We start from the raw sequence: 60,948 nt of genomic DNA, 5'->3' as shown, positions 1-60,948 counted from the left end.
AACTGATATCACGACAATTTTTTTTTCATTTTAAAGCAATAAGTCACCTTATACCAATTTAGCATATGATCGATATTGATGATCATTTATTATCCTTATGGATTATATATGGATATTAGTAATGCATGAAGGATATTAATGATATCCCAAAGACCTGCCATAAATAGCAATTTTTACAGCATGCGCACGTTAGGTTGTGTCTGCTGAAACGAACGCACCTTGTAATCTCCCATAATGCAATTATTAGTTTACCACGGAGTCAATATGGCGGATGCGGAGCTGTCATCCCCTCCGATAGTAGCGTATCATCGTCGAATCGACAGAACACCGGAGAAAACAGATGATAACACGTGTGAAACAACTAAAATTATGAAAAGTGAATTACGTCGGGCGCTGGAAACTGTCCACACAAAAATCACTCGACTACAAGACGATGTTGATGACAGGTACACGAAGATTTGTACGCCCAGCATCGATATCCGTGACATGTCCGAATATGTCCAATTCCCATTGCTTTCGCATCTCAAAACACCCTTTTTGAAATGAGTCGAAGTATTTCAGAATAACTTTGTATGATAAAGCATATAATATATCTTTTACCCACGCGAATTTACATCAACTGATAGCGATACATTGTTCTTTAATCGTATTTAATTTGCGTTGTCCACTTTGTTTACAATTAGTAATCCGTCACACAATGTAGATGTAGAAGGATAAACTTTTAGTCATATATTGTAAATTGTTTTGTCTTCCTAATTGTTCGTTCGTATTTATTAGTTTCCGTTTATACTAAATGTCGTCTTAGAGTATAGTTTCAGTAGTAGATTAAAAGAAATCAAATATGATTTATCCTCCTGATTGTGTAGATCTACTTTCTGTAACAAGTGTTTGACCAAAGGTTTTCAAAAGTCTGTTTTACAAAAATGTTCCACCAGGTTATTCAAGGCTGATCACATGTGCAGGTATTTAATTTTTTGTTGGGTCCTATTTTTAATCACATAGTGCCATCAAGAGCTCAGTTCTCTATCAATAAGTGATTCAGCCACCTGCGAAGTTTCAAACTTTTTAATGATGTGGATTATCAATAAGAGATTCAGCCACCTCTGAAGTTTCAAACATTTAAAGAGCCAGACCCACTCCTTTATAGATATTTTTTTTCATATTTTATTGACAGGAAATGTGGTTGTATACTGATAGATAATATATAATTAAAGACTTGTGTAAAGTTTCAAACTTGAAATTGAAAGGTACCGGAGATATCCGTGCCCGAATTAGTCTCATTAATCAACACCAGGATATGAATATTGATGAGGAAAAGTCGCGTGATATGTTCAGACGCGGTCAGAACCAAAACAAAAATGGAGGATTATCAGGTAAGTGATACGTCCATGTGACATCGCATTGTAAAGAGATTTTACCGATAAATGCAATCAATATATATATCCTGTATGGAAATCAATATATAAATATGTATTGATCAAATCTTTCAATGCTTAGATATGTCACAAAAACGTGCAGATTACGAGAAAAAACACCATGATTAATTGCGAAGAGGCCCTCATATGGGGGCTACCAAAACAAAAATGGAAAGAACATATAGAACATCGTGAAATGGATTTTACCGATAAATAAATATTTGATGATTGTTTATGAATATGATTTTAGAGTAATACTACACAAGAGAGCCAAACAGAGAGCGATGCAGAGTATGAACCAGCCGCCATCTTCCTTCTTTTTGCCTCAGAGTCCTTCAAAACATGTTTTCTTCCCCGCTTCCCTCGCACTCTTTCTGCCATATTGGAAGACGACCGATTTATTTATAGTTCTTTGCTCATGCGTCAGAGGGCAGGACTTCCCAAATAATTATGAATTAGCACCGAGTCGTTTCAAATTCTTTTTTAAAACTATTCATTACGTAAAATTGGTAGCGATTTACTTTAAAATTGCGATATTACAGGGTTAGTCAGAACTTTTGCTGCCTGAGAAAATTAGAAAATCATGAATTTTTATTTAATATAAAATAATATTGGACGAGGAGTAGGTCTGGCTCTTTAAACAATGTGGATTGTTTCATTAGATTCTAAGAAATATCTGATTGAAGCCTGTCTTGTCAGAGTTTTTTAAACAATAAACACAAGAGGCCCTGTTAAGTCACTTTTATCTGGGTTTGATATTCTGTAACGCCATTTTAGATACATCAATTGGTATGTTTCATTGTTATGAATATAAATATGAAATGAATATACCTTTTAATTATAGACACACACTTTCAGATATATGTCTGACTATAAATCCATATGAAGTAATATACTCTCCCATACAGGGTCAAGATGGTGATCAAGAAGGAAAAAGCAGTCAGATATATCTTGTGAAATTTAGAAAAAAAATTGAAATAGGTCAGAAAAATGATGTCAATAACCCCAATGTGACATAGGCCTAGAAAATGAGGCTAATTAACGAATGTGACATAAGCCTGGAAATTAAGCATTTTACCCGAATGTGACATAAGCCTAGAAAATGAGGCTAATTACCCCAATGTGACATAAGCCTAGAAAATGAGGCTAATTACCCCAATGTGACATAGGCCTGGAAAATGAAGCATTTTACCGAAACGTGACATAAGCCTGGAAAATGAAGCATTTTACCCGAATGTGACATAGGCCTAGAAAATGAGGCTAATTACCCCAATGTGACATAGGCCTAGAAAATGAGGCTAATTACCCCAATGTGACATAGGCCTAGAAAATGAGGCTTATTACCCCAATGTGACATAGGCCTAGAAAATGAGGCTTATTACCCCAATGTGACATAGGCCTAGAAAATGAGGCTAATTACCCTAAGGTGACATAGGCCTAGAAAATGAGGCTTATTACCCCAATGTGACATAGGCCTAGAAAATGAGGCTAATTACCCCAATGTGACATAGGCCTAGAAAATGAGGCTTATTACCCTAAGGTGACATAGCCTAGAAAATGAGATTGAAAGTTCCATGTGTGACACCTTGTGGCAAAACCAGTTTGATACTTTGATGTACATCAAACGAATCTCAAGGTCGCAAAACAGTACATTGTATTTGCTTTAAAGTTGGGTTTCACTTCTTTGTAATCTGAAAATGGTGCATATAAGCCTGTGATTGGTCATTGTTTTTTTCTCCTGGAACCAAACAAATGACTTCAATTTTGCCATGACATGTTCCAGAGGTGTAGAGAGCGAAAGTGTTTGTAACCCTTGGAGTATCGTGGATGTAGCATACACTGGAGCTGACTGTTGTGTATTGTTGTATAGTGACTGTATACCATATGATACCACAGGATTCAAAACATCAATCTACCGTCTATAAAGTCAGCTCTGCTGCACATAATAATCCTGCTTATAGAAGGACAGGTCAAACTGAAACATATTTCTTTAAAAGTTTAAAAAAAAGAAAAAAAAAAATGAAAATACCAACATGTTAACAGAATAATGATAAGGGCATAGTATGCTCCTGAAAAAGTACAAGGAGAATTGGACCAGGTGTTCGGGAAGGTTAAGTGTCTTCTGCTAAATTATTAACATTATCTTTGACATTGATGGAGTTAAGCCTTTAACCACACAGTATGGTAAGATCAACATCTACACCCAATTGGTTTTTGTTTCTTTTATTAGATCAGGGATATGTATTATCTTTAATAAGAGCGTTTACTGACTTTTTTAGTTTCTGAAAATTTTCATGAATTTATATTAATTTTTTTAGGGAAAAAGAAATTGTTGAGGAGAGGAAGCGACGAGAAGCAGCAGAGGAAAGACTTCATGCCTATCTAGTGGATATGTATGATGAAGACGGGGAGGTAGCAAATGAGCTCCGTCATCGACTGCCAAGGGCAAATAAAACAGACCCTCTCAAGGTAGAGCCTGAAGAAAAAATTGAAGGAGTTGTGGAGGAGCGATTAGAGGCTGAGGTGACTGATGGTGTACAAGCATCCTCTGGTGACAATATGTCGGCTTCAAGGTAAATACATTAATCTTTGTTGGTATATAGAAAAAGTATACAGATAAATTTGTATAGATTATTTATAATTTTGGGGTGATTGATAGGACAGTATTGTGCAGAAGCTTTATCATTTAGGGAGGACAGATAACGTTGTGTAAAATATTTATCATTGTGGGGTGACAGATGATATTGTACAGAAGCTTTATCAATTTGGAAGGACAGATAACGTTGTGTAAAATATTTATCATTGTGGGGTGACAGATGATATTGTACAGAAGCTTTATCATTTAGGGAGGACAGATAACGTTGTGCAAAATATTTATCCTTGTGGGGTGACAGCTAATGTTGTACTGAATATTTATCATTTTTTAGGTGACAGATGATATTGTACAGAAGCTTTATCATTTTGGGAGGACAGATAACGTTGTGCAAAATATTTATCCTTGTGGGGTGACAGCTGATATTGTACAGAAGCTTTATCATTTTGGGAGGACAGATAACGTTGTGCAAAATATTTATCATTGTGGAGTGACAGATGATATTGTACAGAAGCTTTATCATTTTGGGAGGACAGATAACGTTGTGCAAAATATTTATCATTGTGGGGTGACAGATGATATTGTACAGAAGCTTTATCATTTTGGGAGGACAGATAACGTTGTGCAAAATATTTATCATTGTGGAGTGACAGATGATATTGTACAGAAGCTTTATCATTTTGGGAGGACAGATAACGTTGTGTAAAATATTTATCATTGTGGAGTGACAGATGATATTGTACAGAAGCTTTATCATTTTGGGAGGACAGATAACGTTGTGTAAAATATTTATCATTGTGGGGTGACAGATGATATTGTACAGAAGCTTTATCATTTTGGGAGGACAGATAACGTTGTGCAAAATATTTATCATTGTGGAGTGACAGATGATATTGTACAGAAGCTTTATCATTTTGGGAGGACAGATAACGTTGTGTAAAATATTTATCATTGTGGGGTGACAGATGATATTGTACAGAAGCTTTATCATTTTGGGAGGACAGATAACGTTGTGTAAAATATTTATCATTGTGGAGTGACAGATGATATTGTACAGAAGCTTTATCATTTTGGGAGGACAGATAACGTTGTGCAAAATATTTATCATTGTGGAGTGACAGATGATATTGTACAGAAGTTTTATCATTTTGGGAGGACAGATAACGTTGTGCAAAATATTTATCATTGTGGGGTGACAGATGATATTGTACAGAATCTTTATCATTGTTGGGTGACAGATAATATATACAAAATCTTAATCATTGTTGGGTGACAGATAATATCAGATAGAATTGACATCATTGTGATATTATTTTATTAACAGCAAAAGTGGACATTTATGTGATTGCAGGAGACATGCTCTGATATTTTGGTTAGTGAAATATGGATGCTGTTGAGTGCAGATAAGCTTCAGCTCTGTTTTTGCATTTGTGTTGTTTTTGAAGTTTTTTGTTTGCAAATTAAAACAAACAAGCAGTATTGACAGCAGTCTAAACATGTCCTTGCTTTGTTGTGCTCATTTTTGTTTGATTGTTGTGATTGCTGTAAAATTATAACGGTGAATCAAAATTATTTTGGTTTGAGACACATCACTAGGACTAAAGCTGGTATGTATTTTGAGGGAAAAATTTTAAGGTTACATAAATCTTGTATGTCAATACCTATAGAAAGCATTTTTCATCTGTCATCAGGCGCTGCCTGCCATTTGTAAACATTTTATATTTTAAACTTCTCAAGTTTCACTAGTGCCATTGAGTTGAAAATCTGTGGGAGAATTAAGGAAGAAAAGCTGAAAAAGTGTTGCTGTTTTTTCGCTTTGTCAAAAATTCATTATGGCAGCATTGGTGGCCAGTTGTGCAATCATAGTTTCTATGTACAGCATTTTTTTTTAAACTTCTCAATTTCCACCTGTGGGATTGAGATAAAACTTGCCAGAAATGAACCTTGAGATATTCCTGACAAAGTGTTGCTATTTTTGGGGTCAATCCAAAATCCAATATGACCACCATCTTGAAAAATACATTTTAAACTTCTTCTCAAGTTCTAATGATGCTATTGAGTTGGAAATTGATGTTCAATATTGTTATTTTTCAGTTGTTTTGAAAGTTTAGTATGGTTTTAGCCATTGCAGATATTTTGTAAGTTGGTTGTGCAATCATGATTTCCCTGAACAGCATCTGCTGTAAATATCTTCTGAAGTTCCACTTGTGAGATTAAGCTAAAATTTGAAGTGATCCTGGGATGGTCTGACAGAGTGATGTTATTTCAATCCAAAATCAAAAAGTCATGGCTGCCATATTGAAAAAAAAAACACATTACAACTTCATCTCCAGTTTCACTGATGAAGTTGGACTGAAATTAATGAGTTTGTTGAGAAACTGAAAAGATGAGCACTGGTGTTATTTTCCCTTACTGCTAAGAGTTTACTCATAAGGTAATTGTTACCAGCGTATCTAATATATTGGTCTTTATAGTCAGATGACCTTTAACAACTATGGGCCTCTTGTTCATAAAAATAGTAGCTTATATACTTCTTCAAGGAATTTTGTTTACCTTCTCTTGTTGAACCTCTGTACCAACAGATTTACTGATATCAACAGAGAAATGGAATTTGTTTTACCATCAGAAAATAGATATAAGTGCTGATGTGTACACTTCTACAATATAGAGCTGATACAATATAAAATACAAAAAAAAAATATAGCATTAAACGAATTATCATTTTGATTTCAATAAACAAAACAAGTAGACTTTCACTTGTTTTTTTAAAATTGCAAATCAAAAGCTGATAAGTTTATTATAAAGTCAATCATTTGTAAGAGTTAGTTCCCTTGGACCATTTTTTATTTGTCTGTAATAAAATTCTTTGTTATTCCATTGTAAAGACTTTGTCACCAAGTTCAGTGATCAAAACTTTGTCATACCCTAGTTAGGACTTATTCACTCCTTGGATAACTTTATCACAGCTGAGACAAGACTTTGTCACATCCTAGCCAAGACTTTGTCACGTCCTAGCCAAGACTTCATCACATCCTAGACAAGAATTTTTCACATCCTAGACAAGACTTCGTCATTCCCCGGTTGAATTTGTCACACCCTAGACAAGAATTGCTGACATCCTAGCAAAGACTTTGTCACACGCTAGACGAGACTTCTTCACACACTAGACAAGACTTAATAAATTGTCACATCCTTAAACTAGGCAAGTTTGTCAAGCCACTGTATAATAAAACCAGATATATTTACTTAGATTTGAACTCTCAAGATTCTGACTATTGTACATTGTGAGAAGTAATTCATAAAAGCCTTTGAAAGTGTTGATTGTCTGTCCAAGTACAATGAAATGTATTATGGATTTTATAATGAAAAAATCAGATGGTTAAATTTTAGATGTTACGTCTTCAAAGTACCAGGCACTAACAGCCATACAACGACTGTTAAGCAATACCTGCCAATAAAGACTTGCTGTTGGTTGAATATTAATATATTGAATCCTATTACAGTCTCATGTTTGTTATTTCATCATATTAAGATACGTGATCAATTGTCAATGAAGATATTTCGAAGGTGTGTTACGATCCTCCCCTTTTTAATAAAATGATAATAAAAATTAAAACCTTTCGTCCGCCGATGTGCGTTCGTTGTATGAAGTCTTTGAGTTGCTGATATTGACAGAATATAATTAGATTGTGTAAAACAACCTGACACCGTCCTGTGATTACCACATTTATATAATGTTGGAATTGTTTGGGTCAATGACACTAATACTGCAAAATTTTCTTCATATTAATGTTCCTGTATTCACTGATCATGACTTTGTCCAGAATGATCTTCTGTGTCTGTTTCCATTTAAAGTGGAAGGTTGTTAATATGATGAAAAATTCCTTTTTCTTTTTTTTTTTTTTTTAACCAAGGAAAGTGAGTGTTTGCGATGTCTAAGTCAGAATACTGGATTCTTAAAATTATATAAAAATTGAAAGAACTTTGTTAAAATCTCACATTAGTTGTTCTTAAATAGAAAAGAATGGTAAGAAATGAACTTTATCTGATTTATAATGAAATTTTGACATTCTTCGTATTTAAACCAAAGTCAGTTTTAGTATAACTAGGATCCAAATTGTTTGTGTTGACCAAATAAGGAAAATACAGAACTCATAACTTACTATACCTTGTCTTTTCCTTATTTGATAAATTCAGTGAAATATTCAGAAAATAAAATTGCTTCAATTTGTTGCTACTTTTGGAATTACTTATTTTCCAAGATATCAGCCATACGTTCATTGGCTGAGACATTTTTAGCTTCTCAAAAATCAGACAGGAGGATGTTGTCTGATTGAGTCAGGTCTATAACGTCCTTTCACAACCTGAAACATTTCTCAGAATTACTGATTAACAATCAGAAATGTTATTTCCTGTACCATGTGTTACTACATTGTGAATGATTGAAATCGGTAAAAAGTCTTGAGATGGCCCTGATAATCTCACGTTATCGGAAGCATTTCAGCCCTGTATCTACTGTTCAGAAACAGATAACAAATACAGACCCTGTTAGCCTCTTTGTATCAATCTGTTAAAATGTCATATCTATCTGATTGTACTGATACTGCAGTGTGACATCATCATTTTGTGTATATATGTGTGTTTTTTTGTGATGTCATCATTTGTTGATGTTTGCCTCTATAACCATTTTTGATGATGTCATAAGCATTGGTCCCACCTGAAGAGCTTAAGAAGATCATGCAAATGCTTAATGATTATTTTGCTCAAACTTTATTTATTTTTATTTTATAAACAACTTCAGCGTATTTGAAACCTTTTTTCTTGGAATGAACCTCGAAAGGAGATGTTGGTTGTCCAGTGTCGGCCAATCTAACAGATGGCAGGCAGTAGGCTTTCCACCCAGAGTAGATTTTAATTAAAATGAATTTATGGGAAACAAACACTTTGAGGGTGAGCTAATGTTGCTTACACTGGCAGTAGAGCTGTATAATTCTGTTCTGTAATCCAGCCTTGCACGATAGCAGGCTGATTGGAAAGTAAAATCCTGCGGTGAATGGATTTCTGTTGTATATGTATTGACAGAAGGGCAATCAAGCCGAAGCACTTAGATAAGGATACCATGGTTACATATTCAGTGCTCCTACATATTGCACTTCCATCTCCTAAATTGTACTAGGTGGTTTTAGTAATGTTATGTTGTAATTCTACTTTTTACCAAAGCTGTGTAATAAACTGAGGATTTTACATGGGTTTCTCTTCATGTAAGATTTCTGACACAAGCCTTACAAGTTATCAATATTATACCAAATCTCTGATCTCATAAATTTCACATGAAAGAGAATCAAGTATGAGATTCTGTTGATCACCTGACTATCTAAAATATGGCACATTGCAAGTAATGGCTTCAAAACAGCATTTAATTTTGACTGATGATAAACATAAATTTCAGCATTATTGCTACAAATATATCTTTCCTTGGTGACATCATAATTTACATGTGATGCCATCAAGTTATATAAAGTAAAAAATAGAAACAAATTTAAAATCTTCCATCAAACAGAGCTCCACGAGTATTAGGTGATAACTTTGTTGTTGTAACAAAATTGACGTAATTTTTGTTCACTTATATGTGATTAAAAATAAAATTTGAACTGTATAACTTTCTTGTATATATATTTCCTTCTTCACTGCTGAGTTTTGTTCCCATCATTTAGATTTTGTTCTGTTCATATAATTTTTCTTATTTAAGCCAATAAACTAATTTTAGTATGGCAGGATTTCATCATAAACTTAATTCCAGCCCCACAGACCTGTGTAAGCATTGTACAAAAAACATGTTTGTAAACAGCACTTTTCAATAAAGATTTACAGTTAGATACAGTGTAATATATCTGTATATAGATATATAGATACAGTGTTGTCACATATTGAATTAAACTGCTTCATACAAGCTTTTTCATCCTTCTAGATCTCTTTAGTGATGCTGACTTAATGTCCACAGAAAACCAAAATTGTTTAACATTTGTATAAAACCAGTTGTCCCTTTTTAAACTTCAATAAATATTAGTATTAAATAATTTCAAAAGAATGTCAAGCACATGTGTATATTCTAAACTGTGGCACTATTCATATTATTTTGAAATGAGGCATGTAGGTTATGACAAACCTTGGGAACTGAAAGTCCACCAGCAGAGTCTACCATTTGCAATCACAAAACTGAATTGTGTGATATCCAATTCTGTTGTTGATATCCTCTTTTTGACTTAGGATTGTCAAATCTAACCAATGGGATTGTCAAATTTAACCAATGGGATTGTCAAATTTAACCAACAGGATTGTCAAATTTAACCAACAGGATTGTCAAATTTAACCAACAGGATTGTCAAATTTAACCAATAGGATTGTCAAATTTAACCAATGGGATTGTCAAATTTAACCAATGGGATTGTTAAATTTAACCAATGGGATTGTCAAATTTAACCAATAGGATTGTCAAATTTAACCAACAGGATTGTCAAATTTAACCAATAGGATTGTCAAATTTAACCAATGGGATTGTCAAATTTAACCAATGGGATTGTTAAATTTAACCAATGGGATAAAAGAATTAAGCACAAATTATGAAGCCTTCTACTCTTAATATTACAGAAATATTTGCTTGAATATTAGAAGAAGTGTGTTCTCACATTAAAATCTACATTTAAGGCAGACAGAGTTAACATTCATTCTAGAGAGAACAGCATTGATATCTGAGTAATAATATTTAACTTTCTATCACTACTTATGTTATAAATTGGAGGGATGGAGATTCATTCGACAAGACATGGCTTCCTTGTATTTCATGTGTGAGACACACCCCTTTATTTTCTGTACCAGTTAAATCACCACAGGAAAATGAATTATGAATATTCCTCTATCTGGTTATTGACCCTTTCAAAGAGAACTGGTATGTTGCTGTTATTTTCGTGTTTTGTTTTTGTTTTTTTTTTGCAAATTTGCCTAAAGCTTGAAGCATTTGAAAGGATATCATTTTATTAGAAAATGATTAAACAGACAGCAGTTTCCTCTATAAATTTGATTTCCAGTGTAAAGCATTTTATTCTGTTGTTGGAAATGGCAAAATTAAAAACCTGAAAAACTAGAACCCTAAAAACTAATGACCTTTACATTAGCAATGATTGACCCCAAGAGTAAATTTTGATGGAGGTTTAAGTCTAATTCTTCATGCCTTTCCTGCCAAACGTCTGTTACAAAATGAACAGTGTAAAAACAGTATCAAGATAACAAATAAAAACCCTGCAATCTTTTACAGTTAATTTGGGGAATTTCTGATCAATACAGCAACATCAAGAGCTATGTTGACAAATTATTATTACTATCAACTTGTAGAATGTGAAACATTTCTCAGGGTGTTCAGTATTTGTTTAACTTGTCAATAAATTCTGAAGTAGTCAGCAAATGATGTACATATATCTGACATTTCGCCAATTATAAATTTGATTGGGTGAATATCATAAAGTTTAGGGGAAAAAAAATGTGCTATTTGTTCATTTCAAATGTTTTCTGCTAAGGCAAAACAGTTTTCATTGAATGTCAAGAATTATTTGAAGAAGACTGAATGAGGTATCTATTTTAATTTATCAAACTGTTGATGGGACTGGAAAGAGTTGAACATGAGAATTAAGACCTACAAGCCTTCTTAATAGCTTAGTTAAAAATCCTGGAGATATGGTCAAGTGATTTATCAATTGGACTGGTGCAAAAAGAAAAACTGGTATCAAAAAGATAGGTTTTTTTATGTTTCTTTGAAACAAGGAAGTAAAATGTACACTGTTAAGCAATAATTGGAAATCATTTCTTCTTGAAAACGTGAAGATGTCATCGTTAACACTGAGACAGAAAATTTTATGATGAAGATTGTGTAGATGTCTTTGTCAACACTGAATCAGAAAATTTTATGATGAAGATTGTGTAGATGTCTTTGTCAACACTGAAACAGAACATTTTATGATGAAGATTGTGTAGATGTCAGAACATTTTATGATGAAGATTGTGTAGATGTCTTTGTCAACACTGAAACAGAAAATTTCACAATGAAGATTGTGTAGATGTCTTTGTCAACACTGAAACAGAACATTTTATGATGAAGATTGTGTAGATGTCTTTTTCAACACTGAAACAGAAAATTTCACAATGAAGATTGTGTAGATGTCTTTGTCAACACTGAAACAGAACATTTTATGATGAAGATTGTGTAGATGTCTTTGTCAACACTGAAACAGAAAATTTCATGATGAAGATTGTGTAGATGTTGACGCTGAAACAGAAAATTTTATGATGAAGATTGTGTAGATGCCTTTGTCAACACTGAAACAGAACATTTTATGATGAAGTTTGTGTAGATGTCTTTGTCAACACTGAAACAGAAAATTTTATGATGAAGATTGTGTAGATGTCTTTGTCAACACTGAAACAGAACATTTTATGATGAAGTTTGTGTAGATGTCTTTGTCAACACTGAATCAGAAAATTTTATGAAGAAGTTTGTGTAGATGTCTTTGTCGACACTGAAACAGAAAATTTTATGATGAAGATTGTGTAGATGTCTTTGTCAACACTGAAACAGAAAATTTCACAATGAAGATTGTGTAGATGTCTTTGTCAACACTGAAACAGAACATTTTATGATGAAGATTGTGTAGATGTTTTTGTCAACACTGAAACAGAAAATTTCACAATGAAGATTGTGTAGATGTCTTTGTCAACTCTGAAACAGAAAATTTTATGATGAAGTTTGTGTAGATGTCTTTGTCAACACTGAAACAGAAAATTTTATGATGAAGTTTGTGTAGATGTCTTTGTCAACACTGAAACAGAAAATTTTATGATGAAGATTGTGTAGATGTCTTTTTCAATACTGAAACAGAACATTTTATGATGAAGTTTGTGTAGATGTCTTTGTCAACACTAAAACAGAAAATTTCACAATGAAGATTGTGTAGATGTCTTTGTCAACACTGAAACAGAAAATTTTATGATGAAGATTGTGTAGATGTCTTTGTCAACACTGAAACAGAAAATTTTATGATGAAGTTTGTGTAGATGTCTTTGTCAACACTAAAACAGAAAATTTCATGATGAACTTTGTGTAGATGTCTTTGTCAACACTGAAACAGAACATTTTATGAAGAAGTTTGTGTAGATGTCTTTGTCAACACTGAAACAGAACATTTTATGATGAAGATTGTGTAGATGTCTTTGTCAACACTGAAACAGAAAATTTCACAATGAAGATTGTGTAGATGTCTTTGTCAACTCTGAAACAGAAAATTTTATGATGAAGTTTGTGTAGATGTCTTTGTCAACACTGAAACAGAAAATTTTATGATGAAGATTGTGTAGATGTCTTTTTCAATACTGAAACAGAAAATTTTATGATGAAGTTTGTGTAGATGTCTTTGTCAACACTAAAACAGAAAATTTCACAATGAAGATTGTGTAGATGTCTTTGTCAACACTGAAACAGAAAATTTTATGATGAAGATTGTGTAGATGTCTTTGTCAACACTGAAACAGAAAATTTTATGATGAAGTTTGTGTAGATGTCTTTGTCAACACTAAAACAGAAAATTTCATGATGAACTTTGTGTAGATGTCTTTGTCAACACTGAAACAGAACATTTTATGAAGAAGTTTGTGTAAATGTCTTTGTCAACACTGAAACAGAACATTTTATGATGAAGTTTGTGTAGATGTCTTTGTCAACACTGAAACAGAAAATTTCACAATGAAGATTGTGTAGATGTCTTTGTCAACACTGAAACAGAAAATTTCACAATGAAGATTGTGTAGATGTCTTTGTCAACTCTGAAACAGAAAATTTTATGATGAAGTTTGTGTAGATGTCTTTGTCAACACTGAAACAGAAAATTTTATAATGAAGATTGTGTAGATGTCTTTTTCAATACTGAAACAGAACATTTTATGATGAAGTTTGTGTAGATGTCTTTGTCAACACTGAAACAGAAAATTTTATGATGAACTTTGTGTAGATGTCTTTGTCAACACTGAAACAGAACATTTTATGATGAAGATTGTGTAGATGTCTTTGTCGACACTAAAACAGAAAATTTCATGATGAAGATTGTGTAGATGTCTTTGTCAACACTAAAACAGAAAATTTCATTATGAACTTTGTGTAGATGTCTTTGTCAACACTGAAACAGAAAATTTTATGATGAAGATTGTGTAGATGTCTTCAATAGTGAAATAGAAAAAAATTGTCATAAAGCTTAACATAATGATAACACATAAATGGAAACCATTTCTGAATTATTGACAAGTAAAATGATAATGTGAGATAATGAATCCATATTCACTTTTATTTCAAATGCATCGTTATAATGAAAATTATAAATTAATAAAACAGAAAAAACATATTTTATAATAAATGTTCAAAAAATGAAAATGTGACTTTTTTTTCAAGAATGTCAAAACTCAGGGTTGTTTTCATACTTAATGATCATTATATTTATAACCCATAGTTTTAATTCAAGTTTGAATAAACAGTAATTTTTAGTTTAATTAATTAAGATGTGGTAGCGTAAATGTCAACATCTACATCTGTTCTGAAGCCGTAGAATGATTTCATCATGGACGTCAATTCTTCAATGTGTCTTTTTGCTAAAGTATATGTTTTCCAATTAATCTCGCCTAACAGGAATTATTTCTGAAATAATCATGTGGTTTAATGTTGAAGTTGCACACACACTTGGCCTGGAGAGCTAGGCGTGATGAATTTCACCAATCATTTTGTCATATTTCACGGCTCTTACTGATGAGAAGCTGGTCGTCAGTAATTAACTGGCTGATTCTACATCAGACTTGAACAGCGCCCTCTTTTTGGCGCGAACTTAACGACTCCAATAGCATCATGCATTAACGACAATATCATTTCTTGGTTGTGTTTTGAATGTGAAATCTGTCTAACATAGTAATATTTATTGATTGTTTAGAACGGACAGAGCTATGAAAGCCTTCTGAATATGATTCAGATATTGCGATGTACAAATGCATGAAAAAAAGTGTTTTTTAAGGCTTTATCACTGAGCTGGGTTGTTTGGTACAATGGGACTAAAGAGTGGAGAATTAATGATGGTGATTTTTTTAATTCATTGTTGTATCTTTCAGTGCACCAGAATGGATTGTGTTTACATTTCGCCTTTATTGTCATTCCTACCGTTAACTTGAATGGGATTCTGCTCCTGTTTCCTTGTTTGGCGGCATGCCTTGATTTGTAAGGCCCATTGTCATTGGCTGTAATAACCTTTTATAGGAAAAAAACATGATATTTTTCTATGAGCTATAGTACAGAACTACAGCCCTAACAGTAAACCCACCTTCGGGATTGTGGTCTTTGTTTTTACCTCATGTGGAAAAAACAATAAATATTTTTCACTAACTGAGGATATCTGGCTGGATTGGAGCACTTGAGTTGGTGTAAATGAGATTTATATTGTAGAGGTAGAAGGTGCATGATTGGATTGCTAGTCTTGTATTCCCCACAGGTTGAGCCTTGCCCCATGTCTGTCAAACCTTGGACAAACGATCTGGGCAAGACTGTTTGAACTGTCAGAAGCGTCTCGCAGAGCAAACATCAACTTATTCAATTATGTTTGATGAAATTTGTGCAATTTTTCCTCTGTCAATACACAGTAATTCAGTGTTGTTTGTAGAGGTAAATTTGGACCCATACCATAATTAACCTCCCTGGATAGAGAGTTCCACACTAAGTCTTTCCATCAGGTTGAAATAGGGTCAAAGAGGGTCACCGTTATTTGCATGTTTCTCTTATCAAGCTGGCTTTAAGTGGTAATGAATCTGAGAATATTAGGTGTCCAATCAACACTGGTAATCTGTGATGGATGATCTGTTTGCTTGGGCCAAAATGATGAATTCAGGTCCTGATTAGGAGACAAACCTTGGTCAACAATTTTATCACAACAAAACCTTCACTCACCTCATATAGTCCATTTCCAGCCCTTGTTGTTAATTCTGTCTCTATATTTTAATGATAAATTTACTGTCAGCTGTAATGAAACATGTTTACAATAGTGAATGTGACAATACTGCAAAGTATATATTTTACAAGTGACTGTGACATTACTATATATTTACAAGTGACTGTGACAATACTATATTTTACATGTGACTGTGACAATATCCTATATATTTACATGTGCCTGTGACAATACTATATATTTATATGTGGTTTTGACAATACTCTATATTTACATGTGGTTGTGACAATACTATATATTTACATGTGGTTGTGACAATACTCTATATTTACATGTGGTTGTGACAATACTATATATTTACATGTGACTGTGACAATACTATATATTTACATGTGGTTGTGACAATAATCTATATTTACTTGTGGTTGTGACAATACTCTATATTTACATGTGGTTGTGACAATACTCTATATTTACATGTGGTTGTGACAATACTATATATTTACATGTGAATGTGACATTACTGCATATTTACATGTGGTTGTGACAATACTCTATATTTACATGTGGTTGTGACAATACTATATATTTACATGTGACTGTGACAATACTATATATTTACATGTGGTTTTGACAATACTCTATATTTACATGTGGTTGTGACAATACTATATATTTACATGTGGTTGTGACAATACTCTATATTTACATGTGGTTGTGACAATACTATATATTTACATGTGACTGTGACAATACTATATATTTACATGTGGTTGTGACATTACTGCATATTTACATGTGACTGTGACAATACTCTATATTTACATGTGGTTGTGACAATACTCTATATTTACAAGTGACTGTGACATTACTATATTTTAAAAGTGACTGTGACAATACTATATATTTACATGTGGTTGTGACAATAATATTTATATTTACTTGTGACAATACTCTATATTTACATGTGGTTGTGACAATACTCTATATTTACATGTGGTTGTGACAATACTATATATTTACATGTGAATGTGACATTACTGCATATTTACATGTGACTGTGACAATACTCTATATTTACAAGTGACTGTGACATTACTATATTTTAAAAGTGACTGTGACAATACTATATATTTACAAGTGACTGTGACAATACTCTATATTTAAAAGTGACTGTGACATTACTATATTTTACAAGTAACTGTGACAATACTATATATTTACAAGTGACTGTGACAATACTATATATTTACATCTGACTGTGACAATACTATATATTTACATGTGACTGTGACAATACTATATATTTACATGTGACTGTGACAATACTATATTTACATGTGACTGTGACAATACTACATTTTACAAGTGACTGTGACAATACTCTATATTTACATGTGACTGTGACAATACGATATATTTACAAGTAACTGTGACAATACTATATATTTACAAGTGACTGTGACAATACTATATATTTACATCTGACTGTGACAATACTATATTTATATGTGACTGTGACAATACTACATTTTACAAGTGACTGTGACAATACTCTATATTTACATGTGACTGTGACAATACTATATATTTACATGTGACTGTGTCAGTACTCTATATTTACATGTGACTGTGACAATACTATATATTTACAAGTGACTGTGACATTACTATATTTTTTACAAGTAACTGTGACAATACTCTATATTTACATGTGACTGTGACAATACTATATATTTACATGTGACTGTGACAATACTCTATATTTACATGTGACTGTGACAATACTATATATTTATAAGTGACTGTGACAATACTATATATTTACATGTGACTGTGACAATACTATATATTTACATGTGACGGTGAAGATATTACCTATTAATTCAACATTAAATTTGACATTACTAAATGTATGGTAGTTATGGTTGGCTAGTATCATACCTGGATAAGTCCATAGTCGCTATTCCAAGTCCTACTGTGGCCACCTAAATACAGACTAATGTTATGACTGATCAGTAGAGCAATGTTTTGACGGGAGTTTTGTTTATATAGATACAATGTAGCAAATATTCCTCATCATATTTATCTCAGAAAACAAATTTGTAAAACTCCAGTTTAAATAGGCTGTTTATCTAGAATACACAATGGAGTTGACAGCTACTGTATCGGCTGGCTGATGGCCCACACACACACCTCTGCCCTATGTTCTTGTTTGGAGTTTGTGGGTAAATTTGCCAGTTTTATCTTGGATAAATAATTTGTTAACTGTGTAATCAGTGTGAGCATTGTCATACCAAACAGATTGATTGTTTTGCAGTTAACAAATAAATAGTGTTAGTGATATGATGGAGTTTAATGATTGTGACTGAGTGGTGGTTCGGGGTGAGGTGGGGGGGGGGGTATCATCTCTACAATTATCAGGGATATTACTGTCATTACCACTGTACACAATACCTTAACAGTGAGGTAAAAAGCCTGTCTTTCCTCCCCCTCTGCAAAGTTTACTCAGGGTAAAGATGGCCTGTTTGTCTGCTTTTGTTAAATCAACAGAAATTATCTGTCGGACATATTTGAAGAATGAGTTATCATCTTCTGCTAAGATTTGCTAGACATACAGACATATTTGAGTTGTAGTGACACAGTTTAGCTAGAATTGTGTTCAAATACACAAACCTCTGCTAATACAGTGTATACAGACAGACAATGGGGATGAAGCCTTCATGATAAAAGAGCTGCATGTTTAAATATTGGAGAAAATGTTGTTGTGTTTACCAACATAATTATCCACTTTAAATTTGTTTATATCTTGATATTGATGTTGATTTTACTAAGCACAACAATAATAGACTCCTTGTTTAAATCATATTGTATATTATGTCACTTTTGGGGCAAAGAATACCCTCATTCACTTGTTAATGAAGAATCTTACGAAGGAAGCCACACCCCCCCCATCCCCCCACCCCCTCACCCCCACCCCTGGTCTAATAATAAGAAAATACATATAGCAAAGAAGCATCAACATATTAATTCCTTGGTTTTGTACTTGGTTTTGATCATAAGTAGCCTAGCTAGCTGAAACATGTAAACTACAAAAAAAAAATTTTAAAAAATAAACCCATGGAATCCAGGTGTTGATGCGCCATCCGCTCTGTCATGGCTCTATTGAAATGTATTGGGTATCCATCTTTGATTTCCTTCATGATCCGATCTATGACTAAAGACAACCAGGATGTTGGTTCTCTCTCACCCTGTTAAAAGTTTTAATTTGATATCAAGAAAAGTATATTTCTGGACATTGATCTAAGCCTATGGTACATGGTCAATCCATTTAATGTTGTAAAACACGCAAACAATAACCTGCCTTTCAAGAGAAATTCTTTTTTTCTTGCACAAAAAGTGAAAATGTAAAAATGTGTTGTATAGTATGGTATATATAACTTTGTAATGTAAATGTTACATTGTAGATACATGTTACAGATGTTGTATAGAAGGATGCTATACTTTGATGCTTTTGATTACAGAAACCCCGTAATAGATGACCTGGAGAGACAAATTATCAGAGACAATAAACTACCATTGTCAGGTAGGTATGTTCATGGTCAATGTCTCAGATTATATTTGTGTCAACTGAACTTTTCTCTACCCAAGTTTTAGATTACATAGCTATAGGTGGAGCAGAATTTTACCTTAGTTATAAATTCTATGTTTTAAAAATAACTGAAAGTTGTGTTCAACTTTCATTGGAAATGAGACAGAGCCAAATATGAATAAAAGTATGTAAGAATGAAACAGACTACTCTTTAGAATGGTTGAAGACATTTTCACCTAATTTATATAAAAACTTTTCTGTTTGCCATGGTACAAATGACCTTGACGAAAGGAGTGCAATCTCCTAGCTATACAGCAACAGCTGATCATAGTGTTGAGCAAGCTAATGAAATATTTCCAATGTCTTAAAGTTTAGACGAGGAATGGAATCAGGATGATCTTGTTTCTTAATACATGTAAAATTTTTGATGTAGATGAGGAGAATGCTACTGCTGTGGGTGGTGATAAAGATTCAGGTGTACATGGAAAACAGCCGAGTCCAGGCCAGGCTACTCCTCCTCGTCCTTTCCTTCCATTTATGGGCATGCCCACAGCATCAATGTACATGCAGCCTGTCGCTCCCTATATGTCTAATTACATGGGTGGCCCCTATCACCAAGGCAGTTTTCTGTCACCACCTCGTTACTACAGTCCTGGAATTAGACCCCCTACTATGCCACAGAGGTACAGCCCTAGTGTTCCTGGATCAGCAAACACATCTGGAGAACACATAGACAAGCCTTTGAAGGTCGGAGATTCACAATCTAGTCCCCAGACAAGAGGGGAGAATGGGGACCTTCCAGAGTCATCAGGCGAAGGTCAGTCCAACGACACAGCCAAGTTGTCTCCTTACAGTCACCTATCACCATCTTTCTCTCCATACATGGTCGACCCAAACTATCCAAGGTTTGCAAACAATATGGCTGGTTATTTGTCCAATACCAATCGTCCAGAAGACCAAGCAAAACAGATTGCACTATTGTTGGCAGAGCTGGATACTGAAAAAGCTTGTAATAAAAAGGTAGGTTAGTTAGTATGGTTATTTATAGAATACTGAACTAAAATTTACTCTATTGATAAACAGGATTACTTGGACTTTTTTGATAATTGAATATTTCTCAGATGAAAAATGAATTTGTTAGGAAATCTACATTATGGGCTTTTTACTTTATTTAATCGAAGATAAATCAAATTTGAATTGAAAAAATAATTCAAACTAACCCTTTGCCATTTTTCTATGTCCAGTTGGTAGACAGATTGGCAGATATGGAAATTGAAATGGAAACCTCCAAATTGTCCTCGAAGACGTCCAGTACTGACCGCCACTACAATTCAGATGGAGAAAAAGCTGCAGGTCAGTGTTAGTGTTATCAAGTCTTATGTGTATTGACATAATGTTAGCCTTGAAGTGTCTTTTTATGGCATTTATGTTCATTATGAACGACATAGTTTTACAAACAAACTTTATATTGTATCCAAGCCTTGCAAAACTATGTCATTTATAATGACTGTGATGCCATGAATTAGGATATTTTGGTTGTGGTTGTAGTTTGGTTTATTTGCATCTGGCAACACTCTAAATTACAATGACGAATATGCCAAAATTTATCACTCCAAATTACAGAGAAGAATATGCCAAAATTTAACACACCAAATTACAGAGACGAATATGCCAAAATTTAACACACCAAATTACAGAGACAAATATGCCAAAATTTAACACACCAAATTACAGAGACAAATATGCCAAAATTTAACACACCAAATTACAGAGAAGAATATGCCAAAATTTGACTTAGGATTGATGTGAGACCTTGTGACCTGCTTACTTTGTTTTTATTTCTAACGTAGAATAATTTTAATTTTTCCATCTGACTGACACCAGATTAAGCAAACATATATACAATATATACCGGTTGTAATTATGATATGAACAATAGATATATCGGGTAATATTATTATATTGACACAAGGAAATTTAGAATCAGGTTGGTTTTTAGTAAAGTTTAAATGTGTGTTAATTGATACCTGTTACTGCTTAATATTTTTGATATTCAAGTAAAGTCCGGGTAAGTTTCCATTAAGTTCAGGATTTTTCTATTTTGTAAAGAAATAATATGGTTTTGATAGATTTTGTAGTTTATTCCACAAACAACAGTGTAATTGGATATGATTGTATTTATATCATTTACCTTTAAATCCTTCACATTATGATGAAGTCGACTGTGCTATGTTATGGTATCTTATCTTTTCCTGTTGACTGGGAAATGATTGCGAACTACATTTCCTGCTACACTGTACAAATGTTCATACATTTCCTTATTAAAGTAATCCTTTCAACACTACCGACCATATGAAATAGCTATCCCATAAATCAAAATACAACAGAATCTGGGACATTACCGTGACGGAGGACAATTTTACAATTATAGTTAACAATCAAATCCCATTCTCATTCTCAACTGTTTTTATATAACGTGTAAATGCCATGACGTTAGCGTGATTACAATAAAATGCCTAGAACATTTACTCAAGAGCTGTACAGTGATACCACGGTCTGAGAGATCGACCTATCATATCTTCAGGTAGTCAGATCCGCATATTGATTAGATTCAGCTGCTGAGTTACCGTGACGACAAGATGGATGATACTCCACAAGTTTTCAATGTGCTTATTGATTCCCAGCAATTAATGCTAGTGTTACACTAGCCATTTAAAGAGACAATTTTTCACTTTGATGTCTAAGCGTTCCTGTCCCGTTCAATCATGCAGACAACTACATGTATCATTCTTGCATGTTTTAGTTTTAAAAATTGATTGGCAGTGCCATAATACCGGTATCCTACATAGTGCATTTTGTGTTTTAAATTGTCATATTTTTTCCGGGATTGGGAAATAAACATGGCACATATCAATCATCAGGAGACTGGCATGGTTCGCTTACATAGTAGGGAGCAGGGTATTGTTCCATAATGACGTCGACGTCTATTGCTTTTTACCTTGGCTGTCGGAGACAAATTATCACCATTGAATTAGCAGGTGCAACCAATTTATCGTGTATTAATGACCCTAAACGTTTTCCTGAATACACGGGATGGGCATTCATGTCGGACGAGTTGGGTTTATGACTGTGTATAACTTGACACCATCAGATAACAGACCCTATGCAAAATGAATTAAATGTGATGTTCGATAATATCATTGAGTTATATTATCTCCTCACCAACTGTATCTCTTCTATAGAATTTCTCAGAAAGAAACAATTTGAAAACTTTTGAATGCTACAATCAATTAAAAGTTAATTGATTTTGAAAATCTATACTTCTGAAATTCTCTGCCACTATAGTTTATTAATTGTTTTTTGTTTCTTTGAAAACTGAAATGATAGGTATACATTAGTGATAAAGTGTATGAAGTTTTCTTATTGATAAAACACATAATGATGGATGTTGAAATATGTCTGGCTCATGAATACCAAATCTTCATTTAAATTGCCTGGAGGAACTAGGAAGAGATCTTCCAAGAAATATGAAAAAAGTGTCATTTGTCTTGAGGTTTCATTTGTCATTTGGGTTCAACACTTTATGTTAAATGGTCCCAAGTCTCTGTCTTTTAAATGTTTATTAGAAAAAATTCATTGTGGAAAACGGTCCCCCTAGGATGAATAAAAAAACTGAATTCGGCCTTGTTTGATACTTGTCCAAGAAAACAGCATAATTTTTTTCCCATATTTTGCTGTAAAACATTTGTTACATTGTAAACATACTTTGTAATTTAAGAGTGAAAATATGAATGGTGGGAAAAGTTTCCTGGTGTTTAGTATGTTAGATAGGGGAGACGAATCATTGAAAAGTAATTAAAAGTAGACCTTTTCTGAAAAAGTGCTATTTTGTTGAGGTCTTTACAATAATATCATTTTTTTAAATCAGGATTGTTAGGATTTGATAAATATTAATCATAAAAAAATGATTAATTTTTTTCAATCTTCAGTGGTTTTAACTAGAATCTCCTGATTATCAAAAGTACCTGTACATTCAGGAAGGAAAAAAAATCCTGGTAAATCTAAAAATAGAAACGAAAATACTTGATAAGTTTTTGGATCATAATATTTGATGATTAAGTTTCCTAATGACACAGAAATCATTGATATCAGTAGAAATATATCTTTGGATTATATACTTACTCTGGAATGGTTTTCAAGACAACTAAATGACTGACAAATGTATGTAAAATATGGAAAGTACACACAATGATTACTTTTCTAATACTGATAGCTTACGATTGTGACTGTTGACAAACAGTAACTATTAGTAACTATATTTGACAGTTGGTAGCAATGAATATATACGTAGGTAAAAACGTTGTGCATCAGTTGAATAATTAATCGGATAAAATCCGCTATCGTGTTGCTTTCATCTTTTTAATTTTTTATGTATATTTTGGAAATTGAGACACAACTGATGAAGGAAGACAAATAAAATGATATTATCTTAACGTTATCGAACATTATGAGAAATTGGTAGTGTATTACGTTTTATATCACCTTCATTGGATAATTCTGAGCTCTGATGTATTGTTTCATTTGGCATTGTCTGATATGCTGTAATTGCCTTTTGCTAACCATAGTTACAATTCTTGATACAAGATTAAAAAGAACCTTAACCTTAGTATGTTTACTCGAATGGAGCAAACAATTTATCGTGATGCCATCTGATAATATAATCATTAAAAAAAATCAACAAAATTTTCTCCAACTTTGCATCAACTTTTGAGGTATTTCCTCAAAGTATCCTAAACCTGTGGTAGCATATGGAGGGTCTGCCTTAGTAGCCATCGCTACACAATTGATTTGTTGAAAATATTCCTGATCAAAATTTAATGAATATCGATTAAGAATAATATAAACCTTATTCATTTTGCAACTATCGTGAAACAAGATATTTCAGCTTAAACTCATCAGTGTTGTTGATCAAGATGGAAGCATGTGAGGGATCTTACTGTGGGAAGAAACCAGAGTACCCGGGGAAAACCCACGTCCTGGGCAGGTGACCCCTTATCTTTTCACTCCAGTTCCGGGAATCGAACCCCGGACGGCTAGGTGAAAGGCGAGTGTGTTACCACTGTGCCACATGATCAACCCAAATTGGTTGAGAATATTATCTAAAGCGTTTATAGTTTATTAATAATTTGGGAATTCAACCTCATGACCAAGATCATGAGGAATATTATTGTAAAGGCTTATAGGTAGAGATTTGTTCTATTTTACTTAAAATTTAGCTTTTATGAATTTTAGGCAAGCCATGAAAATAACATAATTTGTGCATAAAATTTTAGAGAAAATTTCCTCCTTGTAAAAACATTCTTTGTGGGTCTGAATCAGATAATCAATAAGTATGTGTGCTTCTGTATCAAAATCATCACATGCTGATATGTTAACTTCAGCAACGCATATTGTGTCAACATTCACGATTAAAATCTCTAATTACTATCACTACTGATTTACCTTTATCAGCTTCTGTGATAACGATAGAGATGTAGTTTGTAATATTGATACACAAACTTTACGTTTTTTACAACAATTTTACAACCTTTACAATTCTCTCTTGTTGGCCTGGATGGAAGTCTGCAAGAGGTCTTACTGTGGGAGGAAACAAGAATAGGGAACCCCACACGGCAGGTTCATCGTACTTTTTCATGTCGGATTGGGCTATCAAAACATGGTCACCTAGATAAATGACAAGCACATCGCCACTAAGTCAATGACCACCCTACTTACCTTCTGTTGGAATTTTTCATTTAATTCATCTCTGTATATTTACTGTTGTAGCTCTTGTTCAGGAGATCCACTCTGCTCAGAAGAAGCGAGATGAATCCTTAATGAACAGAATCAAGGTAGCCAATCAGGAGCGAGATGAGGCCTCGCTCAGATTACGTAATGCAGAGATACGACTTGAGGACCAGTAAGTTGAAAACACCCTTTGTGTGCTTCAAGTCCTAGAAATGTGTGTTATTAGTCATAAAAATATTTCACGTGAAGTCATAGAAATTTGTGTTAAGTGATAGAAGCTTGAATGCTAAATGATTAATAATCGTGTTTAGTCATAGAAATATGTGTGTTACATCATAGAAACTTGTGTGCTAAGTCATTAAAAATTGTGTTTAGTCATAGAAATATGTGTGTTACATCATAGAAACTTGTGTGCTAAGTCATTAATAATAGTGTTTTGTCATAGATATATTTGTGTTACATCATAGAAACTTGTGTGCTATAAGTCTTTAAAAATTGTGTTTTGTCATAGATATATTTGAACTTTATGATATAGAAAACTGTGTTTTAATGGATCATGGAAATATGTGTGCTGCAAGTTAAATAAATTCATCATTCAGCCTTAAGAAAGTTAAGATGTGTGTTTTAGAAATGTACATATATATTACAGGACTGTAACTGTGGAACTACAGGTGCTATGAGTCATATAAAAGTGTGTGTGCTATAAGTCATATAAAATGTGTGAACTGTATCTGCTAAAGTCATAGAAAAGTGAACCATGTGTGCTAGATGTCATAAAAAAGTGAACCACGTGTGCTAGAAGTCATAGAAAAGTGAAACATGTGTGCTAAAGTCATAGAAAAGTGAACCATGTGTGCTAGATGTCATAAAAAAGTGAACCACGTGTGCTAGAAGTCATAGAAAAGTGAACCACATGTGCTAAAAGTCATAGAAAAGTGAACCATGTGTGCTAAAGTCATAGAAAAGTGAACCATGTGTGCTAGAAGTCATAGAAAAGTGAACCATGTGTGCTAGAAGTCATAGAAAAGTGAACCATGTGTGCTAGAAGTCATTGAAAAGTGAACCATGTGTGCTAGAAGTCATAGAAAAGTGAACCATGTGTGCTAGAAGTCATAGAAAAGTGAACCATGTGTGCTAAAGTCATAGAAAATAGAAAAGTGAACCATGTGTGCTAGAAGTCATTGAAAAGTGAACCATGTGTGCTAGAAGTCATAGAAAAGTGAACCATGTGTGCTAGAAGTCATAGAAAAGTGAACCATGTGTGCTAAAGTCATAGAAATGTGAACCATGTGTGCTTAAGTCATAGAAAAGTGAACCATGTGTGCTAAAGTCATAGAAAAGTGAACCATGTGTGCTAGAAGTCATAGAAAAGTGAACCATGCGTGCTAGAAGTCATAGAAAAGTGTTACATGTGTGTGCTGAAAGTCTTAGAACTTAGCTTTAACTGTGTGTGCTAGAAATGATAGAATTGTACTTGATACAAAATGTGTGAACTGTGTGTGAACATGTTACAGAAATGTGTTAACTATGTGGACTACATGTTACAGGAATGTGTGAACTGTGTGAGCTACATGTTACAGAAATATGTGAACTGTTTGGGCTACATGTTACAGAAATGTGTGAACTGTGTGTGAACATGTTACAGAAATGTGTGAACTGTGTGTGAACATGTTACAGGAATGTGTGAACTATGTGGGCTACATGTTACAGAAATGTGTGAACTGTGTGGGCTACATGTTACAGGAATGTGTGAACTGTGTGAGCTACATGTTACAGAAATGTGTGAACTGTGTGGGCTACATGTTACAGAAATGTATGAACTGTGTGGGCTACATGTTACAGAAATGTGTGAACTGTGTGGGCTACATGTTACAGAAATGTGTGAACTGTGTGGGCTACATGTTACAGAAATGTATGAACTGTGTGGGCTACATGTTACAGGAATGTGTGAACTGTGTGGGCTACATGTTACAGAAATGTATGAACTGTGTGGGCTACATGTTACAGAAATGTGTGAACTGTGTGGGCTACATGTTAAAGAAATGTGTGAACTGTGTGTGAACATGTTACAGAAATGTGTGAACTGTGTGTGAACATGTTACAGAAATGTATGAACTGTGTGGGCTATAAGTTACAGAGATGTGTGAACTAGCTATTTGTGCTACAAGTAGAAATACATGCTACATTATTTGTACCATAGACTAGTGTGTGCTAATGTTATTATAGGGGCTACGGAACACCTGAGAGATCAGACAATGAAGATTTAGATGAAGAAGACCAGGTATGTGTTAGAATTAAACTTGTCTGGTGATTCCACTTGGGTGACATGTCTTTTGACAACAATTATCAAATTAATAAAAAGAGATTTTGCCATGGTTTCTTGTACAGAGGTATATGGCTTTTTGGGAAATATTTCTCCTTGGTACAGGTTAAGAAATCTTAACCAAATTTTATCTGAATCCTCCTTTAGCTAATTATAAGAGGACTGATTTAGAGGACTGGGTCTGAGGCTGATACAGGCCCAGGTTACAATTATGGTGTGAAAATCATACCAGACTTATATGAATTTCACTTCAATGTTTGAGATACATCGGCCATGTAGAACAAGGTATTTGATCATAATGTTAGATATCAATAACATATTGATCCAAAAATGTCCAGTAACAGACAGGAAGTATGACAGAAAAATTAATGCTGAAATATAAAGTTGAGGATTACTTAGAACTGAAAGAGTAACAAAGCTGGTTTTGTAGAGTTTATGAAGGTTATTGATCAGGGTATGATTTGGGGCCTAGTGGAGTCAGCAGGGGTTCACAGTCTATATAACCCGGGATATGCTGTATATGTCTTTGATAGTGTGATAAACAAATGCATGTTTGATCCAGGAGAGTTAATATTGTCGAGGACTGGAATTTGTTGGATTTATTCAACATACCTACATTAGTCACCAGGTCAGCAAAAATGGAGCAAAGAACATATTTATACATGTAGGTAGCCACTTCTATTTCTATCATTGGGTGGATTTTCTGACCCAAGTCAAGATTGTAAAATAAAAACTAGGCACACACTGAAATTATACCACAGTCTGTAATATATTACTGTCTATATTATGCCACATTGTGTAGTATGTCACTGTCTACTTAATGCCACATTCGGCAGTATGTCACTGTCTTTGTAATGCCACTGCCTGTAATATGTCATTGTTGATGTAATGCCACTGCCTGTAATACGTAACTATCTATATAATGCCACTGCCTGTAATATGTACTTATCTATATAATGCCACTGCCTGTAGTACTAACTATCTATATAATGCCACTGCCTGTAATATGTAACTATCTATATAATGACACTGCCTGTAATACGTAACTATCTATATAATGCCACTGCCTGTAATATGTAACTATCTATATAATGCCACTGCCTGTAATACGTAACTATCTATATAATGCCACTGCCTGTAATATGTAACTATCTATATAATGCCACTGCCTGTAGTACCTAACTATCTATATAATGCCACTGCCTGTAATATGTCATTGTTTATATATTGCCATTGTCTGTATAACTGTATTTATTGTATGACACTAAGATCTGTGGTCCTACTCTAGGGTATGGAGCAGCTTCTGGCCAGGCTTGGAGGACCTGATTCTGGAGATGCTGTGGAACAGGAGTGCACTACACTGCTACAGAGGCTGGAATTGAGGAAGAGGAGACAGCAGGAAATTACTGCGGAAGAAATCCAGGTCATACTGGAACAACGTGATGCTGCTTTGGCAAAGGTATTGTTCTGCTCAATATAGGGGTGGTGGTCATATACCCCAGGTAATAAGGTAGTGTAGTGTAGGAGATGGAGGATACGCTTTGATTGTTAGGGGAGATAACCATTTTAACAGTAAGGATGATAACTTATCATGATAAGGGTAAATAACTCCAGTATCACCATGAGGGTGATAATTTTATGAAAAGGGGAGATAATCTCAGTAACATTAAGGGTGGAAACTTTCAGGATAAGGGGAGATAACCCTAGTAAGAAAGTTTATTATTTTATAATGATAAGGCAAGGTAACACGCTTAACAATATAGGATAAAATTTATAATAACAAGTAACTTTAGTAACATTGAGAATGGAAAGTTGTGATATAAGGTCTGGTATCTATAGAAACACTGAGAAATCACAATGATAAGGGGAGACAACCCTAGTAAGAAAGTTTATTATTTTATAATGATAAGGCAAGGTAACACGCTTAACAGTATAGGTTAAAATTTATAATAACAAGTAACTTTAGTAACATTGAGAATGGAAAGTTGTGATATAAGGTCTGGTATCTCTAGAAACACTGAGAAATCACAATGATAAGGGGAGATAAATCAGATTATAGTTGAAAAATTATAGAATATAATTATGTGTACCTATCATAGGCGTGGCCTTTGCAGTGACATATATAGGCTGAATATTTTAATGATTTGTAAAACAAGACAAGGGTTTGTTACTTTTTGTTTATATAATAGTAGAATAGTAGAAAATATAAATGTAGCATTAAAGATATTTCGTTCTTTTCTTTTAGGCTCGAAGATACGAAGAGGAACTTCTCCGGCAGCAACGGCAGGGAGCTGATCATAACCTTAAGGTTAGTACTTTGATTTTTTATCTTTATACCAAATGTTACAAACTTATGACATGTGTTTTAAAACTGTCTGATTAATATAATCACATGCAATTGTATCTCCATTAAGGAAGTGACAGAGCTGTTGTGTGTATAACTGAAGATTTTGGTCCCCTATCACCGCAAACGGATTTATTTCGATTCTCATTGCTATCGATTGATGTATGTCCCATGTCTGATCAAATAGCAAATAACGGGTGAGGGGTGTAAGTCCAGGGATACTGTTACATAATTCAGTCTCTGTGTTTCTCCTAACCACAGATCACAGGCCAAAGTCAGCCGTTTTCTTACGTAGTATTGCGCTTGATATCAACAAGTCTCGCATTATGTAGTAAATCCTTTTATGATTCCAAAACAAATATTTAGGTATTTATTGGGGACTTGGATTTCACTCCAAAACTGTCTTCAACACGATTCTGTGTTGTACAGCATATAGTGAACTGGTGTTCGGTGATTTTGGCACTGATCCCACGTGTATTTGATTATTTATTTATTGTTTTCTACTTTCGGCTACCTTGTTCAGCTCCAATATAAAACTTCACCGTCCCACGGATAAAGAGAAGAATGATATCTGATTTTATCAGGATTTATTTGGGTGCAGCTGACAGGTGTGGTTGAGTACGAGAGTTTTTCGGCCTGTTCTGAAGGATGTTTTAGGATTACACAGACAGTGTAGAACTGTATCCAATAAGTGAAATACAGATTTACAATGATTTACTGCAGTAATATATATTACACATATTAAAACATTCTTCTGGTCTCTTTCCTGATTCAAATGGTGATTTTCATTTAATTCATAACCTTTCTGGTCCAGATTGCTTAAGCTCTCAGATTTTCATATCTGTCTGGGTAATATCATTTTTATCACATTTTAGGAAAATAAATAAAGTTTGAAAAAAAAAAAAAAGTAACTTTAAAATAGAGCCATTGTAAATGTTGACGTTATAACACTCCCAAAAACCCAACCCAAATGATTGTGCTTTTTTCTCAACTGCTCTGAAATTCTTTGAATATCAATTATGTTTGTTCAAAGCTTTGTGTGAGAATTTAAATGATAAAAAAGACTCTAGGGAGAGCAAAAATCTGTCCTTTATATATGAAATACAATGAAGTTTAAAAACTGCACTAAGTAATGTTTATATGTAAAAATTACGACGATAAATGTTCTTTCATGAGGACTTGGATAGTCAATCAGATTTCACACTAGAGACGATGAAAAGATCAGGATAGAATAAATGAATAAACAAAACAAAAATTCTTAAAAAAATATCAGGCTTTTTATTTTGAATTGGTGTTCAAAATCATATTGTGAGGATGGGATTAGTGATGCTACAACAGTATGTCTGCCATTACGATTCTCGTCCCCACCATTGTGTCGGTTCTACCATTGTTGTCAACACTGTTTATAGGGTTTACTGACTGTTAATGTTTGACAAATACCAACAGAGATTGATCTGCATGTACACAAAAACCAAATTGTCTTTTTTTAACAGCTTTAAGCAAACAATTGAAATATAAACAAAGCTTAAACACGAAACATTTTTAAATGTGTGCAGTTGTACGTATGGGTATTTGATGGTTGTGTGATGCTCCGAGGACTGAGGTGACGCTCCATAACGAGCATAGGATAGAGAGATAGATCTATAGATTTGACAACGGACCCACATGTTTTTGTAGGAGTGTTTTTAAGGATGAAGGGTCATGAATAAAGTTTATTTGCCTTGTTGAGGCCAACCTGTTTGCCATGTGATCTCATGACGAGCTAAAGACTGTTGACATAGATTGGCTCGAGCTTTACACAGGGTAAATAGGTTTTGTGTACAACTTGTGAACAACATCATGTAGGCAAACAGCAAGAACAAACACTACAATCTGACAACGCTAATCAGCGGGATAAAATAACAACGAGGGAAAGTGACGAAATTCCATTTTAATGAACTTACCAGTGAATTGTAGGTGGTCCACTTTTTCACACGATATTGTTACCCTTTGTGAATACAGTACCAATTCAAGTCTATGCAGATGGGAATTAAAGTCAAGGAATGGTTTACCTGCAGATATAAATATACATTGTGATCATTGACGATCAAGCGTTATCATTGCGACTGTTCTCCGGGGTGTCAAGTGTTTATATACACTGTGTTGTGTAAATTTGCATTTTGTTCTTACCTCGGCTATCATTTTATTGGTGAGGGTTAAACAATTCATACCTGATGAGTTTATATGAAATGTCGTCACAGATATAGACTGCTGTTGTAATGTCGAAGGTCTGATGGAGGCTCCTGGTACAAAAAAGTTATCTTACTTTCTCCATGATCATGTTCTGTGTGTTAAAATTATCTCACTCAGGCTAAAAAAAAAAGTGAAAACGATTTGTGTTTGATGAAATGTGAAATGTGATATATTTTGTAATTATTTACGTCTGTTCAGGAAGGAGGCAATTTACATTATTTATAATGCGAAAATGCCTTATTGTTTATCGTTAAGTTTTGTGGGACAACAAATATTTCCACACAATCATAATTTGTTTTCCTTTGTATTCCGATATTGTCTCTTACTGCCACGAGAAAACCATACCATATTTACTGTTATCAGGATCAGAGAGATCACCATTTAACACTCCAACCTACCTATCTATACAAAAACAGGAAAATGTTGGCTAAAGTTTAGTCACCATTAAGGATCTAATGGTCCCCCTACCTATGGTTGTTCTGTATTAATTTTTGTTTTATATTTAAAATTCTAGATTACATTTTCAAAAATCAGTACAGATATTTCTTATTTTCAAATTACTGATATTTACTGAAATAGACTTCTATTTTTCTAGGGCTATTAATGTTTTATTCATTTTAATTACAAATGGTTTATGTAATATGTAAATTATAACAAATGGATTATGTAATAGTTAAATTATTACAAATGGTTTATGTAATAGGTAAACTATAACAAATGGTTTATGTAATAGGTAAATTATAACAAATGGTTTATGTAATAGGTAAATTATTACAAATGGATTATGTAATAGTTAAATTATAACAAATGGTTTATGTAATAGGTAAATTATAACAAATGGTTTATGTAATAGGTAAATTATTACAAATGAGTGAATTGCATTTGCAAGTACAATTTTAATGCATATGTAATTGAAAAAATATTAAAGATTTGCATATATTTAGAATTAAGAACCAGAACATTTGTTATTCTTATCATTAATTAAATTGTATATTACTATTTTTAATAGATAAAAAATGAAAACAATCTATGAAAAAAAACCCCAGTTATTATAAAATAGATCATACATTGAATACATATTTAAAAGCAATAGAGATTTTTATTTATAGAATGTTACAAAACTGTTTCCATTTATCATTATACAAGTTATTTCCTCAGTCAGTAATTATCAACCTTCATGATGAATCCACAATGGATACTGAATATTTCATTATTAGATTTTTGTGATTTTCAATAAACATTTCAACGTTCAATTCTCTGTGTTAATACATTTTGCTATTGGAATTTTCCTGTCATGGTGCATTGATTGATTTGAATTAAATCTGCCAGGGGAAGTCGCTGTGGCAACTTGTACCACACTAAGTAGTCTGTGGGTCATGTGATATTGGCCTCAATACCTGAAGATTGGGGGGAAACATTAATAAAACTTTAATAGTTGTATATTATATACTGTGGGGAAACATAGGGACAGAAATAAGTAAGAGGTTTAGGGGTTGGGACTAGGTTATCTGACCGACTACCAGGTTCTTACATAAGGTGCTATTAACCTGTGAAGGAAAACAAACATTCATTAGAGAGACGTGGACACCGGCTTTAGTGGTCACCAGATTACTTCTGTCGTCCAGTGTTGTCCAGGCAGCGGTCACTACACGAAACAACAGCCATCTTGATAATGCACAGATCATAGATAAAATTTACAAAAGTGCAGAATAAAAAGAAAATATGTCAAACTTATTATTTTGTGTAATCAGTGAACATCAATTGTGTCTTTTATTAAAATAGAGTCAGTGATAATATTAACTCATACAGAACATTGAATGAAATCATTATTTTTTTAGTATTTAAATTAACTACAGTGTTTATCTTGCTATCAGTTCACTTCTTGTACTAATTAATTACATTGGCCATGAATTTAACATTTAGTACTACTTTATGGTCCTGTAACAAGCCATCCCTCTTAACATTTAGACAGGGGTGATGTGTTGGCTCCGTATGTTAACTATAAGTTAAAGATGCATGGTAATTAACTAACAACACCTAGATAAGCAAGGCTGAAGTTAATTATAATGTTCTCCAGGCATTTCAAAATTGAAGATAACTGAAATATATAATGCTTCTGTATAGGTTTTATTTGTTATAGAAGTTGGTCTTTTTGTTAAAACTGGAAATGTGTATTGAAGTATATGACCCACAAAATATCTGTCAGTACTGAGACTCACAAGCCTAGCATTATTCTGGATTGTATTGGCTGATAAACATCATCATACACATCAGGAGTTCCCTCCCCTTTCCTTTCTCTCGCTCTCATTGTAACTCAGAGCTCTGCATGATTTATGTTCAGTTATCAATTCTAATCTCAAGTATTGTAAACCAGTTTATATGACAAATATCATGTTCAACATTACCACCTATACTACCAGAGGGGACTATAGGTTTGTGTCAGTCCCCACCAGTACTACCAGAAGGGACTATCGGTTTGTGTTAGTCCCCACCAGTACTACCAGAGGGGACTGTAGGTTTGTGTTAGTCCCCAACAGTACTACCAGAGGGGGCTGTAGTTTTGTGTCAGTCCCTACCAGTACTACCAGAGGGGACTATCGGTTTGTGTTAGTCCCCACCAGTACTACCAGAGGGGACTGTAGTTTTGTGTCAGTCCCCACCAGTACTACCAAAGGGGACTGTAGGTTTGTGTCAGTCCCCACCAGTACTACCAGAGGGGACTGTAGGTTTGTGTCAGTCCCCACCAGTACTACCAGAGGGGACTGTGTCAGTCCCCACCAGTACTACCAGAGGGGACTGTGTCAGTCCCCACCAGTACTACCAGAGGGGACTATAGGTTTGTGTCAGTCAATACTTGTAGTATCAGAGTAGAACTTCTGTGGTAAGAAAATCCTAAGAAAGTTTTGATCAGTTCTGATGCTTAATTCTTCATTGAACTCAAAACTATCAAATATCTGTATTTGTGAATTTTCATGAATGAAAGTGATCATGATTTTTTATGGATTCATGAGTGTAGTGTGACAGATGAATTTAATATTTATTACAGGCCAGACTTGCAGCAGTCACTCAGGAGAGAGATAGTTCTGATGGCCCAAACTCCAGCTATCAAATATCTGTAGTGAATTTTCAAATGAAAGTGATCATGATTTTTTATGGATTCATGAGTACAGTGTGAAGATGAATTTAATATTTATTACACCATGACTTGCTGCAGTATCTACTAGAGAGATAAGGGTAAATCAACAATTGAAGGATGAAATAATGACAATTCGAATCTACTACAGGTAAGGGTCATCACCATGACGATCTGTATCTACTACAGGTAGGGGTCATCACCATGATGATCTGTATCTACTGCAGGTAAGGGTCATCCCATGACGATCTGTATCTACTACAGGTAGGGGTCATCACCATGACAATCTGAATCTACTGCAGGTAAGGGTCATCACCATGACGATCTGTATCTATTGCAGGTAAGGGTCATCACCATGACAATCAGTATTTACTACAGGTAAGGGTCATCACCATGACAATCTGTATCTACTACAGGTAAGGGTCATCACCATGACGATTTGTATCTACTACAGGTAAGGGTCATCACCATGACGATCTGTATCTACTACAGGTAAGGGTCATCACCATGCTGATCTGTATCTACTACAGGTAAGGGTCATCACCATGGCAATCTGTATCTAGTGCAGGTAAGGGTCTTCACCATGACGACTTGTATCTACTACAGGTAAGGGTCATCACCATGACAATCTGTATCTACTACAGGTAAGGGTCATCACCATGATGATTTGTATCTACTACAGGTAAGGGTCATCACCATGACGATCTGTATCTACTACAGGTAAGGGTCCTTTACCATACATGTCCGTCCTGGCCTATAGAATGGGTGAGAATAATTGACAAGTTATTTTCTTTTACCCAAGATTGTGTTGATGATAGTAGTGTAATTTTGATAAAGTCATGCTTTAGGGGATGAAAGGTAGATTGATCCTTTTACACTTCTGTAAACCACTAGTTAATTGTGTATGGTAGTATATGTGTTTAACTCAAATGTGAACTTTTGGTAACTCAAGTGAGGTAGAGCATGGCATTAACTCCCAAACAATCATGTGGTGTTCGTTAAGCTAGGTTTATACTGCTGAATCGTTAATCATAAACTTTTATTCGTTTTTCAGCTTACACAAATCTTTATCAAAAGATTCAAATGATCAGGTGAACACCTTCCAAAGTGGAAATTCAAACCTTGGAAGAGATGGCAACAGGGAGGGAGGCCAAGAGAAAAAGGAAAGCAACACAAGTGTGGCACAGTTAAGGGAAGTTGAACATGAAAACATTCAGTTGGAGGCAGATCTTCAGAAACTAGAACATGCCCATCAGGAGAGCAAAGACAAAATTGTAAAGTATGTGCCACTTTATGTATCGTCCAACTTACAGCTTGTTTAGGTTTATGTGTGTATTTCAGCGTTAATTCTATGATAAATCTACATGTATCTTCTGATAATTATGAATTATGAATAAGTTTTGAATGCCTTCTTATCAATGCCATTTTATAAAAAAATTTGGCAGACTGACAGATACATGAGAGGAAATAGGCGTAACTTGTTAAAGACAGCGTCTTCATAAACTTTAAGTTTGATGACACAGTGAGAGACTAGGTAATCTAAATTACATCAATTTGTAATATCTGGGTGTATGAGAATCTATCAATTTTCCCTGTATGGCTATCAGTAAACTTATATTGTTTTTGTTTAGGTTAGAAAGACTGGTAGATATCCTGCGCCGGAAATTGAAAGGCCTTGAGTTAGAACAGGAGGAGGAGGCTAAAGCGCAGTAAAAAAGCTGTATGTTTTGTATGTCTCAAGATCTAGTTGCTGATCTTGGTAGGACAATTACAAAGGTGTAGGTATTTGTGAATTTTGACAACAACACATTGTTAAGCAACGCCAGGGAAGCGCATTTGACAAGCCTGAAGAGGTTCTTTAAAGGAGATTATGAGCTAATGCTGGTTTTTTTCAAACATATAGAAAGATAATTGGCAGTTTTACAAAAAACAGAGATTTTCTTTAATTTCCATCATAGTGTTTTACAAATCATGAAAAAAATCAGTTCTTTTTGCCAGTACTATAACTTCCGTGTCAATTTAAGTGTTCAGTTACAGGATAATATTACTTCTGACATGGATAAGTTAAGAAATACTCAAGAAATAAGTCCTCAACATTGTTTTATTACTATGTCTATGCATGTTTGTAAAAGAGTGAGGGAAATTTTATTTTACTTTATCATGATGTCTATGATAAAATCTAATACCAGTAACTCATTATTTTCTCTCGCACATTTTTCACGGGTAAATCTTTCATCTAGTGAGTATTTCTACTTTGAAAGTCTGTTTTTCAACCAATCTTATTTTATATTTTTACATTTCCTCTGATGGCCCATATAAAACACTACCTGCAGAATTGTGTTCATAGCGTTGTGAATGTAGTTATGTAAGCTTCATTTTGCTCTTCTAGTTCCACATCGCAAAATGCAATACCTTCATATGTAGCAAATTTTAAACTGTTTCAGAAATGTTTTGTTTTTTTTTAAAATAAAACAATTTCAAAAATAGAAATTTTCCAGGAAGAATAGTTTTGAACTGGGAATATTACTGTTACCATGGCTTTATACTGTCAGTGTAGAATTATGGGGGAATATTACAGTTACCATGGCTTTATACTGTCAGTGTAGAATTATGGGGAACATTATACTGTCAGTGTAGAATTATGGGGAACATTATACTGTCAGTGTAGAATTATGGGGAACATTATAGTTACCATGACTTTATACTGTCAGTGTAGAATTATGGGGAACATTATACTGTCAGTGTAGAATTATGGGGAACATTATACTGTCAGTGTAGAATTATGGGGAACATTATACTGTCAGTGTAGAATTATGGGGAACATTATAGTTACCATGACTTTATACTGTCAGTGTAGAATTATGGGGAACATTATACTGTCAGTGTAGAATTATGGGGAACATTATACTGTCAGTGTAGAATTATGGGGAACATTATAGTTACCATGACTTTATACTGTCAGTGTAGAATTATGGGGAACATTATACTGTCAGTGTAGAATTATGGGGAACATTATACTGTCAGTGTAGAATTATGGGGAACATTATACTGTCAGTGTAGAATTATGGGGAACATTATACTGTCAGTGTAGAATTATGGGGAACATTATACTGTCAGTGTAGAATTATGGGGAACATTATACTGTCAGTGTAGAATTATGGGGAACATTATACTGTCAGTGTAGAATTATGGGGAACATTATACTGTCAGTGTAGAATTATTGGGAACATTATACTGTCAGTGTAGAATTATGGGGAACATTATACTGTCAGTGTAGAATTATTGGGAACATTATACTGTCAGTGTAGAATTATGGGGAACATTATACTGTCAGTGTAGAATTATGGGGAACATTATACTGTCAGTGTAGAATTATGGGGAATATTACTGTTACCATGGTTTTATACTGTCAGTGTAGAATTATGGGGAACATTATACTGTCAGTGTAGAATTATGGGGAACATTATACTGTCAGTGTAGAATTATGGGGAACATTAACTTTATACATTCTTACCTTTAGTTATGATCTCTGCTGTAGAATATAAATTTCCTGGAACGTGTTAAGATGAGAAACCATAGAGCTATTTAAAATAGAAGTAATGTGATAAGTATAGAAGGCTGTTCCAGTCGATATGTAAAATCTTATGTCTTAATTTATTTTGTTTAAAAACCAATGAACCATTATTTTACTGTCTGTGATTTTCTAAGTTGTTGTTTACATGTGATAAACGGTTACCTGGTAAACATTTTGTTTACAGTATGTATTGTTATCTATATGCTTATTTATTCTTTTAAACTAGAATTTTCCTTTTTTGTGCCATTCATTGTTCATAACCCTAATCTATAGCAAAATTACAGCTCTTTACATTGCTGACATATTTATATATCTAACCTTTATTAAATTGCTTGTTTAATATCTTGAATGTTAATCATACTTGTCTTTACATATCATAGTAAGTCAATGAATTTATATTTAATTTGTATATATATATGTAATTATAATAAATAAATATATCTAACCCGGTAGATAATTACTGAATTACATAGGTAAGATCAGGTTATTGTCAATAACATATTATATATATTATATATACACATATATATGTAAACAGTGATGTTAAGGGGACTGATGAACAGTGACGTTATGGGGACTTATGAACAGTGATGTTATGGGGACTTATGAACAGTGATGTCATGGGGACTGATGAACAGTGACGTCATGGGGACTGATGAACAGTGACGTCATGGGGACTGATGAACAGTGATGTTATGGGGACTGATGAACAGTGATGTTATGGGAACTGATGAACAGTGATATTTTGGGGACTGATGAACAGTGATGTCATGGGGACTGATGAACAGTGATGTCATGGGGACTGATGAACAGTGATGTCATGGGGACTGATGAACAGTGATGTCATGGGGACTGATGAACAGTGATGTCATGGGGACTGATGAACAGTGATGTTATGGGGACTGATGAACAGTGATGTTATGGGGACTGATGAACAGTGATGTTATGGGGACTGATGAACAGTGATGTTATGGGGACTGAAAACAGTGATGTTATGGGGACTGATGATCAGTGATGTTATGGGGACTAATGAACAATGATGTTATGGGGACTGAAAACAGTGATGTTATGAAGACTGGTTAGAGTCATAATATCAGTATGATAGCAATGACATTATGGGGAGTGATTAGAGTCATAATATCAGTATGATAGCAATGACATTATGGGGAGTGATTAGAGTCATAATATCAGTATGATAGCAATGACATTATGGGGAGTGATTAGAGCCATAATATCAGTATGATAGCAATGACATTATGGGGAGTGATTAGAGCCATAATATCAGTATGATAGCAATGACATTATGGGGAGTGATTAGAGCCATAATATCAGTATGATAGCAATGACATTATGGGGAGTGATTAGAGCCATAATATCAGTATGATAACAATGACATTATGGGGAGTGATTAGAGCCATAATATCAGTATGATAACAATGACATTATGGGGAGTGGTTAGAGTCATAATATCAGTATGATAACAATGACATTATGGGGAGTGATTAGAGTCATAATATCAGTATGATAGCAATGACATTATGGGGAGTGATAAGAGTATACTTTGTGTACATTGTTTATTATTGTATATCTGTAAATACCAGTATGTTTTATTTCTAGTTGGTGTTGGGAGGTTAAGAGTATAAAGTAGTGAAGATGTTGATATTATGTTCATTGTGTGATAGAACACTTACAATTTACTAGACTAACAGATCTCAACAGACATATTTGTAACATGTATTTGGTGATCATTGATTTGTAAATCAATACTGGTTACAAATGTAATTAACTATGTAGACTGAGAGTTTGTTGACAATAGTAAAATTAATACTTATGTACTTAAGATTTCTGTTATCAGCGCACCGGATCAGCTACATTTATACATACCGTGGACAAAAACATAAACATATCTGATATTATGTTATATATGAATATATTAAAATATAGTAAAATTTATAGATAATGTAAATATTATGTTACCCTGGACCTACTACCAGGTGAATGTATTATGATATACACTGGAAATACATATCGTGCAATTTAATATCACAGCATTTTGAGCAGATAAATAGTTATAATATGATTTTATAGATAATAACTTCTACTGTAGAGAATACCACTACATGTTGAAAGCCAGACAACATCAGTGTATTTATTTCCAGTTACTTCCACTGTAGAGAATACCACTACATGTTGAAAGCCAGACAACATCAGTGTATTTATTTCCAGTTAGTTTTTGCTTGTTCTTTCTGCTTTACATTACCAGCTGTCTCGGTAAATATTAATAAATTAATAACAATAGTCCAATTACTGGTATGTTTGTAGATATGACATATTTAATTGTTTATGACAAAGCTTACATACCATTAAATAAATACCTACATGAATCTACAGCTATTTCAACTTAGCTTTTGCTTCATGGAAATCTCGTTTCATTACCAACGCTTCCTTGGTCAGTCAGTCAGTCAGCATTTGTCTAGTGAAATCATATCTATATATCTGTATATGATTATAGTACACACAAAGAAATTGGAGAATTTTTTATAATGATTTTACCCTTTATTTAGACACAAATATCATGAACAAAAAATACAACGAAAATTTGCTAGATTCTTCATTCTCTACTCAGGACACAAAACAAAAAATTGAAGTTACATGACAAAAAATACATCAATAATTGATTTTTCCTCAAAACTCCTGTCTCTACAGTTTAATCTGTAACAATCATTAATGTTGGTTTTTAGATAGTAAACCCAGACTTATTGTTGTGTAATTAAGGATTATTAAGAAAGTGGTGGATGATTACTGGGAATCAAGCTTGCCACTGTCCATTTTATGTCTTAAATACTCCTACATATCATTAAAATTTTACAAGAATTACATGAAAAGTTGATATAAAATTGAACAAGTTTCTGCATTTTAGATGAGCCAGTACTTTGGTGCTATACTTAAGGTTATACCTGTCATGACTGTTAGAGACTGGGATGTTAGTGTCTTTTTTTCTTTTTATCTATAGAATAAAAATAGAAAAAATATCATTGAAACAAGACACATAATATTATAAATATAGAAAAAAATGTAGTTTTCCATGATTTCTGTTAAAAATGTATCCTTTTTCCTTGAAAATCTTCTATTTACACTATAAATACCTGTCTACCATTCTATATACACTGTGTTCTATATACACTGTCAAAATACCTGTCTACCATTCTATATTGATAATATATTATTTATAACGTTCAAATACCAGTCTACCATTATGTACGACTGTTTGATCATATATCTTTAGTCATTCCAAGGAAATTTGAGCAATTTTTAATTTACAACAAATGATCATAATCTTATTACTATTACTATCGTATACATGTCTACCATTCCAAAGTTATTATCTACAAATGTATGTGATATTACATTTAAGTCACGTAGCTACCGTCCTCCAGTCTATTGTTGTTGATTCATCTACAAATAAACTTAACAATTCTTACTGTGTTTTTGTTTTTCTCAGTTTGGTTTTAAAGTTTACCAACAGAATCTGGTGTCCGTCTGAAAATAACTTTATGTCCGTCTGACAATGTTCACTCGTACGTCCGTCCGACTGTTATCTAACACCCCTCTGACGATCAGTATTCGTGCGTTTGGTGATGTATCGGTGTATTAACGGTGTAGATAAATGTGTACTTCTGATCATTAACGTCCGTGTGACAATATGTTTGTGTCCATCTGATGATGTTCGTTCGTACCCCTGACCAAATAAATATATCTGCATGGCCGTCTTATGAAAAACTCGTCTGTCTGACCATTAAGTAGCGTCCCATGTGACGATACACAACACTGGCATCTGGCCATTAATGTCAGTGTGACAACATGTGTGCGTCTGACTGGTGATTTTGTGCGTTCTTCTGACAAAATAAACATATTTGTATGTTCGTTTGAAGGTAAACGTGTGCACCTGACCGTTTTCTAATGTCCGTCTGACGATATGTATGCGTCCGTACTGATATAAAGGGAGACAACTTAGTACTGGTGTAGTCGTTTCATTTCTCTCTCTCTCTCTCTCTCTCTCTCTACATTGTTAAACTGATCAGTTACTGATTCTTCGTCTGTGGTATGAATAAAACATCATAACGACAATTTATAGAATCTCAAACCAAGTACCTACAGCTGTATAGTTTTATCTTATGTACCAGCTTCCTGTAATATTTAGACTATGTCAGCGTCTTTCGTTTCATCATTCATCGGACGGTTTGTAGTTCATACTATGTAGACCTTTCCTCTCTCAGTGCTATATATTTAAGTTTTTTTCACGTATGAAGACATCGTTTTCCTCGACAACATGTCTGCCAGGCTTAGTGACCAGACACTTGTCGGCGATGACCAGGCCGATCGTGTTACATACACTCATTGTTGACCAACACCGTCGAATTATGGTCAAAACAAACATGTCGGCAGACTTTGTGAAGAGGGGGGTTTAAAACTTTGGGCAAACTTGGAAATAACACGACAGTACAAGAACTGCTTTGAGACTTGTCACCTTTTTGTCTCACCTTCCCTATTTCGGGTAAAAGGGTCCGACATTTCACTCTACATTTGTTGACATGTTTGTTTTCCATTAAGGGTGCTCGTAGCCTGAGAGGTCTTTGTTTACACAATCTGATGACACATTAGCGCACGCGGTCCTTCTTCCGGTCCATTCACCAATAGTCACGTCGAGTTCTGACAATAGATTCGGATGTGATTTTCCACAGGACCATGGCAAAATCCCTTTTCTCCGAGAACCATTTAATATTTCTCTACTGCTGAAGCTTTTGGTAAACATTCAAGGAAGTTAGTAAACATTTAATGGGTAACAGTCTGAAGTTACTTCATTGGTCAGTCTTTCAATTATGACGTCACATGATAATGTCTCGGGCCGATGTTTTTTATTGTGATGTCATGATCATTGTGACCTTCTCCTGTGTTGAAAACTGGAATCCTTTATTTCCAGTTAGAGCGGCGTCCGTCGTCCATCTATCCGTCTGTCGTCCGTCAACTTTTCATTTAAACAACTTCTTCTGAAATACCGGAAGGCCTAGAATCATTATATCTTTGTGGAAGGTTCCTTTGATGAAGCCCAACAAATTTTGCGAAAAAAAATAACCTTGACCCATATTCCAGGTCACAGATGTCAAATGTGTTAAAACCTTTAAACGACTTCTTCCAAAATACCAAAAGGCCTGGAATCACTATATTTGGCTGGTTAGATATATTCAATATGATATCAGAATATTTAACATATTTATAAAGAACTAACATAAAAGAAAACAGTTCGGCCGTGGTCTGTCTAATCACGGAAAATATGTCACTGAGCCCGCAGTCTAAACAAGATATCTACCGATCCAGTTCTGAACTCATACATACGTCACGTGATGTTATGTCGTATTAGTTAAAAATGGACGACATAATTTTTTTATATACTTGGTATAAAAGCATAAATGGACTCGTCACGATATCTGGCACCGAATCGCCGAACATTCCTCTTTTTTTCTTTGCAGTAGTTTTTCATTCTAGTGTCATTTATATCCCTCTTACGCCCCCATACGCCCCCATACGTCCCTCATACACCCCTTATACGTCCCTCATACACCCCTTATACGTCCCTCATACGCCCATCACACGTCTCTGCTTACAAAAGTTCAGGCATGCAGTATCGGAATACAAATACCACACGTGGAGTATCCAATTAAAGATGACTCAAATGAAAATAAAACTATAATAAGAGGATTGAATCAGGGCTTTGGCCGAGACTAGAGCTATCCTTGTACCTCACCTTGATACTGATGTTTGTGTATCCCAAGAAAAAGAAAAACTGACCAGTCTGTTGTCATGGTTGCGTTCATAGACATGACATTTTACCCCGATTACTCTGGAGGTGTGCGACGGGCATCCCATATCAGCTACTACAAGGATAACCTGCCTCAAAATGACCCGGATAGTTGACGGTCAACAAAGTATCAAACAAGCAGCCGGACAAACAGTCGTCATGGCTGTTTTATCAGTACAGCTATTAACAATTAACCTTGATCCCTCTAATTTCTATGTTGAAATAAATGTGAAATATATTTTATACCCTATATTTCTACCTGAACTATATTTCTGCTTTTAAAAACGATTGCATTAACTCGTATCAAATTGAATTCTGCTTTGTTATAATGCATTGCCATGCTTAATCACATGTACAGGTGAGAAAAGTGTTATTGGTAACGTCATATATGATCTGCTTGGTTCAACCATTAAAACGCCAATTCTAAACATATTTTTTAAGTGATGAACAGCAGTATTCCATGATAACATTCTCTAGGGACTGGGAGAATCACACACGAACGCAGTTATCGTAACTGTTTAATAAATCCTATATTTTGCCTGGCTTTGTTTGTTTCCCAAGGGGAGCTTTGACAGGCAATACTCGTTCTGCTGTAGACTTCAAAGATCATCCATCGATTGCTAGCACGGCCATCGAACATTGACGACTAATACTCTTCCCAATAACAGCTGAGTAGCGAGCCTCTCGCGCATTTTCCACGCGCTGGCAATCGTCATTCCCCGAGGGAAGGTGCTTTTTTGATAACTTGATTGGAATAGTATTATTTTTATCGTTACAAATGAAATTTGTGGGCCCTGATTAAGTACGGACAACCCGTGGGCTACTACCTGTGATAGTTGAAAAGTTGGCGCTCTAATTGTGTTTGTAAGCGCAGTAATGACAGTGTTGAATTCATATTTTCGTGATTTACTCGATAAGATAAAAAGATAACCGTAGGCTGATAGCAAAGCTATGCTCCTCTTGATTGCTGTGTTCCCACGACAGTCCATCACGCGTTCTCCTTGTTAGCATGGCAACCACATCAGGAACGCTTCAATGTTCCTATACCATACTGTATGAATTTGTAAATTTATTGATAAATGGTTTCTGAACAATTACAAATTACAGGTAGAAAAATAAAACAGTTTTAAGATCTGTTCAAATGTTACATATTTCATTTAATCATATCGAAAATGAGGTGACGAAAGCTGACAAATCTTTGACTATGAGATGAGTTATATGTTGGTAATTCGTCTTCGCGACGGATGTGCTGCAGCAAGTTCAACTCTTACACGGCGGATATTAAAACTAATTTTGACATCCAAATTAACCAGGATCGTGTAATACACGCGCGTTGATGGTTATGACGCGGAAGATGGATCTGTTGGACCAAGTCGTTCGATTATTTGCCGCTTCGTCGGCTCTTGTGGCACCGGAAACTTGAGAAATGGCAAACAAGTTAGTCTGACCTCTTTCATCAGATATCGGCACGGAGACCGTAGAATGCCCTGCTGTAAGGCTTCCTCAAGCAATAAAATATATGACAGGTGCTCTTTTCCAACAATGATTAAAATCTGGGTGGCACCAATTTGTAAGAGAAGACCATCTATTACTCGGATGTTCTCTGTGTATCTCCTTATGTTTACGTTAGTAGTAAAAGTACCCGGGACAGCTATGTTGCTTTTGTGGAGAAAAGTAGAAATAACATATTCAGCAGACGAGCTTGAATTACATTAACCTCCCGGCGAGATTAGAAAATGACGTAATAATCAGGATTACGCGTTGTCCTGTTTTTAAAGAGTAATATCAAAACCTTTGACAAAGATGTGCTCTCAATGGTGGCTCAAAGAGTCTCTTTTGAAAGATTGGGGATCATTCATACACTGCCGATGTATGTGATGATTTCAGATGGTTCTCGATGAGGATTTTTCTCGCTTTTGTTATATTCTATGTACAGTGTTTGATCCGTTGTTTTCAGATGTCCTAACCTGTTGTCATTTTTCAGTAAATCTACATAGTTTCCTGCAATATCGAGATTCGAAGATATTTTCTGCTTTCCTACTTTTAGAGAAGCATTTGTCTATTTTTCCCTATTTTTTTTTATTTTGTCATGTAGCTTAGTTTAAGAGACGGAATGCGGGAAAGAAATGCGTTCGTCTAAACAATCTTCAAATAATGAAAAAAAACAGAAATAAAGAAAAGAAAAGAAAAAAACCCTCCCCCACACAATATATCATGGCATCATGACAAACTGTCATCATACAGTCCATTTGATCACTAAAGGGTAGAATAAAGGATATTACACTTCTCAAAGTGTGACGGAAAGGTACGAAAAATCTTATTGTTAACCCGTCTCGAGGTGCGATATGGCGCTGTACTTGTTTGGTTTGCGCCGGTTACTGGCCATTGTATGTAGATCATTACTACGTCATTCACACGAGGACCAAAGTTATGCAAGCTACAGATAAAACAGCGTCTCCGAAAAAGCGGGTTTTTTTACACGTTCTGCTTTCTTTACGATATACAATAATCTATTCTTACGAAAAATGAAAGTTCTAAAGTCAGCATTCAAAATTCTGTTTTGATTTAGTTTGAAAGTACATTTTATTAAATTTAGCGATGTTTCTTGTTCAGTTCCGTTTCCAAATTCAGGCAAAATCATATCAATATCGGTTCATATTTTTATGGGGAAATGTATTGTTTTCCTTTTAAATTGTAAAACACACATGTACGAAGAAACAGATTGCTTAAATCAACCTCTTTCGAAAGAAGTCAGGAAAAGATCGCTATAGAGTTAGTCATCATTTATAGAATTTGATGGTTTTAACAGTTCACACTGAATCAATCGATGGAATATGGGAATTTTAGGGGATTAACGGCCCTTCTTCTGAAGGTGTCTAAACACACAAAGTAATCAAAACACACAGCCCTAGCCGAACACACCCGGCCCTGCGTTCACTATACCACACATAAATATTGACAGGAGAGATATACAAATCTGTTTGTATTTTGGCGATAGAATGAATTACTCGGTTTTAATGTTACCGATGGGAAAATCGGGGAAAGTTTTGATGTTAGGTCTCTTAATTGGTGGGTTCCGAAATAGGTCTAGGTACCCAGATTGTTTAAGAGAACAGGTAAGAATACTCTTTCGCCTGTACTTCTGTTATCCTTAATCATATGGGCTGTTTTGTGAAAATCTGATCTTCAATAAAAGCCGAAAGAAGTTTTACTTATGTCTCCGAAACGAAGTTTGCGACATACTGAAATTTTACATTAAAAACTACCGTTTCTACTAAAACCAACGATGTTCGGTTCAATAAACGATATTTTTTCCTAAATGCTTCAAAAAAAAAAAAAAAAAACCCTGGAACTTTCACTAATTGATTAATGGAAACGGATTTCTTTTTATCACATAATTCGTCGGTTTTTTTCAGTAAATTTGCCTATGTAATATTTTGCGTATATCTCACTTGTGTTATATACCCTAGACGGGTTTTTTTTTGGCTTTGCCAAACAGAAATCGTTTGGGATGAAATCATGTTGAAAATGAATTGAAAATGGCACGAGAAAATGACTGCCACTATCTGATTTTATTCTCTACAATTTTGCTTTAGAATCTGTAAAATGTAATGTTTCTATGTGATATATAAGCTTTTTATTTACTATTTTTGAGGCAAGCTAGTTGTTCGAATATTCTAAAAACATGACACGTTTTCAAAAAATACAAGAAGCGTATTCTATTACATTAGAATACAAAGGTTGTCATGAATTTGTCTCTATTTTACTACATTCGGCAATTTTATACACCACAGATATGAATGGAATGAGTGAGTTCGGATCATAAAACGGAATTAGAATAGCGTTTTCTAGTTTTTTTAAGTTATAATGATTAACATGGAATGCAAACGACATAGTTATATCTATATATGTAAATACAACTTTTAATATTTGGTAAGAATACACTAATACTAATAAGCAAAGAACTTATTCATGTTTAAGATATAGAAATAACATATGCGTCCACGGTAACAAGTTGTCCATCATGTATTACCCGTCTCTCAAACAGAAAATCTCCATTCGGAGTATCCCGTCTGAGGTACAGCCACATCACTTTTGAAATAAAAAAATTACCGTAATTATCAATTTTAAGAAGACAGGTATGAAACATTTTTTGGAATCATATGAATACTAATATTTTAATATCAGTCCAAGTTATAAAGAAATGTAACGAGATACGAATGTAATCTTGTAAATTCTGAGGAGAGCAGTGAACATGACGGTAATACAAAGATGAAACACAGCGTCGACATAAAATATAGGTACAATGTAGTATAACGTTGGAATACCGTAGTCCAAAAATATCATTTACGCCTGTGGGCGTTCGTTTAATATCCTCGTCAATGTTTTTTTCTTCTGATGACGTTTACAATAGATTTATTGCAAGGGGACCCTAGTTAAGTATAACAGATTGCCTAGCATCAAAGGAGTGTACACAAGTCTGATAGACCCTAGTTAAGTATAACAGATTGTCTAGCATCATAGGGGTGTACACAGGTCTGACAGATCTTAGTTAAATGTAACAGATTGCCTAGCATCATAGGGGTGTACACAGGTCTGACAGACCCTAGTTAAATGTAACAGATTGCCTAGTGTCATAGGGGTGTACACAGGTCTGTGAGACCCTAGTTAAGTGTAACAGATTGTCTATCGCCATAGGGGTGTACATAGGTCTGTGAGACCCTAGTTAAGTGTAACAGATTGTCTAGCGTCATAGGGATGTACACACAGGTCTGTGAGACCCTAGTTAAGTGTAACAGATTGTCTATCGTCATAGGGGTGTACACAAGTCTGTGAGACCCTAGTTAAGTGTAACAGATTGTCTAGCATCATAGGGGTGTACACAAGTCTGTGAGACCCTAGTTAAGTGTAACAGATTGTCTAGCATCATAGGGGTGTACACAAGTCTGTGAGACCCTAGTTAAGTGTAACAGATTGTCTAGCATCATAGGGGTGTACACAGGTCTGTGAAACCCTAGTTCAATGTCCGATCACCTAGCGTCATGGGGTGTAAACAAGTCTGTTATAGACACCACTCTTTAATTTCACAACTCTCGGCTTTTGAAATACGAACTCTTATGTTATAGAACTTGATACCTGACAGGCCAAATTATCCGGTCTATGACGGCCTTCACTCGCCCCTAGGTAAAGTAACTCGGTAAGGTTATGATAGCCCGGACTGTGATGAGTTCAAACTGACATGTCTATTGTTAAACCTCACACATTGGCTTGCTCGTTACACATTTATCACCAAATAAAGATCAATTTTGATCTGTCATGTTGAATTATCGTTAGTAATTTCTTCATTTAGATGTTTTACAATATACCTGAATGAAAATCTTATTGATCTTTATTGGCTGTCGGGGAACACCTGTGTGGGCCGGAAGTACACTTTTATGGTACCTATACCCCCGGGCTTGCACACGACCACAATCACCACAAAATACGCTGTTAAACGCGGCTGGTTTCGGATTACACCATAAGAACACGTTATATGAATTTGTAGGATTTTAATCATTTCATCCCTTTTTATCTAATATTATCAAAATCTTAAAAAATATGTTTAAGTACTACCTCCGATCACACCTATCTATAAAAGTAAGCCGAGCGTGACTAAGCGTTTAGTATCAATAAATATTAGATAGTAACATAAACTACCGGAAACACCTAAGTAGCTGACCCTGTTTTTGACTTCGTTTACTGACGTCACAAGATTTGACAGAGAACCTACATATACAATATATTGTTTGATGTGACAGGGACTTAAAACCACAATAAAACCTACTTTTAAGGACAACGTGCCCGCGGAGTCTAACTGTTGGTTTTCTGTGGTTTTTCAAGTACTTGAATATACCTGGATGAATGTTTGACCTAATTAAAATTACAGGTGCGTAGGTATGTATTACGGCACTGAAAGTTAAAAACTGGACCTGCGGTCAAGTACCGAATCTGACCACCTACACACCGTAACTTGAGTATAATGACAGATTGGCAATGAATGAAAGAAATCGTAAAAATGTCTCAGTTCAATATTTCATCGTTTTTTCATGAGTGAAAAGCTATGGAAATTATCGCGAATCCAATCCCTTGTGTAGTTATACGTGACATAAGATGAATTGTAACTTTCGTTCTCATATAATAAACTTGACTGACCTGATAAAAAGTGTAATCACTCATTTTAATTGCTAACTTTTGAATGAATACATGAATGAATAAATGAACGAATGAATGAATGAATGAATGAATTAATGAATTAATTAATTAATGCTGTCGTGATTGTATTCTTGGGTAAAGCATTTAATTTCTAGTGTTCTGGATAGTATGTGCTTGGTCCCCCCGTATGAGGTTCTGTGAGTTACTTACCCAAAAGCTGCTGCTATGAGACATTGATTTTAAGATCCTGTAAAATGAAATAAAAACACAACCAGTAAATGTTTTCTTCTCACCATCACTATCAGGTACACTTGTGTTGTAAGTTAGCAGAAGCCGCATATGCATGTACTTATTTTACCAGCGTGGCTGTGAACTTTCTCCGCAAATTTGTTTATAGGATATGCATCAGTTGTCCGCGATCGTCATATGACAAGCTATAATTGTCCAAGATTGTCATGTGATGAACTAAAAATGTACATGATTGTCATGTGATGAGTAGAAATGTCCACGGTCGTTATGTGATGAGCTAGAAATGTACATGATTGTCATGTGATGAGCTAGAAATGTCCGTGATTGCCATGTGATGAACTAAAGTGGTACATAATTGTCATGTGATGAACTAAAATTGTCCATGATTGTCATGTGATGAACTAAAATGGTACATAATTGTCATGTGATGAACTACATTTGTCCATGATTGTCATGTGATGAACTACATTTGTCCATGATTGTCATGTGATGAGCTACATATGTCCATGATTGTCATGTGATGAGCTACAGATGTCCATGATTGTCATGTGATGAACTAAAATGGTACATAATTGTCATGTGATGAACTAAAATGGTACACAATTGTCATGTGATGAACTACATTTGTCCATGATTGTCATGTGATGAACTACAGATGTCCATGATTGTCATGTGATGAGCTACAGATGACCACTAGTCTAGTGATATCCGACATCCTCATTCGGTATGTAAATCTGCTTAATTTTCATTGACAGTCTTGAGTTTGATTATTATGACATTATCAGACACTTCCTGATTACATTTATTTTATATGTCCAAGGATTTCTGAAACACATTACCCGACTCATTATGTAGTTTCCAATCAACTCTGTTTCGGGAGTTTACGGAACCAATGAGTTTTACGCAGATTTCGTTTTTACATTGGTTTGTTTCAGTGTCTGTTCACAGCAGTTCTGTTCTTTTCAGAGATAAGAATTCATATAACAGGTCGACCTATTTTCTAAATCAATCATCTCTGCTGAAAATCACATTTTTCGTTCAACAACTTTTATTTTGAATTCTCTCGCCCAAAACCATATTTTCAATCACAATACCAGACAGATTTTATTTTTGGAAGCATCATCTTTTCTCGTTCAAGGTTGCAGAATTTGATGTAAAGTGAAGATTGTTAACCTGTATATGTTTGTATTATCTGTGACGATTTGAAAGAATGCTTTGGTAGTTTTTTTGTGATATTTGCGCGACGCCCCTAGAAATTTCACACGAGTATCATGTTGCTTGTATGTAAGCGTTTTGTAAACATCAGCTATACAGATTTGGACCACTTCTGGAAGTCTCTAACATTGAGTCCGTTCGCTAATTCTTTTGTTATATCGTTGAAAAGACAATGTTATTTTCCCAGGAGTAAGGACCAAAGTACTGGAGCATCTCAAAATAATCACACAAATCATTAATTAACACGTTCATTTCACTTGTGTCTTCTAGTGGTGTCAGAAACGACAAAGAGGCAACCATTCTAGTAGCCGAATGGTACTTTAGCTGGTCTCAAATTTTATAATTATGAATCGTATAAGAAGGAAACTCATAAAGAGATCCGCCGTTTTCATAGTTCGTCCGTAGTACGTAGAACAGCCGGCCAGCGAACCTTTCATTCACCATTTGGCATTGACATTCTCAGCTACACGAACCGACATTGTGGATTTCAAAGGATTATTTTTTTTTATCTTTCCTTTGTATGACGGTTTGATTGCTCGATATAACAAAACTATAAATAGATTAAATTTGCCATTCTAAACACGCGTCCTCAATTTTTATATTGGAATTTTTAGTAAGGCAGTTATATATGTAGTTTAAAAGTTTTAACAATGAACTCGAAAAAAATAGACGACATAGATTACATTTGTATAGTTTTACTATAAATAACTTTGATTTCCACACGATTCTGCAACGTTTTGTAGCAGATAAATAAAATTAAAGATTGTTATACATATATAGGTCGTTTGCATTAGCGCAACTTTCCAAAGTTATAATGTATAACCTATATCTACATATAAACCATAATCCAGCATACATCCCTGTTTTATACATGGCCACCGAACGATTGGTGCCAATAGGTCGTCTTTTTAAACCTAAATAGCGAAAACTACCAGCACGGGACCAGTGATATGTCCCCTATCGTATGTCTGCGTTCTGAAATAGGTATTGGAAATATTTCATCCCTCGGATAGTCATGGGAGCTGTCGAACTGCGGAACCGAGTCGGCAAACAGAGGGATTCAGCACGTGTTTAGGTGCAGCTTGAGAACAGTAATATCCTTCGTTTTCTGTTTTTTTTGTTAATCATTAAAATATACAAAGTACAGATACCTCAGTAATACAACTGTGAAGTAAGTAAAGAAGTTGAGATCCATTTCCAACATTACGAGAGGTACATAACAGTGCCTGTCCTACTCTACATTCAACTAAAATTACTCCTAGTAATTTACAAATTATTTGGACCATTTTCTAAATTTCACCAAACGGATGTGTTTTTGTCATCTTTTTTTTTTCTTTCAGAAAATATCTCATAAATCTTCTGAGATATAAAACAAACAATTTCAGCAACAAATCTGGCAACCTTGTGATACAACGTCCATTTACAAAGACACCGGCAGAGGTCTTACCTACCCACACAGCTGCTAAAACTTTATATTACGCTCAATACATTAACAACTGTCATATTTAAGGGATCCATTTTTTCCGACGATAGAATAATACTGCTAAATTAAACACCACCAATATTAAATCTATGATGAAACCGTAGAATGTCACATGGCAACAGTTAAAAGATATTTTTTATGTTTGCGTAAACTAAGAAAATCCTTAGACAAAATATGATATATTACAGTTTGTTATTTGTGTTTATGTAAATGAAATATTAAACCCTCAATATCACGATTTTCATGTCAACTTACGGATAAACTCATGACACGGAGTTTCTAAGGATGAGGTTGATTGATGAAAATTACGGAGAAGTTGTTTTTGCGGTCGTCATAGTGATCGCAATGAGATGAGCGATATGAAGCTGGACGTGTTTGATGCTCGTGAATTTGCCTGCTGGTTCCGTTGTTTTTATACCTTGTTCTCATTTGAGAATGTGACATTACTTACTTATATTGACAAAGATTTTGATGACGGGTGTCGTCGATGAAGCAGAAGACGTTTACTCTTCCGGAACACCCGTTCTTATTCTCTTTTTCAGGCGTCTCCGTTTAAATATTTCTTCTTTTCATATTTTGCCCTAATTTTGTTGAATTTGAGTTTGGATAATGATTGTGTTGACAGCTTGGCATTTTCTTACTCACCAGTAATACATCTGATGAACAACACAGTTACGACTGCTGTACATCTGGAAAGTGGTGAGAGATATCATTTCGTCGGGTTTTTTCGTTTGTTTGTTTGTTTGTTTGTTTGTTTTTTTATATAAATTGAACATATAAAAACGCATTCTTTCATACGTTGGTTCGCATGTATAGGTAAAATGATTTTGTTAAAATATCTACGTGCAAATAATTTTTTTCGCTGTTGGTGTGTAGAAATATCGATAAATGTCGGGTTTCATTTCAATACAAATGTAATATTTGGTTATTGTGGAGCGTGTTAGGCATTACAACATAAAATATGAGTCGTATCATCTACTTAGGATATGACATTGTATGGGTTGAGAGCAGCATCGCATTATCTTATACTTGTCAGTTAAAGCATTACCACTGGTCAACATTTAATGATATTATTGCAAGGTTCGCAAAGATGTATAACTGAAAATTTACACTTCAGTAAAGCGGTAGGCCTTCCACATATATTAGTAGAAGAGCTACATGTTCACTCTCGAACTTAAATTAATACACATTATGTAGCACATGTCTAACTGGTTAACGTGATTTACAACTTTTCTCGCTCAAAAACAGCTTTTTCGTTTTTAGTTACATTGATTTTTTACAACACATTTTGCACTTAAATTAATACACATTATGTAGCACATGTCTAACTGGTTAACGTGATTTACAACTTTTCTTGCTCAAAAACAGCTTTTCGTTTTTATTTACATTGATTTTTTACAACACATTTTGCATTAACCGCAGAAGTTTGTCTCAGAAACAATTTGATTTTACTAGCTTTCTTAACTGAGAGAACAATTCATTGTCATTTTTAGAACTGTCAAAAATCTTTGTAGTTAAATCAAATATCAAAAAATTTACTTCATATATTTAACATATATTCTTCGAAATTTAATTTCATGCTTTTCAGAAAAAACTCATTCTTATTAAAAATTACCCATCTGTTAAAGATAGTATGATTTTATTTATCAACTTTGACTTTCAATCCTGATTTAATGTTTGAACCATTCCATTGATATATATTTTCTTTTGTCACGTATCTACATCCTGTTCAATTACAAATAAAAGAACACAACATAGATTAAACATTTTACCATTATTTTCCCCATTGTCTATATTATGTTGAGTCGTGACAAAGATAAAATGTCGGTCACTGCCACACCGATTCACCGAGGGACCACCGGACCACCGCGAGACCACCGGACCACAGCGGGACCACCGAGTATGACGTTTGTTTTCCTGACAGCTGAACTGGCACTTCTGAAGTACTTCCGAAACACGAAAGTACCTACGTGAATTATCCGAGGTACCTACCGCGATTTTTTTATTCAACAGCCCGCTTAATATTTTCTTACGTATGACGAATCATATTGCAGCTGGAAAACAACTTTAAGATAATTTACTTTTTTTAAAAATAGTCATATATACTGTTAGATGACATGGGAGGTTTTAGAATAATAATTGGAACCACAAAAAAATAAATATGAATAAATCTTGTTTCATGCCGACTAATTTTGTTTAAACCGACTTATGAACGGAGAGAAGCGCCTAAGGGTATACCACACAGTCACTTAATCTCATTAGAAGATACCATAAGGCGTCCTCGAGTACCCTCGAATGTCCAAAGAAGAAACACCTGTTTGGAAATCAAAATCACCAATCCAAACAACGGAGGTGGGATTAGGTTAAGGGGTACGTTAGGTGATTAGGACCGATTTAGGGAGAGTCGAGGTATAGGGGGTTAGCTCTGATGTAGGTCGGAGAACTTTGATGGGTAGCTTAGAGTGTGATAGATGGTTTGAATGTTTAAATAATGACTTTGATTTACACAGGTCTAAATGTTTAACTGATTTCATAAAACATGACCTTATGTTCATATTACAAAATACATGTCTATAAATCCCCAAAGCTGTGCTAAGTAGTGCTAATTATACTATTTATTCGTTATGACACAATCACAATAGCTTGTCCCCAAATGATTATAATTTACGAAAGTTTTGAAATATATATCTGCAAAGCATTTTCAAATTTCCACCTAGTTATTGTGTGATGTGTTTCATTAGCTAGACCAATGAATTCTGTCTGATATACCACTAACCTCAGATAGTGGCACGGTTCGTAATATTCACATGATACTTGACGTTCATTTGGAAAAAAAATCAATATTGAAGTTTATTAAATTTAATACATTTCGGGACTAAAGTACCATTCATCTGAATTTTGAAATTTATTTGAACCATATCTTGTCTTCGTCGATTCCAACGTTTCACCATTTTAGGTCCTTATCACCATTGAATCAACGACGAGTAAAACAGCTGTATGATGCAGTTTATTACTAGACTTGGAAAAAAACTGGAAACAGATTTTTTCAAACGAAGGAATTATCTTTCCGCTGTGTATGTAATAACACCTTATGCAGAATACCTGTTCCCTTCGCTGTGTATATAATAATACCTTATCCAGAATACCTGTTCCCTTCTCTGTGTATATAATAACACCTTATCCAGAATACCTGTTCCTTTCTCTGTGTATATAATAACACCTTATCCAGAATACCTGTTCCCATCTCTGTGTATATAATAACACCTTATCCAGAATACCTGTTCCCTTCGCTGTGTATATAATAACACCTTATCCAGAATACCTGTTCCTTTCTCTGTGTATATAATAACACCTTATCCAGAATACCTGTTCCCATCTCTGTGTATATAATAACACCTTATCCAGAATACCTGTTCCCTTCGCGGGGTATAGAACGACTGATATTCGATTCCTGTGTGAAACAACTCTCAACGTCAAACGCTTTTTTGTCATCAGGCAACTTTCCCAGACAGTGAACACATTTTCGTAGAATAAACATATGATAGAATAGAATTCGATCGGTTTTCGATCTAGTATTCCAGACAAAGTCTTCAGAAGAAATACGTGATGAACAGCATGCGTCAAATGCGTTGGTTAAATGTAACATACAAAATAAATAGTGTTGTTTTTAAGTTTTTCAGTGATTAAAAAATCTTTAATATATATATATATTTAAATAGCTGATTTATTCTCTTTGTATAAACATGAGAGTCATGATAGGAAGCAAACCTGTTTTATGGACATTGACTTTCCCAGATTTTCTCAAAATCTTATTATTCATCAGTGATGCAGCAATGTTTCGTTGAGGTGTACTTTGTGCCATGTACTTTTTTTCTGTGTGTGTGTTTTTTTGTTTCCCGTGTGTTGTCTGTGTATGACACTTCACGTCGAAAAGAAATGTGATCTTGTGTAATTCTGATCTGTCCAACTTAAATTCATGGAACACTTGTTTCAAGAGATGATTTCAAACTTTGTTTGGGAAAGGGATAATGAAAAACGTAAGGGGAATGACTCATACAACTTCACTTTTATTATAACGAGGCCAGAACGTCAATCAGATGGAGGAAATCAACATTTCGTAAGAGGGTGTTCACAAAGATATTTTTAACACATTTTTAATTCGAAGCATAAGAGGTATTAATCAAAATTGCAATCGGTTTGCGACAAGTTTAAGGAGGTGAACGTTTTCAATGTTTTATAGGCCACCAATGTTGCAGACGACACCAGGAACAAGCGCAGAAGTCTCCCCTTGGTACGGAAACAGCGTCCAAGACGTGAGCACGCACGAGGCCTCCCTGACAATAACGCCAATTTGCCGCCCGAGAGCTTCACAACCATCCGGACGTTCAGGGTCCCCAGGATCGCAAAGCTTGTATTCAATGCCTCTTCCAGAAAGTCGTATTGGCACGCCTTAAACATCGTTTAGTTTTAAAGAAGGACTTTTTTCCATTCTTCACTTCTAGAGGTAATAGTCTGTTGGGCACACAAATAGGCTGATAGTCTATTGAACTCGAGTTGGAACCTATAGTAATTGGCAGTTCTCCACTCTTTAATATGGTGCTATATAAACTTGTAGAAACAAGGCGATCTTTGTTAGTGTGTATTTTCCATTGGGAAGTAGATCACATTTAAACCGGATAGCCAAAAACGTGTCATGTCCTTAAATGTATGACCATCATCCACCCATCACAAACACAATGACAGCTTGGGTCGCTGACTTTTTACTTTTCAATGCCAAGCTAATTCATTACACTTGTCCACCATACTTGTAACAATAATACCCTCATTATCGCGCAATATGACACTGACCACATGTAGATAGGAGGCTGTCCAGATACAGCCTCCTGACCACGGGTCAACCGTAAGCTACACCCAAAAACCGCACCACAATATACTCAATTGAAAATTAGGTCCACTCAAGAATCGTTCGTTGAAAGCCAGGTGCACTTGAGATTTAACGACTCCAAGCATCTAACTGTAAAGTCAGTTTTGGTTAAGAAAGAGTTTAGAAAGAGTTTATTGTGGTCAGGCAATTAAAACTGGACAATTTGGTGGGAACGAAGATGACAACTGATCGTTGATAATGCATGGAGTTATACAGAAGGTAAATTTATCAATAAGACTAAGAAAACATACTGTCTTTATGTCGTATAATCTGTGTTCATTGCAAAAATGTTTAGTGTTTTCAAATGCTTAATACTAATTATTTCTGTCATTATACATGTTTTTATTTATGTATGTAGTATTTTTGATATTTAACAGTTTATAAACACATAGCCTGAATATCTGTATAACGTGGTATTCTATACCACAGTGTCGTAAAAATGCTGAAAGTATTACCTGCAGAAATGCTGGATAGAATATGGCGAATTTGGTTTATCCTTTTGCAGGTGATATTAACATATAGCTAACATGTGATAAATGAATAATTAATTACAAATATTGTCATTGATAAAAATACTTAACATCGGAAGGTAATAGCATCGAGTAAAGACTTATGTTTTCTTCATGTGAAGAAAGTTGTCTTAGAAAATATTTTTCCTATTTATGTTCAATATGCTGGAACTAATTATCGATTTTTTGCATGCCACATTTAACTGAGGCCGATTTATTTTTCACGTGGTATTGATGCAATGGTTGCAATTTTGTGACATCAAACTGGAAACATTTATACAATATTTAGATATAAATGTACATTTTACAATTACATTTTAATTGTCGATTTGCGGATATATTCACACAACGGAATTATTTAAGCCACATCCCTAACAAAATTTATAAGTTTACGTCAATGCAGTAAATTAATAAGGGTATCGTTAGACCAGTTACCAATATACATTAAAAAAAATCTTAGCGGTTCTTGTATGAAGGTGCAATTGAAGACGTATTGTATTAACTATGAAAATAATATGTTTAACACTTTATACACGGATAACATGCAAAACGCAGATCATACTAGGTGTTGAAATTACATTGGCTTTTTTATTGGTTTGTTTTCGTGTCTATGTATAACATTGTTTCGTTATCATGGATCTATTAAACATCTCTTAATTTCCCCAGCTTTTTGCTTGAAATACACATACTCATTTCAAATTGGTGAATTGTTCTTTCTTTTTTCCTTTTTTTTTTTGTAAATAATTTATCTGGCATAATCCTAATTTCCAAAATAAAGATGTTTGGTAAAGTTAGTGGAGACTGATATTGTTATTTGCATATGTTTTTGAGGAAATACTTGCGTTGGAAAATAACGCTAACGTTAACGGAAAACTTTATTAGTATGTTTACAAATGTTTTTTTTATTTATTTATTTATTTTTAAACTACAAAGAGGGAATCTTAGTCCAGAATTCGTAAATTATGATTTCATTTTCAAACCGGTATTGATTGATATAGCTGAAAGAAGGATAGGCAAGCACCGACTTCCGAAGAAAAAATATGGAAAAAGTGAATCATTTTACTACCTCGGAAACAGCGATATCCATGTTAAAGGTTTTATGGAACATCGGCTGTATAGCATGGTTATAATAATGTTTTATACAATGTTTCATTGTAATATTGTTGAGAAGTTAAATTATCCATCTGTTAGCGCAGTGAACAATATTTCAAAAGTTCTGATAAATAGGCTAATAATATTTCTAATTTACAATATATCTTTTCTTTTATTTACTTATATATATGCTTTGTGCATCGCTTTGTGTAATATTTCGTTTTTCTAAATATTTATATATGTATATATACATAATTCAAATAAGAGAAACGCTTTACATATCGTACATATAAATATAAAAACAAAATATTAAATCACAATTTCAAACGTTGACAAGCCAATTTTAGTAGCTACGTTAATATTTTGTTTATATATATATATTGTGTTACCATGCTCAAATACACACACACACAC

General features: G+C 34.3%; 1 protein-coding gene across 1 annotated transcript; it reads left to right on the top strand.

The window, feature by feature from the left end:
• Nucleotides 1–264: 264 nt before the first annotated feature.
• LOC132548593 (uncharacterized) lies at nucleotides 265–37,152 on the top strand. The gene is made up of 13 exons (XM_060212459.1): nucleotides 265–446; nucleotides 3,734–3,988; nucleotides 19,553–19,614; nucleotides 20,054–20,640; nucleotides 20,865–20,973; nucleotides 25,447–25,579; nucleotides 27,634–27,688; nucleotides 29,019–29,189; nucleotides 29,976–30,038; nucleotides 35,353–35,386; nucleotides 35,521–35,590; nucleotides 36,494–36,718; nucleotides 37,071–37,152. Exons 1-13 carry the CDS (start codon nucleotides 265–267, stop codon nucleotides 37,150–37,152), a joined length of 2,028 nt encoding a protein of 675 aa, XP_060068442.1.
• The last annotated feature ends 23,796 nt before the right edge of the window (nucleotides 37,153–60,948 follow it).

The sequence above is a fragment of the Ylistrum balloti genome, unplaced genomic scaffold (genome assembly GCF_031769215.1).
Source record: "Ylistrum balloti isolate Yb309-2 unplaced genomic scaffold, AGI_CSIRO_Ybal_v1 Utg370018, whole genome shotgun sequence".
Classification (NCBI taxonomy): domain Eukaryota; kingdom Metazoa; phylum Mollusca; class Bivalvia; order Pectinida; family Pectinidae; genus Ylistrum; species Ylistrum balloti.
This window is presented reverse-complemented; position numbering and strand designations above follow the sequence as displayed.

What these genes read in the sequence shown, in the direction of transcription:
- LOC132548593 (XM_060212459.1), top strand. Translation starts at nt 265, where the DNA reads ATGGCGGATGCGGAGCTGTCATCCCCTCCGATAGTAGCGTATCATCGT. An exon ending in CAAGACGATGTTGATGACAG is followed by an intron (nt 447 to 3,733) that starts GTACACGAAGAT and finishes TAATTTTTTTAG; the next exon opens with GGAAAAAGAAATTGTTGAGG. An exon ending in GAGCTGATCATAACCTTAAG is followed by an intron (nt 30,039 to 35,352) that starts GTTAGTACTTTG and finishes TATTTATTACAG; the next exon opens with GCCAGACTTGCAGCAGTCAC.